Genomic DNA, 72,089 nt, shown 5'->3' on the forward strand with positions numbered 1-72,089 from the left:
CTTTTAAACAATAACAGCAATTTCATGAAAAGCCTTCATACCCAGATAATTATGCTCTGGCAATGGCCAAACTAACACCCAATACCTAACATGGAAGGCTTTGAGGATATCACTTATTTAAACCGAATTTTAACTCGCCAGCATGCAGTTTGCAGCATGCAGTATTCATCTCCATCGACAAGTACGGTAAAACAGTGATATAGTCATTGTTTCCTCATGGTAAAGTTGCATTTCAAGTCACAAGTCAATTAAAAAAAAAATTAAACCCCAAATCCGCCACCCATGTTTCTCTCTGGATGCTTGCGCAACACCTCTCCTCAAAGGGAGTTCAAGGGAGGGGGGTGGGATGACTCTGAGGTATATAAATTGGGATGCTGAAGCAAAGGATGTTGTATTTCTTTCTTCAGAGAGGCAACCATGCAACTGACTGGCTTCCTTTGCGTGGTACTCTGGTCTGTCAGTGCTGTTGTACTGGCTGATCATCACCAGCCATGCCGTAAGTACTTTTCATTCCTACAGGACACTAAGATCTGATTTATCCACATGGGATACTTAGATCTTATTTACCCATATGGGACACTAAGATCTGATTTATCCACATGGGATACTTAGATCTTATTTACCCACACGGGACACTAAGATCTGATTTATCCACATGGGATACTTAGATCTTATTTACCCATACGGGACATATGGGATACGATGGTCTTATTTATCCATATGGGACACTACGATCGTATTTATCCATATGGGATAAATATTCATATTTATTCATATGGGATACATTCATTCATATGGGATACAAAGATCTCATTTATCCATACGAGATACTTAGATCTTATTTATTCATACAGGACACTAAGATCACTTACATTTTGAGATGCTCAATATTTCAGTAGCAGGCCTTGTACTGATTGAGTAATGGCACTTATTCGCTATACCGTCTTCTCATTCTTTGGACCTACATTATGGTCTTACTTTCACACCCATATTCTTTTAATTTTACACATACATGTAAACCTAGGGTGACTATATTATTTAGTTGTAGATCTACAGAGGCTTGGGGATATGTGTTTTGAATTATTTCCTATCGCATATTAACCACCATCGGTGACTGTTATGCTTGATTTCTATTTCTTTATTGGCTTGTATCTGTTATGTAAACTGGTCTTATTGCTTCGATCAGGTCCTCCTCCACAAATGCACGGAACTCTGTGGGTGGTGAGTATTTATTTGCTCATTCTAAGTGTTATATATACAACTGCAGAGCAAAGTAGTCACATTTATTCAAGGGTCACAAAGCTCAGTTGCTGGTTCCAATTATAGTAAGTAAGCAAGCAAGAAAGTAATTTTGATTTGTATAGCACATTTCCTTCCAAAGTGCTTCACAGTGAAAATAAAGAGTTTAAAAGATGATTCCAACACCAACTACAACTGACACCTCCAGACAGAAGCCAAAACAAAAAGTACACAGACAGACATCATAGTCCTTTATAACTGCTGATGTCCTTTATAACTGCTTCTGAGGGAGTTGGAGCATAGAACAACACAAAAATAATAAAATGCATTTAGTTAATCATGTGCAATAAATTAGACGTATAATATCCCGTCTGTTCACTGATCTGTCTGTCTGTCTGCCTATCTGTCCCTCTGTCTGTTGGTTTATGGTATACGCAAACACAGACCGCGTCTAAAGGGGCCCCTTCTTCTGTTGGGGAATTCAACTACGACTCCCAAGCCAAAAAACTCCACTTCAAAGATGACGAGCTCCACGTCAACAAAACTGACCACCTGGAGATGCTGATTTTCTTTGAAGAGGCAATCCATCTCCTCCCCACATCAATGCCTGTTTTGTTTTTGGAAATCCATTTAATCAGTTAATTTCAATGATTGTTAATGAATTAATTATTTTCTGTTTATTTTTTGTACAGGGCTACTTCTTTGACATTGACAGTCACAACCAGACATGTCACAAAAAGCCCCTTCAGTCAACTTACCACTGTCTGGATATACCTGCCAATGCCACCCACGTGACGGAAGCCTACCTGGGCAGCGAGTTTGTTGGGGATCAGGGCGTTCGCATGAGGAAGTGGAGGAAGAGAGTCCCTGAGTTAGAAGGTGAGTGAATCACCTGTCAATGCCTCAGACAATCTATGACTATGTTTACTTGCACAGCAATAATCTGACTATTGACCTTATTCAGAACATGACATTATTGTGATTATGGGGTTTACATACGTTGTTCATAGAATATTCCATTCATATTTACATTTAGCACAGCATAGTCTGATTATTACTAGCAAAGACGGTTGATTCTGCGGAAGTTTCTGCAATGAAAATTCTAATAGGACATTATAATCTGATTTAGGTGCATATACATGCATACAACACACCTCAGTAATGTGTCTAAGATCAGAATACTCCACCTGTCTTAATTTGATTATTGCTTATTCCGACTATGACGTTATTCGGGTTTAGTTCTAAGGAGACTTTGTGCACATCCCAGGTGCTGAACAAAAAAAGGTCAAGTTTTTTAGGAAAAAAGTTCACACACTCCTTGGTATTCTTTTGTTGAGTTTATTTTCTCATTTGGCACATGACGTTTCGACCTTGGGGTCTTCCTCAGATTCACTTCAAGTTATTCGGGTTTAGGCAATGAGAAAATGCTGTTTACATGGCAGCATCTTGATCGGAATATTGTCTTAATCGGGTTAACATTGGAATATTAATGTCCATGTAAACATACTCAATGTTTAGACAACAATGTACTGATTTGTAATTTGCTATAATGTTTTGGATAAAAGTATCTGCTAAATGAATAAATGTATTTTTTAAATGTAAAAATACAGCCAAAATTATATGATGGTATCCCTCTGACTATGTGTCTGATGATTGTTCTGTCCATGTGTCCATGAACGCAGGGGTTGTGACGGTGGCCACCACGTCCTGTGGCTGTCTCACACTGTCTGCTACCCTGTTTACAGACTCCAACGATGTCCTGGTGTTCAAGTAGGTATCAGAGAATCAGGTGTCAAACAATGTATAAATAATTTTTACAAATTTATCCCAGACAGCAGTATTTGGGCATTTACCTCATTTAACAATTTAGCAGTTATATGTATCAGGGCTCCGAACCGGTTCAAGGAACGAAAACGAAAACCGAAAACGAACTGAATTTTACGGAATTTTACGAGGAGCGGAAACGGAAACGAAAACAAAATGGTCTTCAACTGTTCCGGAACAGAAACGTTATTCTGAAATCCACAAAACCGGTTAATAATGATTAAGAATGATTTCTGCAGTTTGAAAAAAAAAAAACCCAAATAAATGGACATTTGGTCCAAATGTGTATATTTTGTCTTGGTGTTGTAATGTAACCTATCCGTCTGCCACTTCGGATCTTAGGCCAGCTCGTGGCGTAGGCTACTGAAACTGATTTGGAAATTGCTTGTAGCCTATAAGTAATAGCCTATTTTGCCTGTCCACGCTTTGTCGTTTTAAAGTCGGGATTTGAAATGTTTATGCAATTATAGCCTATTCTATGCAAACGGGATTAACGGGAAATTTGAGATAGGCCTTGTCAGCAACAGACAGGTTCGTTTATAAACAGGGTTGGAATTATAGCGCAAGCCTTTGAAGATCTCCATATGGATAAAACTTAGGCTACAACCAGGTAAGGAGTTTAGCACGTATCCAGAAATATTTTATTTGATAAGAAATGATTTATAGGCATAGGTTAGGCCTACAGTAAGTCTGTAGGCTATGGGATGGATAGCCCATCTGAATGTTTTTGGATGCCGCCTGTGATTTATTATTTTTGGGCATAGCTAAGGTATAGGCTAAATCAAGGGGAAATAATGAGTACGTCTATTCTAAAGTCCACAAAAATAGACTTGATAGGCCCGCCAAACACTGCCGGAACTTTAACACCGAACGATATTTTGCGTTCCGAACCGGTTCAGGACCGATATGTTGGTGGCGGAACGCATGCAAGAACGAAAACGTTAAACATAGGCCTACCTGAACCGTTCGGAACGGAACGTTTGAAAAATTATTTTGTTTTCAAGCCCTGATATGTATACATATATCTACATGGAGTAAGACAGTAAATATATTTCCATTACAATTTAAATCTCTTAATGCTGCAAAGGAATTATAAAATATTTGAATACATCTAGGCCACAGAGACCTTGTGAGGTTCTTGTGTGTCCACATGTATATGCAAACCATGAAAAACACTTAGAAAATCTCTTAGTGATCATGCTGTTGTGTAAAATGACTCTCACCTCCTCACATCTCTACCAAAAGAACTTGCCGTGAATAAAGACCCAAACAAATCTATTCTCTCTATTGAATCTAACCAATATCTGGCAGGTCAAGAAATACATAAGTAGTTATATATGTAGTTCATACTGAGCTCTTGCACAGCAAGTCAGTGTTATAACCTTATTTCAACCTCAAGAGAGTCAGACAGCATGTCAGTAAAGCAGTGCCACCTGTCCTTTGATAACCTTTGCTGTGCTGTTTTCGTGCTAATGCTCAGGTCATTTGCATTACCATCTTCCGTGATTCTGCTGCTTCTTAGACAAGACAAATAAAAAACGTTTGCTGAATGTTTATTGGTGTATCTTCACTTGTGCAGTTTTCTTGATGTGGAGACAGAGGTGAAGAACCCAAAGGTCTTTGTGCCTCCCGCCTTCTGTGATGGGGTGGCCATGGAGGAAGAAGCTGACACCTTCTTTGGTCTGTTTCACTGAGATAGTGAAATGCCTGATTGACCGTCACCAGCAAAATCTCAATTGTCTCAACAAATGTTAGGGCCTTTACTTTGGATACACTCCTTGTGTAGATCTTAGTTGTTTTAATGTTCCTGGAAACAAAATAAAATTCTTTCTTGAAAAAAAAAAGTATTGATTATTTTTTTCATTGTTATGGAGTGTGCTCTTCTTTAGATGAATTAACCTGAATAGTACTGGTATTTATACATACACACACACATATATATTTAAAGAGAGAGAGAAGAGAGAAAGAGAGAGAGAAAGAGAGAGAGAACGAGAGAATGACGAAGAAGAGAGAGAGAAGAGAGAAAGAGAGAGAGAACGAGAGAATGACGAAGAAAAAGATTTGTGGTTATCCAAATCCAGATCCAAATCATCTGGAGAGACCTGTGAGCACCCAACTTCAACTGGACGACAGTGTGCTCTCCAGCCACTTCTGTGGCACACTGTGACCGGATATGTGTACCTGGATCTTGCATTTATAAGATCCAAGGTTCTCACTGGTTTCCCTGATACTGATGTTAACTCCATATCTGGATGGAACAGCAGGGTTGTAATGTTCCCCGGGAAGTTGAGCTGTTTTTGTTGCCGTTTTTGGAGCCTGGGCTGTCCACAGAGACCACATTTTTTACAGTGTATTCAGGGGACAGGCAGCTAGCGGATGGTGAGGAGATGTTTGCTGTATGTGACAAAAAATGCCTTTAAATAGATGTGGACATCTGAAAGAAATGCAGTATAAGTTTAAATATTTGCATACAGCATTTGTAGTGTTTATTACATAGATATTGCATACAATATTTGTAGTGTTTATTATTTTTCCTTTCGTTAACATAATTTAAGTAAGATACATCATAATGTACTTTTTATAGCATATGGAAAATGTCTAATTTTGTCAATGTATTTAAGTGTACTGGCCAAAACTAGATGTACCGCATAGCGGTACAAAATATGACCGCCGCTCAGTCCTGTACATCCTTTCCGCGAAAATAAATCACACTAATCAATTTGTCTCCATCTTTTACTCCATCCCCCATCCTTGAAACTTTTGTGTATGCTTGTTTGGCATGCCTGTGTGTGTGTGTGTGTGCGGCTGCACAGAAAGTAGCCTACTGGCGCTGAAAAGGTGAATAGATTGTAGAATAGCCAAAGAAGTTGTAGCATTGTTATAAAACCTTTAAAATCTCTAAACAATCACAAGTAGGGCAGTTCATCACAGTTCATCCATTGCAACTGGATTGATGAAAGGTCACTTACACCTGTAGGCTACATTGTATTTGGGAAAAGCAAAAGGTATCAGCATAATGTTATATTTTTATTTATTTATTTATTTATTTATTTATTTATTAATAAACAAAAACAGCTCTGTCAGTTCCATGCCGTTTTCAACAGCTATCAAAAACAAAGGTCATTTTTGGACAGATGGATTTTTTGTAAATGTTTCTTCTTGTGCATAAGATTTTAGTCATCTTTAGTTCATGTGATACTTTATTGTTAATGCACAAATTAAGTAACAGTAGTCTGAAACGAAATGCTGTTTTACATCTAACCAGTGGTGCAAATAGCTGACATGTCTAAATGGGCCTTTATGAAATGCGTCACTAGACTGTTCATACACATTATAACGGGCCAAAGTTGAAGAGCTGTTGTCCGTTGTTCGTGTTGTCCGTGGTTCGTGCAAATATAGGCTGATTCATGTTCCCTTGCATTGTGTAACTGAGGCTTTCACCAGACCAAGCTCAATCTTTTAAGAAATCAAAAAATACTACAACTACCAAGCTGGAATCAAAGCACATCGATTCCCCTCTCACACCCTGCACGCACTTCAAACAAATAAACAGGCGTCTCAGTCTCACGCATGTATAGGCAAAACTGTATCAGACCGGTGTAACGTTGGTAGCCTAAATCTCATTGCACAGAATGATTTTTGTAGCACGTGCAACAAATGACAGTCGAAAGATACAATTACAGTGCTGCTATCAATTTGCTTGGTATAATCGCATTTATAGTTTTCTACAAATGCAATCAAATTGGCCTCCATCACTCAACCAACGCTAACGGTAACATTATTGTACCCTTATTGATATTATAAGATTAACGTAGGCCTACCTGCAGTAAAAACCAAGCATGTCCGATAAACATTCTCAGATTTATTTTGGCTTCAAGAAGAAATGGGAATTACATTTCATGTGAACATCGTCCTATCCTTATTAGACGTTCTCTACGGTAAACTACAGTCCATGTAGGAAGCATCCATTGTTTTTCCAACCCACTTTTAACTTCCAACAAAATTACGTCTCACTGCAACGATGCGCCATCTAGTGGACAAACGACCACTTATCGCCAATACTGGAAATGCAGCCATGATGATGATGAATATTTGCCTTTCTTTTAATTCTACTGAATTTGTAATTATGTATCGGCCGTTCTAATACCGATAGTACCTGTGTGTGTGTGTGCATGTGTATATGTGTGCACCGCCATCTACAGGCCAATGAGTGTACAGTCACTAAATGTACACATAACCTAAATTATTTTAGACTCCCCCATGGATGAAATTCTACGAAACTTGGCATACCCCCAGAGAATGCCAGGTCAATCATACACATAAAATTTGGTGCAGATTTGAACATCTTAACTGAAGATAGGGGCGATTAAAGCAGAATGATATTGCATTTTCATTTTTTACCGGGGGGGTGCAAATCACAATTGAGTGATTATGGGCCAGATTGATGTGGGCCCTTGAGACCAACATACCATAAAAGATTCTTCATCCTCGGTGCCACGGTTCAGGTAGTTATTTAGGAAAAACTGCTTTTTTTCGGTTCGGGGGGCCCAGCACGGGGGGGCCCAGCACGGGGGGGGGGAGTGGCCCCCGGGGACGAAACAAATTTTTTCCGTAAAAGTCTAGCGGGGCTACATACCCACCAAATTTCATGTGGGTATGTATGTCCCGGGTATCGTTGACCAAAAATTCAGGAAGTAGATGACGGGAAAAAAAAAAAGAAAAAAAGACAATCATTATATGACCGCTTCGCTAGCGGCGGTCATAATTACTGGATAGTGATGATATGAAGACCCAATCAGACCAATGGTAGGAAAAATCAGAACAGAGTTTTATTTACAATGATGCGCATCAAGGGAGAGACAGCATGACTTCACCTAAAGATCCACCAGGTGCTCTAACCAAAGTCCTTTTAGCCAAGTCCCTCCACTCGGCGGCCACATTGCAATGCTTTTTGGGGACTTATCGAGCATCTATTTCGGCAGAAATGTGCGTGCGCAAGGCTTCACGACACCAGCTGTGAGATCACAACACATGATTGGCACAATGTCTTCACAACACACCACATTATCGGCACAATGTCTTCACAACACACCACATGATTGTCTCAATGTATTCACATGTCAACGTTTTCCCGCGGAAAGGGTAGGATATATGTAGACAACTACCATATTGGCGTTACAAATTAACGTATTTCTGTGGAGGATTTTTTGAGCGCTGTGTCTCCTCATTAGAAAGTCTCTGCTCTAGATGGTGATGGTGGTATAGCGTTGGTCATCCCATCTGACGTGGACCACACTGAATCAGATTAGTGCCAACCTGGCAATCTGGAGCAGATAGCTACTGACACAGCCATGCAGAACAGTGAAACACTGCAAAATCATAACATTACCTCTTAAAATATAGTATACCCTATTCTATCTGTTCACATAAATATGTAACTTAACTAAAATTTGGAAAAGTGAAAGATCACCGCACACTGGTGGACTTATTTTGCTGGTTTATTTTTCAGTGAACGACGCGTTTCGCCATTGCTTCATAAGGTTCACTCTTAAAGGAATTATCCGGAGTAAAATGCACTTTAGATAAATTTACGGATGATTAGGAGTACATACGTTGAGTTGACATCAAAATCATGTAATTCGGATGTGTTTTGAGAAAATTCGATTTTACCGTTTTTAGTCAAAACTCGTTAGCCTGGAAGTGACCAGGGCAAGTCATTTCGCCGCTACAAAAAATTCATCAAGCCAGTACCTTTCCGGAAATGTTGCTGCTGCGGCTGGCGTCTTTAGGGGAAAGTCCATAGGAGTCGATTGCCGAGTGTGGAGTAACACGCTCTGGAAATTCACAATTTCGTCGCCGTTTTTTAAAAAAAAAAAAAACCTAGTCCAGCAGTCCAAACAACTTAATTTCAATTTCGAAAGAAATACTTGAAGAATGAATTTCATCAAGCCAGTACCTTTCCGGAAATGTTGCTGCTGATGAAATTCATTCTGGACTCTCTATCCGACCACATAAAGACCTCAGAACTTAAAGGAACCGTATGTAAGAAATGTATTCGATTAATCATAAAATAGCCCTGATATGTCACTAGACATTAAGAAATCATGTTCATTTCAAATACTTATATCACTGACAACAATTGTCTGGCCAGGATATTGTCATTTAAAAAGTGAAGTTGCAGCCCTCAACTGATGTTGATGTTGTCATGTTGTGTTTTGGCCTGATGCGCCACCCTCCACCTACTAATCACAAAGTCAGTAGTGTTTCGGCATCCGGGTTGCCAGCTCTGCCAGTCAGGGGGGAAGGAGAGGGGATACACCGCTCCACAGTAATTTGAAATTGATTGCAGTACCAATTTTGACCACAATCTTACATACGGTTCCTTTAACTTTAAACAACAAAGTATAACAAGAGATTTGTCAAGAGTACACAGATGAGCAGCATACGTTATGTTAATGTAGGACTACTTTAACGGCTCACACGACAACCAAACCTGGCCACCTGAGTGCCCCAGCAGAGGTTACAGTGGAACTCAGTACCATTATTAGACTGCTGCTCACATCAAAACAAACACCAAACATGACTATGTTACAATGGTTGTACATCACAAACATCTTACAGCTCTCTGTTACAGTGGAGGGATGGTTGGCTGAAGTCAGCAATCAGACAGCCAAAGAATGCAGGAGTGATGTTGTGTAAAATACCTAAGCCATGAGGGGTTGCAATGAATGCTAACAGTTCAGGTTATCCCAGACAGGATACTGATGAGAATGCAGGGCACACTGAGGACGAAAGTCCAGTAACAGAACCTGAGGTGAGTGGCCAGCCATTCAGACTGACCAAGAACGAATCCCTTCCTAGAGAGAGGAAGAAACCAAGTTGAGTAAATATGTTACTGATGCTAAGAAAGATTAAGTTTTGATGAACATAGATTACTGTAATAGGTTGATATAATGTACCCCTAACATTCAGGGAAGCAGGAACCTCAACTGAATCAAAATAATGGGTTAGCGTGATGGATGAGGAGATGCAATCACTGAGAGTAAATTACACATTTATCCAATTAAGACTTATTTTGAAGGGTCAACCAGATCTAAATCTAAATCAGTTTTACTGGCATAGTATACTTACATGTACAAGGACTTTGTTCTCTGCATTTTACCCATCTGGGAGTAGTGTACAACACACCCACACACACACAGTGTACACCCATTCATACACACACACTCAGAGCAGTGAGCATTGGGCATTTTTTAAGGACTTTCTTTAAAAATCTCAAATTTCCCTCAGGATGAAGTATCTATCTTTCTATCTATCTATCTATCTATCTATCTATCTATCTATCTATATATCATAACAGTGTTAGTCTTCTGGGTATGCATGAGTCTCCATTCATATGAACTCTGACAACATAATGTCTCTGTTTTGCATCCAGGCAAATGAATTGTTTCAAGAGAGGGAAAGGGCAACATTGGATTGGTAATTTGGAAGCGTGCTTTATTTTCTTCAGATTTCTTCAGTTTGGATAATGTGGCCCCTTGTGTCAACAGTGTCAAAATAACTAGATGTACCGCATAGCGGTACAAAATATGACCGCCGCTCAGTCCTGTACATCCATTCCGCGAAAATAAATCATATTAATGAATTTGTCTCCATCTTCTACTCCATCCCCCACTCTTGAAACTTTTGTGTATGCTTGTTTGGAATGTGTGTTTATGGTCGCACACAAAGTAGCCTACTGGCTGCAAAGGTGAATAGATTTGTAGCACTTGCCAAACAATTTGTAGCATTGTTATAAAACCTTTAAAATATCTAAACAATCACAAGTAGGGCAGTTCATCACAGTCCATCCATTGCAACTGGACTGATGAAAGGTACACCTGTAGGCTACATTGTATTTGGGAAAAGGTATAATGTATTTATTTATTTATTATTAAACAAAACAATCCCTGTTTTGTTCCATGCAGTCAGTTCCATGCAGTTTTCAACAGCTATCAAGAAGAGAGGTCATGTCATGGATTTTTGTAAATGTTTCTTCTTCTACATATGCATAAGTTTAGTCATCTAGTTCATATGATATTCAGCTTTATTGCACAAATTAAATACCAGTAGTCTAAAACAAAATGCCGTTTTACCCAGTGGTGCAAATAACTGACATGGCCAATAGGGCCTTCATGAAATGCGTTGCTAGACTGTTCATACACATTTTAACGGGCCAAGTTGAAGAGCTACTGTCCATTATTGTTTGTGCAAATAATATGCTGATTCATGTTCCCTTGCATTTTGCAACTATGAGGTCCATGGTTAGTCTGGCTTTCGCCAGACCAAGCTCAATCTTTTAAGAAATCGAAAAGGAATCGCCGGCATATCAGGCTGAGTTCACCCAGCCTAGTCCATGGTAGGCGCCCGATAGAAATATTGTTTAATTTTGTATTGTTTAATTAAATGCAAAAATGCATAGAGGGAATTATGACAAAACCGTGACTGTTAACAAACTATAGGCTATATAAGGTAGGCCCTATGCTAGGCCTATTACACAACATAAATTGTCACTAGGCTATGCTGGCGACCCAAATAAAATCTTCTTTGGGAACCAATGGCTTACAGTATCAAGCGGACTTAAGCTGCCACCTCTTGGCGAAAAGTTAATAGTTTTGCATATCAGTAGTAATACATTTCACGCAGCTGTGTGAATCACGGAAAGCGACACTTCTAAATGGAACCCAACCCACTGTACAGTAGCTCAAGGTCTGTGGCTAAAGCAGCCATAATGAAAGCGTTATCATTGTTTGGATACTTCACACACACGTGTTTTTAATCGCATAGACTACTACTACCAAGCTGGAATCAAAGCACGTCGACTCCCCTCTCACACCCTAAACACAGGCACTTCGAACAAACAAAAAACGTCTCAGTCTCACTGCCATAGGCAAAACTGTATTGGACCGGTGTAACGTTGGTACTAAATCCAAAGATTGTTAAGGCGGAGCAAGATACTTCGTCGTAGTTCATGTCTATGGACGCGAAATGGGGATCGAATCCTGTCTGCAAAAGAGGCGGTCGATGACGATTGATTGGCGTAGGTTGCAACCGCCAACAGCAGCTGCATAAATAACCGGCACACCTGATATAAGGTTGATTTTCTCCAGACTGGAATGCTCAAAAATGCTAAAAATGTACCTGAAATGTTCAGAAGGGTTTGAGGATCATGAAAACGTGCCTGAAATTCACATTCCTAACTCTATAGAACCAAGACCTTAGCATATGTGGTGAAATTCTGAGCTATGCCCATAGACTTCAATGGAGCAGTCGCTGCCTCTGCTCTGCATAAAGGGGGATTTTGACCCCCCCCTCGTGCGATCCGGGTTCCCGGAAGTGGCTCCTGATGAAACATCTTGCTCCGCCTCAGAGAATGTCTAATAAGGGGAGAACTGCCACTCTCGGAAAACTTCCGGTTTCTGAACTGGTTGCAGTTCCTTCTGTGGTTCCACATGAGGGCGCTCGTCCACGAGTGCAGAATGCATGGAGGTCTATGGAGCTGTACCCCTCAAAATCCACTTGGGATATAATTTTTTTTCAAGTAATTTGAGTATTGCATTCGAAAGGAGAGGCAAAGAAAATACACTTGGTTGAGTATTATATTTTTTAAAGTCACTTAATTGCTCTAGAAAGCCTTTCAAATGTGTCAATGACGTCATTCATTAGCACAATGCTAGCGTGTTATGTGCAACAACGACCCAACCTGTAAGAAATCAAAAGGACATAAGTACTCGTTCATTCAACTTTTGACCTATAACCCATGTTGAAGTTATACAAACTACAATCAAATCTGAGATTTGTCAACGACAATCAGATGAAGGAGACCAATTTAGCTGTCTAGCTCCATTGACTCCCATTCATTCTGCACTCATGGCGATCGCCCCCAGTGGAACTCTGGTGGAACTGCATCCAAAATTCGGTACAATGGGACTTAATACGGAGTGGCAAGGCTCTCCGTAGACGGGCTCTGTCCGCCTTAACAATCTTTGCTAAATCATCCATCGCAAAGAATGATTTTTGTAGCACGCGCAACAAATATGTGTAGGTACAGCCCTGCCCTGGATACATCTCTCAACGTGCGCTCTAAAACATTTGGTTTAAATGTAGATCACGGGTGCGTTAATAAATCTAAATTGCGGCGAGTATACACAAATTTTTCACTTTGACGAATTTCTGTAGTTTCAGTCCTAGTTACTTTACTTTTAGCCATGCTCTTCCTTACTTGAATCACCTTTGAAAATAGAGGATTGAAGTAGCCTATATGGGTGTTTGGGAATGAACGTTGACTCAGATGCTTTTTGAGACTTTGAGCTAAATGTCCCAGCCAGGTGTTTAGGATGCATCATAGACAGGTTATCTTTCAGGTAGCCTATATATTTTCCATTAGAAAACCATCACGTAGCGAACGTGTTGTGGCTAACTCACTTAGCTCCTGTTAGTAGCCTAGGTTATGGTCATAAGCAAATGAGATGACAGTCAAAAGATGCAATTAGTGCTGTTATCAATTTTCTTGGTAGCCTATAACCGCATGGCATCAATAATCAAATTGGCCTCCATCACTCAACCAATGCTAACGGTAACATTATTGTATCTAGTACTACCTACTCTAGGCTATTGATATAACTTAAGATTAACGTAGCCTACCTGCAGTAAAAACCAACCAAGCATGTCCGATAAACATTCTCAGATTCATTTCGGCTTCAAGAAGAAATGGGAGTTACATGTCATGCAGAAATCATCCTACCCTTATTAGACGTTCTCTGCGGTAAACTACAGTCTTGTCCTTGTAGGAAGCATAGTGTCTTTCCAACCCACTTTAGATTAACTTCCAACAAAATTACGTCTCACTGCAACGATGCGCCATCTGGTGGACAAACGACTACGTGACACCAATACTGGAAATGCAGCCAAATTATCGTGATGAATATTTGGTTTTCCTTTAATCCTGCTGAATTTGTAATTATGTATCGCCCTTTGTAATTGCCGATACTGATGTGCATGCCTGTGTGCGTGTGTATATGTGTGCACCACCATCTACAGGCCAATGAGTGTACAGTCACTAAATGTACACATAACTTAATTTTTAGACCCCCATGGATGAAATTCTACGAAACTTTCACATCTTAACTGAAACATAACATCTTAACTGAAGAGAGGGGCGATTAAAGCAGAATGATATTGCATTTTCATTTTTTACCGGGGGGGTGCAAATCACAAATGAGTGATTATGGGCTAGGTTGATGTGGGCCCTTGAGACCAACATACCATAAACATTTCTTCATCCTCGGTGCCACGGTTCAGGTAGTTATTTAGGAAAAACTGCATTTTTTTGGGTTTCTGGGGCCCAGCCCAGGAGGCCTCCGGGGACCAAACAAAATTTTTCCGTAAAAGTCTAGTGGGGCTACATACCCACCACATTTCATGTGCCCTGGTGGTTCGGTGTCCCGGGTATAGTTGACCAAAAATTCAGGAAGTAGAAATAGAAAAAAAAAAAACAACTTTGACAATCCCTATAGCCCTAGCTTCGCTAGCGGCGGTCATAATTGGTAATAGGATAACCCAAAATGTTTTACTGTAAGTTGCAGGTAAAGGGCAGTACAGGTCAAGAGATGTGTATCAATGCAGATGTGGAGTTCATCATGCAGGACTGAGGACTGGAATCAGCAGGGTGTGTTTTTTTGTCTTTTTAGTTGATTGACAATATGCTGTCTGAAGGCTCCTTTGTTGAGCTTGCCATGGCACCAATCCTCTCCTCTCTCTGTAGGACTGTTATGCAACATCATCCCACTCTGGTTCACAAAGGAGGTGGTGGTGGTGGTGGTGCGGTTATGAGTATAAGAGGTGGAGAGTTTGGACCGCTCCCTTCTGAACTGCAGCTCAGTTAAGAGGGCAACAATGTCTAAGGTTGGATTTCTCTGTTTGGTATCTTGCTGCATCATTGTTGTAGTTTTTGCTGAAAGTAAACAGCCATGCCGTAAGTATATCTCTTGTCACCATATGTCGATTTTTAAAAAGTTAAATATGTACACTGCTAAAAGTTTGGAGGTAGATGCAAAATGCATATTTATATATTGTGGGCTTAGCAGATTAATGTAGGGGCAGATGTATATTGTAGATTTCTCTTATCTGTAGAATTCAGATGTATCTCTCTTGTAACAATGTGCAACCATATACAAGCGGGTTAGTCTCAATGATTCACATTTTCTGATGTCATCCCATGTTGCTGAGTGACATTTGAATGAGTTGACGGTCATATTCAAATTTGCAGTGGTCTCTTAAGAAGGACCCATGGAGTGATCAATTCCCCAACATTCCAACAAAAAAAATCGAATAACTCCCAACAATCTTACCAAATGTATGTTTAAAATTTAGCTTTTGTCTGTTATGTTAATGTTTTTTTCTCTGTTTAATGTTATGTACTTCTTTTGGTTGTTTTGTCAGAGCCACCACCACTAACAAGTGGGTATCTTTGGATGGTAAGTATTTATTTGTAGGGCAAATTATAAGGAGAACAAATGGAATGTTGTTCAGTTAGCTGGCACAAATATGGCTCTCTTGTTTATCAGTTCTCCTTTTCTGCCTCTGACCCCCCTCTCACACACACACACACACACACACACACACACACACACACACACACACACACACACACACAGACTGCTGCTAAAGGGTTGGAGGCAGGAGGAGGGCCATTCAGCTATGATTCTCCAGGGAAACGACTCCGATTCAGAGACAATGAGGCACTGCTCATGAAGAAGGCCAAATACCTAGATGTCCTGTTTTTATTTGAAGAGGTACAAATATGAATGATGAATATGAATAAGTCAATGAAAATGTCGCACAAAACAAAATCAAAACATTCAATTCTAAAATGTAGTCTTTGTTCCAAACCCAGGGGGGTATTCCAGGTATGTGGTTTAGTGACAAGCTTGGGTAGGTTAACCCAGAGTAAGTGGTAAACTTCCTAATAGAAGAGCTGTATGGCTTCATTCTCCAATAGGGCTCTTGTTGTAGGAGGTTTACCACTTACCCAGTTAACTTACCCAGGTTTGTCACTAAACCACATACTTGGAATGCCCTTCTGGCTTGATAAACTGCATGTCTCTCCACTCCTTCCCACCGTCTCATTCCTCTGTGTCTAGGGCATTTTCTATGAGATAGACAGCAAAACCAGCACTTGCAAGAAAAGGCCTTTGCAATCAACGCTTCATCCTATGGAGATCCAACCAAACATGACGATCGTGGGAGACATGTATATGGGCAGCAGAGTAGACAGTGGGCAAGGGCTCAGTATGAAGAACTGGCTGATGGTGGCACCGCAACTTAATGGTGAGTGAATCCATGACTATATGTATATATACTTAATATATACTGACTAAGCAAACCAATGACTTGGATAGAGATGGAATGAGTGAATCAGAGATGAGTTTGTGGTTGTTTCGGCAGTCTCCCTCATATTGATAGCAGCTCCAGGACTCCCACTTTTAGATTCAACATTGCGGATTCAGGAGTGAACGAGCAAAAGCTCATGAACAAGAGTGAGAATGTGTGACTAACCGCACGAGAGAGAGAGAGAGAGAGAGAGAGAGAGAGAGAGACAGAGAGAGAGATGGAGGTTGCAGAGACTGTGTGATGTATGTCAGGTTGGGGGGATGTGGGGTTGGGTGATGAGGTTATGGGCGATCTCCTGGAAATGGGAGGGCTTCTGTGGGGCAGCCGTGGCCTACTGGTTAGGGCTTAGGACTTGTAACCGGAGGGTTGCCGGTTCGAACTCCGACTAGTAGGAATGGCTGAAGTGCCCTTGAGCAAGGCACCTAACCCCTCACTGCGTCGGGATTAGTGTGTGCTTTACCCCACTGTGTGTTCACTGTGTGCTGAGTGTGTTTCACTAATTCACGGATTGGGATAAATGCAGAGACCAAACCACCAAGGATCAAAAGAGTATATATACTTATATATACTTGTGTTGGACATGAAGAGAGCTGCCTCCGTGAACTGCCTCCGAGAACTTCCTCCATGAAATGACTTTCTGCAGGTTGGGATGTCTGTTAGGATGCAGATTTGCCTTGCTACTGTTTGTATTGTTGGTGATGGTCTCTTTGTGTGCGATCCACAGGTGTGTTTGTAGTCAGCACCAGCACTGTTGGCTGCCTCACACTTAGTTCAGTGCTGTTCACTCAGTCAAAGGACCTGCTTATATTCAGGTGAGCAGTTCTACTTTTCAATTTGCATTTGTTATGGTCTTGTTGTGCAGCTCTGAGTATATGTTTTCCTCTCTTATTGTCTCTCTCCAGTTTTCTTGAGGTTGTTAAAGAAGTGAAGGACCCACAGGTGTTTGTGCCTCCAACATTCTGTGATGATGTGCCTTTGGAACCTGAAGGAAATACCTTTTTTGGGTTCTTCTTAAACCAAGCACACCTTTCATGAAGCCCGTACACGCTCTGTGAAGCATGCAGATAGAGTCCCTTTTTGGTTGATAGTATGTTTGCTGTCTGATATGACCATTTGCTAAACCTCACTTTTAAGTGAAAGGTTTCATATTCATTTTTAATGCTTATAAGAATTGCATTGATGTGCAGATTAATGAATATACCTAGATGTCCTGTATATTCAATGAATTAATATACAACTGCTTTCTGTAAGTTTGAAAATCTACACACTACTTTCTTCATTCCAATGAAAACTGTGAAACTGACAATAAAAAAGTTTTTTTATTCTGTCAGAGTGGACATGTGTGAGGGAATTTGTGTTGATGTGTTTATGGTGATTAATGTAAAATGAAATAAGACCAGGTTCCAGTCCAGAAGCCTACAAAAATCCAAAAGGAGCCCTTTAGCTCTGCAAGCTCAATGCTCCGGAGGCTGAATGAAATTCAACATTCAATATATTTTACCGTCATTTGCGCAGGTAAAGGACAGTACAGGTACATTAGTATTCTAAATGGATTTCCTCCAACAGTCTTGTACATCTCTCACAGTGTCAGATTTTGTAAATGCGGGAAAGAGAGGTAATTAAAAGTAACAAGTAGAAACTACACAGTATATAAAAATACACAGTATAACGATTTATACATGATACACTGAATGATGAACTATTGCAATGTACAATAGACTGGGGAGCGTGAGAGGGAGTAATTTAGTGGAATAGAAAAAGCCCAGTAAGCAAAGTGTGGGTGTAGTGAGGAGTTAAGATGCAGTCAGCGATTGCACAGGAAGTCACGTTTGTTTATGCTTATGTTTATATTTAAAATGATTAGCAGATACTTTTGTCCAAAATAACGTACATTATATTTTAACTAAGGACCGAACGAAACACATCAGAGAGGTAGCTCACTTCTCCTTTCAGTATTCCCAGAGAAACTCCACACAGGATTTTGTTTTTGTTTAGGGGACAGGCTGCCCCCACTTTGTTTGTTTGCTGTTTTCTGAGCCTGAGCTGTACAGAGACTGTTTATTTTTTTTACAGTGTACTCACGGAATGGGCAGCAGGCTGACCATGAGGGGATGATTTCTGAATGTGACAAAAAATTTTAGTGGCTTGAAATTGTATATGATCGCTGATTGCACCTTTAAGTCTGTTTATGAACAGCATAGGGGTTGTGATATTCTTCCTGCCTTAACTTTTTAAGCAACGTTTCAGCCTGACAGTGTTCCCTAATAGCTGTTATGGAAACGTGCCTTGTGAGGATACTGAGAGAGTGAATTGGGCGGTGACAATTACTGAGGATGCTGAAATTGTGTATGATCGCTGATTGCACCTTGTTTATGGACAACATAGGGGTTGTGATATCCTTCCTGCCTTAACGTTTTAAGCGTATTAGCCAGTGTTCCATAAAAGCTGTTGTGGAAACGTGCCTTGTGACTCCGATGCTCTCAGGTCTGTGGGATCTCAGGTTGAAGTCTGAGTGAGTTGGGTGGTGGCAATCACTGCTCAGAGTGAGTTGGGTTGTGGCAATCACTGAGGATGCTCTGTGCTTTTATCCTGTGGTGCAGTGTGTGTGTGTGTGTGTGTGTGTGGGTGTGGGTGGGGGGGAGCACCTTGAAAGAGATTTCCTCTCAGCGTGTGTGATTTTTCTAAACCACACAGTGATGCCGGTGGCGAGAATGCTCTCAATAAATCCTCTGTAGGCCTGGCTGGTAGGGGACTGACCTTAGAGTCCAGCCTGTGCTTTTTTCCCTTTTGCCAGTGCAATAGAGATATTGAACCTCTTCAGTGTCACAAAAAGCAGTCTACTTTGACGTTAGATGTGGTAAATGTAACAATAGGTATAGTAGAACAAAGCAGTTCCACGAACTGTCCACTGCGAAATTAGCTCTACTAACTACCCCACCTCCACGAGCACCCCTGTGGCACCAATCCTCTTTAACACGGTTCTGCAACATCGTCCCATACTGGCTGATAAAGTGGGTGGGTGTTTTGAGAGGTATAAGTGGGGAAAGTTTGGACCGCTCCCTTCTAAACTGCAGCTCAGTTAAGAGGGAAACAATGTCTAAGTTTGGACTCCTTTGTTTGGCAGCTTGGTGCATCATTGTTGTGGGGTTTGCTGAAAGTAAAAATCCATGTCGTAAGTATATTGTTTCACCATTTTGTCTGATTTTGTTGATTTTTAGGGTTAAATATATACTCTAGTTATGCTTAGCTTAAATACATACTCTAGTTAAGCTTAGTGTATTATACTCACCAACATAGTTAAGCTGTGGTAACCATGTACTGTATAATTAAAATAAGATGCTCTTTGGCTGAGCAGATGAGTATAGGTTTACTGTCTATTATGGATGCCACTCATATTCCAAATCATCTTACTAAACTGAATGGATGTTCAAGTGTAGTCTTTAGCCTTTGCTTGTTATGCATGCAGATTTACTCTTGTCAACATGCTTTTTTGCCAGAGCCACCACCATTAACTAGTGGAATTCTTTTTGTGGTGAGTATTTATTTATTTGTAGGGCACATTCTTTGGAGACACACAAAGCAATAATAATACGAAACTGGTGCTCAGGAAGCTGCCGCAATTGCTCTCTTGCCCTCCCACCCTTTTCCCCCTGTGACCTCTCCCCCACTTACACACACACACACACACACACACTCACACCCACATACACACAGACTGCTGCTAAAGGATTGCAGGCAGGAGGAGGCCAATTCAACTATGATTCTCCAGGGAAACGAGTTCGATTCACAGACAGCGAGAAAATTGTGAAGAAGGCAAAATACCTAGATGTCCTGTTTCTATTTGAAGAGGTAAAATATACTACAGGTACATTGTATGACTGTCACACATACATATTAATGTATGGACCAACTGGTCTATATATCTTGCTTTTTGTTCTCCTGCAAATAGTGGAAACTACTTAGTAGGAGCTGTCAACACGTTGTTTGTACAGTATGCCGTCATGATACAACAACTGAATATTTGTTTTGCCGTCCATATTTTTTCCATATTCTGATCTCAAAGCACACAAACACACAATAACACCATTGAAAAACAATATTTATGCTGCAAAACTTTTGAGAGGCAGTGTGATTGGCCAAAGAAGTCATACATCTCACAAACTGGCCATTTAGACATGCTATTATGTAGAACGTTGACATTATATCTGTGGCATTTAACTGTCTAAAATGACAATGGTATCGTTTAACATTATATTGTCCAAAAAATAATTGTGACAGGTTTTGTTCTCCTGGTGAACTGCACGTCTCTCCTCAACCTTTCCTCATCGATCCTCATATGTCACACCATTCTCTTTGTCTATCTCTCTCTGGGTTTGTTTGTCTGTCTCTCTCTATCTCTCTCTGTCTCTCTCTCTCTGTGTTTAGGGCATTTTCTATGAGATCGACAACAAAACCAGCACTTGCAAGAAAAGGCCTTTACTATCAACGCTTCATCCTATGGAGATCCAACCAAACATGACAGACCTCGGAGACATGTATATGGGCAGCAGAATAGACAGTGGCCAAGGGCTCAGTATGAAAAACTGGGTGGAGATGGTACCGCAACTTAATGGTGAGTGAATCCATAACTAATGACTGGGATAGAGAAGGAATAAGAGACTCTGTGAGAAATGATGAGTGTGTGTACTGTACTCATATTCCACAAAGTGTATGATTTCACACACATTAGTAATCCTTTTATTTATGATATGTTATACAGGCATGTATGCATGTTAGCAGAATGGGTGGGTGGGGGGTTATGGATACCTACTGGAAATGGGAGGGCTTCCTCCTTGAAATGACTTTCTGCAGGTTGGGGTGTCTGTTAGCATGCAGATTTGTCTTGATACTGTGTGCCCGAGTGTTAGTGTTGGTGATGTTCATGTCTCTTTGTATGCAATCCACAGGTGCCTTTTCAGTCGCCGTTAGCAAAGTTGGCTGCCTCACTCTTAGCTCAGTGCTGTTCACTCAATCAAAGGACCTGCTGATATTCAGGTGAGCAGATCTACCTTTCAATTTGTATTTATTTGAGATCACATTTTACATATATGGTACAAAACATACTATTTAGCAGTGTTTTTGTCACTACATGTATTTGTTATGGTCTTGTTGTGCAGCTCTGAGTATATGTACATCTCTTATTGTCTCTCTCCAGTTTTCTTGAGGTTGTTAAAGAAGTGAAGGACCCACAGGCGTTTGTGCCTCCAACATTCTGTGATGATGTGCCTTTGGAACCTAAAGGAAATACCTTTTTCGGGTTCTTCTTAAACCAAGCATAAAGACATAATTCCTGTTTGGTTCACAGTATGTTTGCAGTCAGCTCAAACAATCTAACCCATAGCTTTAAGGGAAATGTTTCATATTAGTTCTTCATGCAAATAAATAAATTATGCATTTTACAACACATTGTTCATATACATACATACACAGATATATATACATATATCTTGCATTACAATCTAGTAGAGTTAAGTTTTAATGTACCACATTGTTCATAGAATAATCAATGATCCTTCTCACCCAAGCCACCACTTTTTCCAGCTTCCAGCCTTTTAGCCTACTTTATTTCTGAGAATAAAATTCTACAACAGAAGCCTAATAAAGGCCTGCCTCGAATATGACCCGGCCCCAAATAAAGACCTATGGGCCTAAGTAAATAAAAGACCCCGGTCACAATTTCAGGATTTACGGTAGGCCTATCTATCTATCTATCTATCTATCTATCTATCTATCTATCTATATCACCACGTTCACCTGACTCAAGAGCGAACATAATATGTAAAGTCTTGTAGTCGACTAATAGACTCCTGCAACAAAACTATCCGGGAAAGAGTTGACTTCTTTGTTCTATGTAGGCTAGGTCAGTGTTTTTCAACCACTGTGCCGGGTTACACTAGTGTGCTGTGAGAGATCATCAGGTGTGCCGCAGAAAATTACCCAAATGTCACTCACTGGTCCAGAAAAGCAACTGTTGCATCAAAGAATTTATAACCACATGCTCTCATTGATTGTATGATTGCACTATTTATGGTATGGTATGGTATTTTATGGTATGCAGGCATTGTACATCGGGGGCCCCATCACAAAATCATCACATATCCAGTTCATAACAACAATTAAATTAGATATAGTCACCTACAACAACTTTATTGAGCAGGTCTTGCATAGAAGCCATAATAAGGCTATATCTGTGTATTATTTGAAATTTTAGGCTATGGTATGTTTATTTTTTCTTCACACAGGATGTTAGTGTGCCGCGGGACATTTTTTAGTGTCAAAAGTGTGCCGTGGCACAAAAAAGGTTGAAAAACATTGGGCTAGGGCAGTGGTTTTCAAAGTGGGGGCCGCGAGGGGGTGCCAGCGGGGCCTCAGAAAGTTGGAAGGAAAAATAAAAGCAACAAATAAATACATTTGAAAATTTTAAAATATATCTATTACTATGAGGGTTGTTATACAATGCCATTGTAATAATTTGTTGCATATCTGAACATTAATTTTCCATGATAATGACTGGGAATAAGTAGAGTGATAGCTCTCATATAGCAGAAAGCCCCAAATGCAATTTTTACACAATGTATGCTGCATCGCAACGTGCTTGTGGCTTAAATAATTATTAGGATTAGCTTAATGTATTTTTACATTTTCCGTAGTATTGTCGATGGGTTTAATAACAGATCAAGGGGATTCTTGGCCAGAACCTTGTGGTATTTGGGGGGCCTTGTCGTGGAAAAGTTTGGGAACCCCTGGGCTAGGGGATTGGGGTGTGCTCCATAGCCCACTATGCAAGTCACTTATCTGAGCAGCTTAGGCAACGCTAGACCCAGCCTTACCGGAACTGACCTATAAGGACTCCCACACACCGGTTGCTGTTTTCTGGAATCATGGCAATAGCTCACGTCGCAACGGAATATGTATTTTCTGACTTTTTATTAAAGGAACCCAATGAATCGAAGTACAAAGGGGTGCGGCTCGAACTGGCGGTGGATAAACTTGTCACGTTCATTGCGGTCGGCCTCCCTTTACTGCTCATATCTCTCGCTTTTGCTCAAGAGGTGTCAGTCGGTAAGTATGACATACCAATGAATGCCTGTGTGACTTTTGGAATCAGGCTGTAGCCTACCACAAAAATAGTGAATGAGAAAATTATAGCCTAGCCTACTGGAGGGAAAGCCTGAACGAAGCCTAGCCTATGCATGATATGCAAATAACTGTCCAAAGTGGACTAAAACTGGCACCACCATACTGTCTTTGCTTATTTTTAAATAAAAGGCAGAACATAGTCTAACATGCAATAAACGCGCAACCGTTCGTTGAGAATTGGCTACCTATAATTGTCTCGTTTCCCAATGCGTTGTCTGTGGTCCTTTGTTATCCAAAAGACAAAAGATTATGTTTCAAAACAGTATGTCTGTCTGAGGAATACGCAGACAATGGGCAGATAGCCTATGTGTCTGTCTGATAGCGGGTTATAGGCTACCTACGCTCTGTGTCGCTCTGTTAGGGAGCGCATCTGTTTCTATTCATTGTTTTACATGGGAGGGTTTAAGTAGGTGAGCTGTTGAGACAAATAGCCTAGGATGATGGTGTAACAGTCCTGAAATAATGAAGCCGGAGGATGAATCAGCGTGGCTTTGTTTGTCGCCGGTTTAAGAGCGTAATTCAGTTTATGTCCCCAGTGACAGAATAGCCTAGGTTAAGTTACACATTTTACGTCGCATTTCTTTGAGTTGAGAAAATTAAATGTAGACACCGTGCCACTATTTTTGTTACACAATAATTCTTATCGCTTCTCCATACGTTACTTGATCCTTGTGTTTATCTGTACAAGTGCAAGTGCACGACTTGGTACCCATAATGCATTACGGCAACATTGTGGAGACCTGGCATTTATCCTTTTCCTAATAGGTTAGGCCACTCGATATTTGTTATTAGGCTATTGGGTTATTTTTTCCGGATGTAATACGAGGTTAACAACTATGTCAACAACATTCTACCTTAATTACACTCACAGGCTTGCACATAACGCTCACTTGTCTCTCAATTAACGCATTGTATTCACTACTCACACAGACAGCAGCCTATTGCCTTGATAATACAATGTAAAAAAATAAGAGAAACAGTAAGTAAACTATGTTGATCACTTTTTCTTTATCGCTCTTCTACAGGGACGCAGATAAGCTGTTTTGCACCAACCAACTTTTCATGGCGCCAGGCATATTATGTAGACTCCTACTGCTGGGCGGCTGTGCAGGATCAGCAACCAGAAAATGGGCCCAACAGCTCACCCCTGTGGTTGCATAAGGTATTATATGGCCAGTCAATACATCTATCACATGTCCAACTTAAGTATAGTATAAGTATTTATACTGGTTTTGATCCCGTAAGGGAAATTTGGTCTCTGCATTTATCCCAATCCGTGAATTAGTGAAACACACTCAGCACACAGTGAACACAGTGAGGTGAAGCACACACTAATCCCAGTGCAGTGAGCTGCCTGCATCAACAGCGGTGCTCGGGGAGCAGTGAGGGGTTAGGTGCCTTGCTCAAGGGCACTTCAGCTGTGCCTACTGGTCGGGGTTCAAACCGGCAACCCTCCGGTTACAAGTCCGAAGCGCTAACCAGTAGGCCACGGCTGCCCCCGTAAGACCTGTCACATATAATTATGTTTATATAATTATGTCACATATAATTAAGCTTACATAGATAACATCATACAGTCATGACCATTATCAGTTGCATCACTGAATCCAGATTGTTATTACGTATTATTATTCATAGATTATAACATCAATTATAACATAAAATGTTACATAGCCTTATGAGGAATGGCTCAACTCATTTTCCTTTGTGCTGCTGTTCCCTCCAGTTCTTCCCGTACATTTTGTTGTTGGTGGCGATCCTCATGTACGTTCCTGCCGTGTTCTGGCGCTTCACGGCAGCGCCACACCTCTCCTCAGACCTCAGCTTCATCATGGAGGAGCTGGATCGCACCTACAACCGAGCCATCCGATTGGCCAAGAACTTGGCCTCCAGCCTAGAAGTACAGGAGTCTTCAGAGGATGCTTACGGGTAAGAACTTTCGGAAGAATATTGCAATGCACTTTTTACTGGTTTCCCCAAAAAGTGTATAAAGAAATTGGAACTCATACAAAACTCTGCTGCTAGACTTTTAACTAAGACTAAGAAAAGAGAACACATCACCCCTGTGTTAGCTGAACTGCACTGGCTCCCTGTTTCCTATAGAATTTTAAGGTTATGTTAATTACTTACAAAGCTCTGAATGGCATAGCACATTCATATATCTCAGAGCTTTTAATATCTTATCAACCACAAAGAAAACTTAGATTTTCTAATGCTAATCTTTTAATTGTACCCAAAGTGCTCCACAAGCAAAGTGGAGAAGCTGCTTTTATCCATTATGCCCCAAAGCTATGGAACACCCTGCCTCTGTACATCAAACAGGCAAGTTCAGTGAATATATAAAAAAAAAGACCTGAAAACATACCTGTATAAGATAGCCTTTAGTTAACTCATCTTATCTTGTAGACTACTGGATTATTCTACATTTGACTGCTGCCATTAGAGCTGCAGCCAGCCAGATGCAGATGGGCTCCCCCTATTAAGTCCGGTTCTGCTCAAGGTTTCTTCCTGGAATATGGGAGTTTTACCTTGCCACAGTTGCGTGCTTGTAGGGTGTTAAGAGTTAAGGCTGTCAGTCTTCCGGTCGTTGTGTTGCTTAAACGTCTGTATATAAAGTCATATCACAACACATACTAAGAACATACTAAGGCAAAGCGCTTAGAGTCCACATCAAAGGGGCCTAAGCATTTGTTAGCAAAGCTTATATATACAGTATATATACTGCTAAGTATTTTTGACATGTTGGTGATTGGATCATAAACGGCCACAGCAACGAAGAGGGATGACTGATAATGACTGATAATTTTACAAATTATTATTATGTTACATGCTCCAAATGTAAAGCACTTTGAGTTGCATTCTGTGTATGAAAGGTGCTATACAAATAAAGCTTATTATTATTATTATTATTATTATTATTATTATTATATTATTACTGACTAGGGCAATGGAGCAGCTCTGATTGGCTAATGATTTAGTCAGGATTCTGCAAACTAAGGAGACCGGAATAATAGAGACAATCCTTTTTTTATACCTTTACTTTACTCTTCACTTTCTTTACTCAGTCATTAATGGTATGGCCACCACGGCAGACAGATGTTGTACTTATTGTTCGTTTTGAAAATTACATGTGACTAGAAAGTGACTAGAGATTGGACAAAAGGATGTTAGTTATACAGTAAACAAATGTATGAACTGTTTTTTATGTTCAATCTTACTTCTCCTCCTCACCATTTTCACCATCGTCATCATCGTCAATGTCATCATCAGGGCTCTGGACCTGACGGAGGGCTGCTTTAAGTACCCTCTGGTAGAGCAGTACCTCAAGACCAAGCGCTTCTGCCGGGCCCTGGTGGTGAAGTACGTGCTGTGCCGGGCACTGACCCTGGCCACGCTGCTGCTGGCCTGCCTCTATCTGGGCTACTACATCCGCCTGGCGTCGTCCGCCCGCAGCGACGAGTTCTCCTGCGACATCCGCTCGGGCGTGCTGCGCCAGCGGGATGCCAACGACACACCGCTGCCTGCTGCCGTGCAGTGCAAGCTGGTGGCCGTGGGCGTGTTCCGCCTCCTCAGCTACATCAACCTGGTGGTCTACGTGCTGCTGGTGCCCGTGGTGGTGTACGCCGCCGTGGCGCCCGTGCGACAGGGGGCGCGCTTCCTGCGGCCCTACGAGATGCTGCCCGCGTTCGGGTCACTGGATCTTGCCACGTCTTTCTACGATGACCTCAGCCTCTACCTGCTCTTCCTGGAGGAGAACCTAAGCGAGCTCAAGTCATACAAGTGTTTGCAGGTAAGATATGAGTGAATGAGACCATACTCTAGAAGGCAAACACCATGCTTTCTGCTGCTCTTACATAACTTGCACCACTATGCCACTTTCTTTATTACTTAGGTCAAACAGAACTACCCAAGCCTTTTATTGGCCTGACTTTGCACTAGTATTTTATTGACTGTCTATGCACAATTTCAACCAAATTTTGCTGCTCTTATTTTTTCATTATTATATGTGCCCTCTTATTTACTTATTTACTTACTTTTTTGTTTACTTGAATGTTATGTTTGTCTGTGGACTTAAATTGGTAAAATATGTCTTGTCTTCACCGTGGGATAGTGAGAAACGTAATTTCGATCTCTTTGTATGTCTGGAACATGTGAAGAAATTGACAATAAAGCTGACTTTGACTTTGACTTTGACCATTGTGTAATGCTGGAGAGCTGTGCTTGTGTAATTTCCATTTCTGAGATCAGGGGGTCCTTGGGACTTCCCATAGCATTGTGCAGATACATCATTATGATTTGTGTGTGGGGGTTTATTGGGTTAGGGTATATGTGAGTGTTTTAACGTGTATGTATGTGTGTGCGTGTGTGAATATGTATGTGTGTGTGTATATGTGTGTTTGTTTGTTTGTGTATGTGTGTGGCTGCGTGTGTGTGCGTGTGTGAATATGTATGTGTGTATGTGTGTTTGTTTGTTTGTGTATGTGTGTGGCTGGGTGTGTGTGCGTGTATATGTATGTGTGTGTGTGTGTGTTTGTTTGTTTGTGTATGTGTGTGGCTGCGTGTGTGTGCGTGTGTGGATATGTATGTGTGTGTGTGTGTGTGTTTGTTTGTTTGTGTATGTGTGTGGCTGCGTGTGTGTGTGCGTGTGTGAATATGTATGTGTGTGTGTGTGTTTGTTTGTGTGTGTGTGCGTGTGTGTGCATTGCACTTGCTCTCAGGTGTTGGAGCTGCTTCGGGACGGAGGTGGGGAGGCGTTTGACACCATGTGTCTCCTGCGGACGCTCGGACAGGTGAAGACGGATGTGGTGGACGTGGTGGATGGCAAGAAGCCCTCCGCCAGCAAGTCTCAGTCAGAGGCAGGAAATAACACACAAGAAGGCAAGGGTGAACAGAGATTACACTATTCATACAAAAAAAAATTAGATTTTTTTTTACTGTGGATTGTTAGCATTTTTTGTAGTGCATATGAAATGTGGGTCAATAGATCAAATATCATGTTCACATAAACATGAATAGAACACTATTCCTCACTATAACAAATACATTATCATGTTCACATAAGTCTAAATAGAATGCTATTCCTCACTATAACAAATACATTGTCATGTTCACATAAGCATGAATGGAATTCCATTCCTCACTTTTGCTATGGATATTTAGCTCTTTTCTATTATGCAGTTACCAACATATTGCATGTATTAGTAATCAGATTGATTTATCTTGTCTTAAAAATGCCATTTTGCATGCATATACATAAATACAAATACATAAATACAAATGCCTAGACACATATTAAACCAAAAGGGAAAAGAATAATTTGTATGATGCATCATCCAGTGACTAAGTCAGCTACTCTTTATCCATAGTTAATCTACAATGGCTTTTTTAGGAATACCTTGTCAAATTGAAAGAAAATTATCGGTTGTTGGATCTCCAAACTTAGAGGTCCTCTCTTGACTCTCTTGAAAGATATCATTGTGCCTTTGTATTACTGCAAAAATAGAAACCAAAGATAAATATCTTTCCTTCATCTAGACGCCGCGCCTCGACTGAAGGAGGACACAGAGACAAAAGGCACACCGTGTGACTGCAGCAGGGATGTACGTCAGAGGCTAGTCTGAGTAGAAGAGTCTGAATACATGTCTGTCTGAATGCATGGACCCGTCTGAATTTAGGTGACTCTGTGTGTATGGTGTATGTGAGGGACAGAGTTGAAGAGAAGGCTATATGTGCTGGGTCTTTTGTTACTCTTTACAGTTTGCTGACACTAATGATGCTGCAGTCAGTGTTTGGATTGAAGGAAAGGAACAGGAACAGAGAGAGCATGTGTGCCAATGTTTACAATGAATTACAATGAATTCTGATTCTGATTCTGGAATTAGTCAATGTGCACTGTTTAGGTTTACTGTAAGAGTTCCCTGCTACACTTGACGACAACAATGATAATGATAAGGAGGAGAGAGAGAGAGAGAGAGAGAGAGTGTGTGTGTGTGTGTGTGTGTGTGTGTGTGAAGGAGAGAGACAGGAAGATAGGGTGAGAGAGAGGAGGAGAGATTGTCTGTTTGTTCAGAGGCATCGTTTAATAATGTCAAATGAAAAACAAAATGTGAGCACTAGTGAAGGCTGTTTTAGGATGTGTGATGCCTGTATTTATATTTTACGATTGGCTGTAAGAATTACCTCAGGTACAAGATAGTGTACCCGCTGCAATATATTGTATTTTTAGGATGTTTTTATTTCTGGTGTGTAAGTATTTCCATGTTAGTGTTTTAAAGTATCTTTTTTACTTGAATTTCTATTTAAATTACCGGTGATTGTTTATTTAGTATAAGGGTATCAGGTGGATTGTTCATGAATATGAAGACATCCCTTTCTATCATCACTCAAATATTCTTTTTCAAACATTTTTGCATATTATTTTAATCTTGAAAGTAGCATCACAAAGACGCAAAGACATTAGATGAATATGGAAAAAATGTCATTACAATGTAGCAGTTCAAAGAAAGTGATAGTCCAGCAATTTAAAGGGTTTGGAATGCTTTGAATATGTATTAAGAATCTTTTTTGCATGGGGCGGTGGTAGTGTAGTGGTTAAGGAGCTGGGCTAGCATGCAGTAGCCTGAAAGATTTGGGTTTCATTCCTGGCATCCACCGCTGTGCCCTTGAGCAAGGCACTTAACCCCAAGTTGCTCTGGGGACAGTGTAATCCCTGGTAATATAGTTGACATATGTAAGTCACTTTGGACAACAATGTCTGCCAAATGAACAAATGTAAATGTACTGGCGCCAGAGAGGGTTGAAGTGGAGCAGTAATCAAGGTTCTTTGCTTGCATTCTGTTTGCCCAACATTCTGTCCAGTGCTTAAACTATATGGTATGCATGCTGGAAACTAACAATTGATGTAATTGATCTATTTCCTGGGAAATATAGCTACTTATCTGAAGGCAAATGTTGTAAAGACATACAGTATCTGATTATTATGCGTCATGAATAACTAAGTGAGACACATGAAGTCATTGATTTGATGCTCTCATGTTTGGCAAATATATGCACTTGTCCCTTACACTAACATTATAATCACTAACAATGAAATAAACTTTTTAAAAGCAAGGCATTTTGCTGTATTGCCTGTGTCTGACTCCTTTGAAATATGTTTGATGGATGAGTGAAATGGCTTGGTGTTCAAGTACAAGTACAACTGCTGTAAAAAAAGTAGTGCATTCATTTAGTATAATTGAATGTAACTGTAAACTGCAAACAATGACAGTTTGGGGATTATGTCTGTAGTTTGTCCATAGTCCATTATGTCCATGTTTGTATTGCAAAGGGATGAGCATTTGAGAGGCGCTAGGTATAGAAAGTTACATATAAAAAAAACAGACAAATAATCTAATTCCTAGACCTAGGCTGATATATCTTTTTTTGTAATTTCGGCAAACATCATAGACAGACATTTTTCAACAGTTTTGTGTCTGCAGCAATTAAATGAAAAAGCAATTAAGCCTACTTGTTTTTCCATATGAACGTAAGATGCCCGAGTGTGCACTCTGGTATGGGAAACCTGAAGATAATTATGACATAATTATGACAAATTAAACCTGCATCAATAATTAAACTGGTGATAAAAATATGCTGTGCTGTGTAATTTGAAAAAAAGACGATGAAGAACCTGCCCTCCAGGTCTTGCTGTGAAGCGCTTTCCACAACGATGTGGCTCTGCTTGGCTTAGTGATGAGGGTGGATTCTTTTGGGTCTGATGGTGAGTGGGGACATCAGAGACAGAGAGGTACAGGACAGACACGTGGTCTGCCTTGCAATCACTAAACCCAAGCCTTTGATAAGGCCGTCTGACCTTAGGGCATTTGTCTGATTTTCTTTTTATCTGTCTGTTTAAAGCCTTTAACATGTTCTCTCTCTCTCTCTATCAGTCTCTTTCTCTCCCTCGCTCCCTTTTGTGACTCCCTTTATTCTCTACTATCTTTAATTTGTTGTTTGCTTGCCTTGTCTGTTTCAAATGAACAAAAACTTCTGAGAGTTTCTCGCTCTCTACAGAAATCCATGCGGACCCATATTCACTGCACTTTGTCACGCTGTGAAAACAATGAAACAAACAAAGAAATGAAATTGTGCTGTTCTCTGTATGGCTGCCATCTCTCTCTCTCTCTCTCTGTCCCCTTTTCTCTCTTTGTATCTCCTTGTCTATGGTACTTCTTCTCTTTCTAGAAAATGTATATTTGGTTTATGAGCTACACATGTTTATTTACTCTATAGACATTATTCTATTCATAATCTCATTTCATCCAAGCATTTGGTCCTTTGTTGATTTGTTATGCTGTAGGCTTCTTATGTTCAGTTCACTAGTCTATTTGGGTACGTCACATTACACTATAAGGAACAGCGTTGATAGACAAGATATTGATTTTGTCTGTCTTCAATTCTCTTGTTCAGTCTTGCTTTATGGTGAAACAACAAGAAGAAAATGTTTGAAAGGGATTTAGAGGGGGTTTACACTTGCTTGTAAAATCCTGTAGGATCTGTGGATTCAGATGGTGTGACCTGGACCTGGATATGCATACCGATAGCAGTGCTGTTCTGATCAATTTCCCTCTATTCCTTTACTATTCTTAACGATTTACACAATCCGTGTAACTTTTTGCTTTCAAAATTAAGGTAGTCTCTTTATTATTCTGTTTGCACTATCGTGCTGTGAGGAATGCTTTGTGTCTTTTAACAAACTTTAGTTGAACGACTCCACTTTGCTTCATTATGTAATGATAGTCCTAGAAATATTGTCTGAACACAGTGTGTGAGGCCAGATGATTGCTTCTATTCCCAAAGATGTCTGTCAGCACACAAGTGAACCCTCTTTAGCTCCATTTTACCAAATTATGCTCAGTCCAGTTGGCACAAATGCAATCACCCCCTCTTGTTTTGATGGCCAAGCACATTTCCCAACATGCTCTCTTTATCTCGCTGAAATTGGTCCATGTCGCTCCACCTCCGGATCTCCTGGGTATATCCCAGTTTCACCCCATATCAAAATGGCCAATTAGGCTAGTCCATGTTGTGTGATTGATGCGAGATAATACATATTTGTTTCATAGTTTATCATTACGTTCCAGTAAGGTATTGCATAGCAATTGACAAAATCATTCATACAAATAGCAACACACAATGTATTACCAGCTAAAGTCTGTGTTTAGCTCAGAATACTTAATTTATGACTCAAAAGTAGATATTCATGTGGTGCGTTCATGTTGTATTTACAACAAGATTATACTTGATGTTCTGATCTGAAGCAGCAGGCCTGACATAAATGTTGATAAACCTTTTTGTACATATTACATATTGATCTATTTGGATTTGAGCCTTTCTAAGGATGGATGTAAGTTCAACAGTGATCATGCTATCAGTTTTATGTTTTTTAAGCTAAGCTCACCACTATGAAATATGCAGATGTGCAGGTGGAAAAAAATCACTGAAACTGAAATATATAGATGTTTTGAGGGATATGATCATTCAACAAAAGAAGTTGCATGACATATTGTGATCCACACACCATATGCAATTGATAATGTACATCCAAAAATAACTCTCAATAAAACTCATCTTCATGAATGTACAAAGGACTTTGCAATCTTTTCTAAAACGCCTGAGAATGACAGTGAGGCTCCAAAAAAGACCTGCTTCAGCCATTATCCTCAGCAAATGCAGAGCATGCCTGGTGGAATTGAGGGTTCAGAGAGGCAATCGTCAGTACATTGGGAGCTACTGCATCTTGCCTTGGGACACATGACATGAAGCAGCGAGGGGGTTATTGTCAAGCAGGTACCCATTGGTCATGAGAAGAGTTGTCTGCCACCTGAGCCATGGCCCTCGGTGGTTGGCACATCATTTTATACTGTCATGTGAGATAGCAATCCCTGTTTGCCCCAGGTGTGTGTGTGTGTGTGTGTGTGTGTGTGTGTGTGGTCTCTGTCCATACACGTTTGAGATGTAAGAGCTGGGCTCCTCTTATGTTCCCAGGCATGCAGTGAGCCCACACGAGTTCTCCAGACAAGATGGACATTGCAGCAGAAATCGGTTCCTAGAGTAATTAGAGTGCCAGCTGTGGTGCGGGCCGCAGAGGTCCATCTGTACTGGAGCGTTGGTCTGGCCGATCCATCAGCCCAGCACTGCATGATACCGCAACAGCACTGCTGAAGCATCTGGCAAATTAAAGCACATTTCAGATGAAAAAGTGTGTGTGTGTGTGTGTGTGTGTGTGTGTGTGTTCAGGTGGTTGTGTGTATGTGTGTGTGAAAGTGACAAGACAAGACATCACTTTCGTGAAGGAGGAGAAGGAGATCACTTTATCCATAGAGGGAGGCTACTGGATCCATTGTTTGGATCCAGTGTCTAATATTTGGAGAAAATCTGTAGGCTGGATTGATTTCTGTATGGGGATTAAGAAAACTCACTGTAACTGCTATGTTCTTTTCATGTCTTATCATAAAAGGTAATAAGTGCCATGTTGTCACCCTGTATGATATGAATGTAAACGCACCTCTTTGTTGATGATTGCAAGCTCTTTCAGAGTTCCCATCGAATTATAGGAAATTACTCAATCATTACAGCTTCCTGTCTCTGACTAGCAATGTTTCTTCAGAGACCCTTTGGTTGCACTCTTTGACAATCTTTCAATGGGATTTCCTGTAGTCAATCGGTGAGAACATACAATACAGTAGCTACTTAAAGTAAATTTAGCATTGGATTCAATGGTGCAGGCGTTAGAAAAATATCAGTTTAATCAGTTTATTTGTTATTTTGCATTCACCTTTGAGATTCTGTGTAGGTTTATTAAATAGCATCTAGAATCTAGAAACACTCTCTAGTCCTTTAACTTATGGACACCCATATCTGTCACAATGTTTCCTGCACCCAGAGCACCCATTTAAAGCAAATCAAACGTGTAATGTCTAACCAATCATATCTGTGATTTACTGTGTGGCACTTGGTGAATTACACACTAAACAAATAGGCTACTAACACACATTGTGAAAATGTGTTATTTGAGGTTCTGTCATATCAGTCATATAAGTGGAATTAAAGGTTGTGTTGGTGAACTGTCATGTTAGGTTCATATTTGCATGAATGACATATTATGACATATGAGCCAGAGATCTGTGTGAGAATATAGTGAGTGGTGAAAGTTATCCACTGTAAATGAGTTAACGTAAAATGTCCTGAGATTTCATGTAGTTACAGTAACAAGATATTCCAGATGGCCCTGGTGGATGGAACCATGCCTACCCATGGATGGAAGCCAAGATTAGCTGACCAGAAAGAGACAGACATCCAAAAACAAGCTGCTATGCCGTGAAGCTATGCTTCAACAGAGAGGGGCCCCAGAAGACTTATCTTCTTCAGTTGCAGCTGGCTGCCAAGGTTGCTAAGGTCTCTGGTTGACAGAAGAGATTGGCTTTCAAGTGCTGTTGGCACTACATAGGATGACACTTCAGGTAATGTTTGTATGTTTTATAATATAGTAGTTTATGTCAGTGACATCACAATGCCACTTAAAGTTATGGGGGTGGGGTGGGAGCATTGTCTGTTTGTTTTAATGAATTGTTTTGTTTAGGAAGACCTCCACATGGTTCAAAGTTCTCAGTCAAAGTTAAATTTGACAAATTAGCAGAGCTCATCAGTCAATCAAACAACAAGTTATTTATTTCATCATCCCAATCAACCAGCCAACCAACCTAAGCATCAATCACAATCGGTCCATACTTCCTCCATCATGTCTATGCTCAGTCTCTCTTTCTTACAATCTCTCTTTTCTTACTTTCTTAGGAAGTCATCATTTATCCATAGAAATCCTCTCCATATCAGCGAGAATTCTCATTATACATTCAAATACATTAGTGCTTTGTGAACGTTCCTTAGCAACAGCTCAACAGTGACTGACTCTTCCATCCATTTGTTAGTGCTTTCTGTCTGTTTGCTATTCCACCACATGCAGCTGCTATTGATTATACTTTTCTTTTCAGATCCATACTGTGTTTTTTATTCTGCTGTGGAGAGTGTGACAAAACACTCTCCACAAGACACACAACAAAAGGTATCATAATAAAATGCAATTGTATCCTTGCTGACGTACTGGTTTTCGTTCTGGCTTGTCTCTGTGTGAGTGTTGAGTATTGTATCTTTCATTTAATACAAAATTGTATGTTTAGTTGAATACTGAGTGGAATTTTTTTAAAATTAAAAACATATTCCTCTGGGGCGCTGTGGCGCAACAGGCTATAGCGCCCATACCATGTATAGGTTCGAGTCCGGCCTGCGGTCATGTCCCGATCCCACTCCTTCCTATCTTCACTGTCCTATGCGAATAAAGGCAAAAAGCCCAAAAAATATACAACCCCCCCCCCCCCCCAAAAAAAAACAAATTCCTCCAAGTTACACCAGATCAATCCCATGCCCTTCATCCATGTTTTGATCACATAAATGTATAAAAAGTATATGTAGATGTTTTTGATGCTGACACTTGGTGGTCGTCTGTTATATTGCATTTTCAGACATTTCTTATGCATCTAGGCCACAGCAGGCCTTTAATTAGACACTCCTCAGCTAATCTGTGTTTTGTATTCTCACACGGGCATGCAACTTTATCGGAGGTGGTCCAGAGGACGAAATGTTAACCAACAAGCACTGAGGGATTAGTCTGCTCTTTAAAATATTCATCTGTCATTTGTTTATGTAACTGAGCATGGGCACCAGACAAACAGAGTTTAGCGCCAATAAAGAGAGTGCATGGATGAGTGACTAGACCTAATTAATGTTGTTTTGTGCTGGTGCTCACATATTTGTCTACAATCACTGAAGTGTAAGTTAAATTGCCATTGGAATAGTTATTGTGTTAGTGTGTCCCATGGCTTCATTAAGCTATGCTAATCGGAGCTTGATCAATCATGTCTTCAATGTTGGCTGCTTTTGGACTTATACATGCATCTCACATTTACATCATTAGTGGTTTCATGAAGTTGTACATCAAACTTAAGCAATGCAACTATCAAAGGCTTATTCTGACAAATAGCTGTCGGGTGAAACGGAAACTTAAAGATTTGAGTTAGGCTCCACCATCAGGAAACATAATATGATCCCTTGCATTTTACATTTCAGTGTCCATGTTTAAAGAAAATGTTGTGAAAGTGTTTGTGAGGTTACAGCACATTTTCCAACTGAAGGTTTAAGCACTTAAAAACTATGCTAATTAGTTTGGAAACCATAAGGGTAATACCCATTATCATATTAATTTAATTTAATCATATTAAAGTCAAAGTTATTAATTTCTTCACATGCCATACAAAGAGATAAATTACTTCATCCCACGGTGTGTTTGACCAATTTTAAGTCCACAGACAAACATAACATTCAAGTAAACAAAAAGTAAGGGAGGGCACATATAGTAATAATGAAAAAATAAGAGCAGCAAAATTTTGTTGAAATTGTGCATAGACAGTCAATAAAATTAGTGCAAATACTGTAAAATACTATTTGTTTGACCTAAGTAATAAAGAAAGATCATATTAAGCTATTATTATTAAGCCATTAACTTCAGTGTGTCATAGTTAGTTCTCCTAACACTAAGGGCCAGGTATGTACAAACAGGCCTCAATGATGTAAAAGCAAACTGCCTGTCGCGGGAGCTGAAAGTGGTAGATTGCGTTTGTCATGTCATGCATATGCATTCATGGGAGGATCCAGGGGACAGTGTAGCGTAAAAGATGGGAGGGGAAGAGTAAAGAGCGCCTAGTTATGTATTCAGCGGTATGTACAAAGACTGCTCCTGAAAGCGCCGCCTATTCTGCGCCCTAAATACTTTCGCCTTGTAAAAGCAGGTGTTAATCCACATTGCAGTTCAATGCGTCAATAAGAGAACCTTTCAAAGACAACAGAATCGCTATTTAGAACACCAGTTTTTGTGGTGAAAGTATTTGTACTACCAAAAGCAACCTTAACTTTAGTTGGCCTTTTTCGCGATGTCTTACTTTCACTTTCACGTCATTCACTTAAACTTTCCTACTTGCTAGATTTGACCAATCTTCCATAGCCTACGTGCACAAGTAGCTTGTAGGCGCTGCCATTCAGTTGTGGACGTTCGTAAATTGCGTTTATGGGCGGAGAAGGGCAGAGAAAGGCGCAGTTTACACTAAGGATTGAAAGATTGATAAATACGACGGAAACTTGGGTCTGACAGCGCTCGCAATCTGCGGTGTGTCCATGGCGCTGATAACGCTACGTTTGCAAATGTACGTACATCTGGCCCTAAGTGTGCAATTATTTCCACTTTAGACTTTAGGACCTATTAGAAAGATAGATAGGTAGGTAGGTACAGTAGGTAGGTAGATACAATAGATAGATAGATAGATAGATACTTTATTAATCCCAAGGGAAATTTTAGGGAAGATAAATAATATAAATGACTGACAGCAATTTTACTGGAAGTGGTTTTAAAAGCAGCAGTCATACAACTTGACCTAAAGGGTTCTGGGGTGAGCTGGGAACAGGCTAACCAGGACATCAGTAATCAGGACAGAGAAGAGAGCTCGTCTGGAAGAGCTGGGAAGCCAGGAGAGGGCAACTGTGTCCACACACACACACACACACAAACACACACATACACGCACACACACAAACACAAACACACACACACACCAGGAGAGGGTAACTGTGTCCTCCTTGACCACGTGCTGCATGGTATTCTGTGTCATTCTGTCTTCACACAGACGCACCTGAAACACACAGACATGCACACACACACACACCACCACACACAAACATGCACACACACACCCACAAGCATGCACACGCACGCGCGCGCACACACACACACAAATAAAAACACTGTCCTCCTGTGGCTTATTTCTGTATTAGATGTGAAAGTGGAGAAAAGCAGATGGGAGCACTGCCGTGTGTGTGTGTGAGAGTGTGTGTGTGACTGTGTGTGTGTCTGTAAGTGTGATTTGTGTTATCTTACAGCCGGGATTGAGGGTCCATGATTACAGTTTGGCAAGTTCATTTAATTTTGCCAAATGGGAATTTACTATAAAGTGATTGCTTTCCACTGGTTGATTAGGCACAAATGCCTGCATCCTGCCTCACTAGTAACGATGGGATGTTTTTTAGCCCTTGGTTTCAGGAGAAATTCAGAGAATTTCTCTCCTATATTTGAAAGTTACTGTTTCATTGAAACTTCTCCATAGATGAGTTTCCACTGCCTCAGGCTTACCAGGCATGTATTACATGTGACAAATATGATTTCTACACGTGTACAGATCTATTTCATGGTCATATAAGACCCCTTTTCGCTGTGGTCATTCATCATCACATTAATAATTTTCCTTCCCATCACAAGTCCATCATGTACCAGCATGCCTGTGGGCACAAAATCACTCTCGTTCTCTTTCCCTTAAGTGCAGATGAAGGATGTCATGGTTTTAACAAACAGCTCCTGGGAATGTTCAATAGTGATAGTATATTTTTTACTACCATATTTCTCTTAAGACTCAGTCAAGACAATGGAAAATCAGGATCCAGGCTTTTAAACTCTGGCAACCTTGACAGGGACTTCAAGGAGGTGGTCATCCCCCAGCCCCCACCCCACCTCATTACCAGTGCAACACTCACCCCCACCATCACTGGATATTGCACCCCTCCCCCACATGGCGACCACGAACAACGAGGTGACAACGACTTCAGTCAACAGCCATCAGACACACAGACCCCAGATGCTGCCCCCCTCCATCATCACTGCTGATCAGGCTATCACACCTCTCCCCCACATGGTGACCACGAGTAGTGCGGCAACAATGGCTTCAGCCAACGGCCATCAGTCTCTAGCCACACGACAACCCTCTCAGAAGCACCCCTCCTCCTCCTCCCCCTCCACTCCCCTCATCCCCCCCATCATTACTGCTGATCAAGTAAGTTATCTTTTTAAAAAACTTCATCCTCGTAAGGCAGCCAGGCCTGACAGACTGTGTCCAAGGCTGCTCAAGGCCTGTGCTGCTGAACTGGGGGAGCCACTGAAGCACATCTTCAACTGGAGTCTACGTTTCGGACAAGTTCCAACACTGTGGAAGACATCATGTCTCACCCCCGTCCCCAAGAAACCACACCCAGTGAGCTTAATGACTTCAGGCCTGTCGCTCTAACATCACATGTGATGAAAACAATGGAGCGACTGGTCTTAGGTATGCTCAGACCCCAGGTACGCCATGCACTGGACCCGTTACAGTTTGCATACCAGGAGAAAGTGGGCAAGGACGATGCCATCACTTATCTTTAACACAGGACACATTCTCACCTAGACAAGGGAAAAGTGCTGTGAGAATCATGTTCTTTGATTTCTCAAGTGCTTTTAACACCATCCAGCCCCTCAGATTGGGAGACAAGCTCTTGCAGATGGGTGTGGACGCTCACCTGGTAACCTGGATTACAGATTACCTGACCGAGCGACCACAGTTCGTCAGACTGAAGAACTGTCTCTCTGACACTGTGATCAGCAGCACCGGAGCGCCACAGGGAACTGTGCTCTCTCCAGTCCTGTTCACCCTGTACACATCTGACTTGTGGTACAACACTGAGTCATGCCACATGCAGAAGTTTTCTGACGATACTGCAATTGTGGGGTGTATCAGGGACAAGCAAAAGGAGGAGAACAGGAGCCTGGTGGAGGACTTTGTCCATTGGTGCAAACTCAATCACCTTCAACTCAACACTTCCAAGACCAAGGAGATGGTGGTGGATTTCCGCCCGCTCTGCTACCAGTCTCCATTGATGGGGTCAATGTGGAGGTGGTAAGCACCTACAAGTATCTGGGTCTCCACCTGGACAATAAACTGGACTGGTCAGCCAACACTGATGCACTCTACAAGAAAGGACAGAGCAGGCTGTACTTCCTGAGGAGGCTGCGGTCCTTCGATGTGTGCAGCAAGCTCCTCAGGATGTTCTACCAGTCTGTTGTGGCCAGCGTCCTCTTCTATGCAGTGGTATGCTGGGGAGGAAGCACAAAGAAGAAGGATGCTGGGCGACTCGACAGGCTGGTAAGGAAGGCTGGCTCTGTAGTGGGAGCTGAACTGGAGTGCATCACTTCAATATCTGACAAAAGGACCCTGAACAAACCGATCAACATCTTGGACAATGAATGTCAACCACTCTACAGCACTATTAAAAAGCAAAAGAGCTTGATCAGCTGGAGACTTCGCTCACTGCCATGCACAACTGAAAGGCTGAGGAAGTCATTTGTCCCCAGGGCCGTTGAACTGTTCAATGCCTCACTAAAGGGAAGAGGAGAGATAGACTTCTCTGCTTAGTCTGTCTGCCTCTCCACCCTCTCCATGTTTGAGTACTGACTGCCCACTACTGCTTTACTACTGTTTTACTACTGTTTTACTAATGTACACAGCCTGATGTTTTCACTACTGTTTTACTGCTACACTGTTTTTCATGCTATATTAGCACATATGATCAATGGCTGCGGTCAGGCTTCTGCTACAATACTGAATGAATGAATGGCTATAACCCTATTACCTCAACCTGTTCTTGCACTGACATAGTTTTTTTATATTACCTTACATTATACTTTACTCTCCTATTTGTCCATATTATTTATGCTGGTCTCTAGACCTTATTCTTGCACTGTTGGACTAATGTTGGACTACTTTTTTCACCTTCACCATGACACTCTCTCTCTTGAGCACCTTGCCATGCACACATAACTAAAGGACTATGGTTGGACTACTTTTTGCACCTTCACCATGACACTCACTCCCTTGAGCACCTTACCAGTCCCGGCCCTGTCACTACAAGCGTCTTATGCTTGATCACCCTCAAGCACATTGGACTTTTTAAATTTAATTTATATAGTGTATTTAGTATTTAGTTTTGTTAGTTTTCTTATCTTCTACTGTCTTTATTGTACAGTGGAGTTTCGTTATATGTTTATCCTTATACTTATGTTTTCCATTTCTGCTGTAAGTGCATGTTGTGTGTGATGTCTGTATGCTACTGAGACCCTTGAATTTCCCCTTGGGGATCAATAAAGTATCTATCTATCTCTCTCTCTATCTTTTATTCTTTTCAATGAGGGGCCAGTGCCCCTCAAGGGAGAGATGCATGTTTTGTGTCACCCCATCATGGGTTTCACCAGTATTCTCTAACTACACAGAGGTGTATACTAACTTTATGTTACAAACAAAAGAAGGAGTGAACTCTAGGTCCAACCCAGTTTGAATATGCAATAGAAAGGGAGGATGAGGATTAGGCCTTCATCAGGTCAGATTACTCTTTGTTCTGGGATGTCTCTTAGAGGCCTATGTTTTCACACCTGGAGATAGAATTCAAGGATACACAGGCTACCGACACAAGGGATACACAATAAAATCACAAATGACCATAAGAAGTACACAGTATGTACATTTACAGAAATGATTCTGATTCACAACACTTTCAAATCAAGTCTAAATCTTATGCAAGTTATAGCATTAAATGGAAGGCATGATTACTTCTAACTCAGAGTTCTAATCTCAGAGAGTCCTTCCTCCAAAGACGGTAGTTAATTAGGAGCACCCCAATCTACACTTGGCCAAATGTTGATGGCCATGGGGGGTGTGCTCCCACAGAGTATACAATAGAAAGTCACACCTGAGGATAACCCAAAAGGTCCCTAGACAGACCCTATTGAATTATAATCATTCAAGAATAAACAAGGGATGCTTGCATAGGACAAGGACAGGAGAAATACAGTAGACTATAAAGCTTATTCACAATTCTTTCAATAGGGACCATTTTCTGTCTTTGTCCCATTATCTTGAGTTGCGTGCTGAGAGATATGTGATGCACCTGCAATTATAAGTATGGTATATATAAGTATATATACTTCAAATTTGGGCTCTGCATTTAACCCAATCGGTGAATTAGTGAAACACAAACAGCACACAGTGAACACACAGTGAGGTGAAGCACACACTAATCCCGGCGCAGTGCCTGCTTCAACAGCGGCGCTCGGGGAGCAGTGAGGGGTTAGGTGCCTTGCTCAAGGGCACTTCAGCCGCGGCCCACTGGTCGGGGGTTTGAACCGGCAACCCTCCAGTTACAAGTCCAGAGTGCTAACCAGTGGGCCACGGCTGCCCCCGTGCTAGCTGGAAGCTTTGTTATGACACACATCTGTGACAACAACAAGACACAAGACTAGATCGGTTGGTTGTCTTTATTATCTGACTGCTACTTTAGTTATTATCTGACTGCCTCCTCACTGATTTATACTGTGTGCTTTATGAATTCACTGAGGCTGATTGACAATAGACAAAAAGAATTGTACAGTAATTTTCATAGGACTGAAAATGTATTTACTATGTTCTATCAGAAAGACTTAGGGAGGTATAATGAAAGTTAATGCATGTCTTAATCCATCAAAGGATACACAAAATACATAAGCAACAATAAGATAGTCTTTGGCATAGGCCTCGTCCTCGGTCCAGGTCACTGAATGTGCAGACCCTTGCAGATCCTGCCGGAAAAGCGACGGCAGGTGGCGGAGCCTACCCCCTGGAAGTCTGGACAAGGCCAAACTGGTGGTGGTTAGGGAGGGAGGGTGGGAGGGAACATCGAAAATCGGCACCTGAAAGCAACAGGCAGCTGCAAAGTCATGTCATTATAAAGACTGATGCAGACAGTTGATTGGTCGGAAGTAATGAATGAATGAGTGACCAATTAAGTGTTCCTGACAGAACTTAAAGCTGACACTTCCATTTCTATCAGAAAGACTCAGGGAGGTATAACGAAAGTTAACACATCAAATCCATCAAAGGATACACAAAATACATAGGCAACAATAAGATAGTCTTTGGCATAGGCCTCGTCCTCGGTCCAGGTCACTGAATGTGCAGACCCTTGCAGATCCTCGCGACGGCAGATGGCAGAGCCTACCCCCAAAGAATAAGAAATAAAGATACCCATCAGAAATGTTTAGATGGTCATCATGGAAACAGACAAAGCGAAGAGGAGATGAATAAAGTAAGATTCAATTTAGATAATAGCCACCACCAGACATTTGCAAGAGAAAGTACATGATTACAAGACAGAATATATCCGATTTAAGGACGACCCCTAATAAAATGTGATGAAGCCGCATCCTGCAACAGAATGAAGCTAAAGCAGACCCAAGGGCAAGGTGAAATGAGTGAGGCCATGCTTTCTTGGAAAGCCCCCAAAAATAAGATGAGCAGCATAGGTAACGTTAGCTAAACAAGACAAAAAAAAAACACAAGACAAAGACAAGAAAACATGAATATTAGACATTGTCCATGGGTAATAAGTTCAGAAGCGATTTAGAAAAGGTATTGAGAATAAGACCAGATGATAGAAAGTTTGAGCTCTCGAGTGAAAACATGACCAGCATTAGTTTATGCAGCGGATGAAGCGCAGCGGATCTTGCGATGCAAGAATGTGGTGCAAATGTGGTGTAAGCACCCGTGGTTTTGTGCTGATTTGAAGAACGATGCGATTCGAGACGACTGCCGAGTCATCCATGATGAGGCCTATATGTCGATGTCAATTGAGAAGTGTTGTGCTTACTAAGTGATATTGAAAAGGCATTAATTGTTGTGACTAGCTGTGCCGTGGTTTGAATTGCAGAAGCTGACCAGGGCAGCGGTGCGAATGTGACTATTATGTACGAATACTTAAACTCTGTGCCTAAGTGCCGGCTGTGCGAAGTGACTGAAATAAGAATGGCTTGGGTGGATCAAGATTAAATATGCTTTAGCTGAGCTGAAGAACCACCACCAGACCTTTGCAATGTAGCTTACCTTAGATTTTTGAGAGTTCTACTTGAGCATCCAGAATGGCTCGATCCTGAGGCCTTATATATAATTCATAACACGAGGACCATCTCCCGAGCGACTTGATTGAGGAAGCAGGTAATCCGAGTGCAGCTGCTGTTGTGGCAGCACCAATACGAAACGAACGACCAGTATAGGCCTATTGTAAGGCTGAGAGGCCACATCTCCCAACCATGGCAGTTAATTGAATTGTGAACCATTGTTTAGGCGTAGGCATAGACAACCAGCAGGTAGAAGAAGGGGTGCATTAGTAGCATCAGGTTAGTAAACGAGACCAGAACCTCGTGAATGTAAATAAGGGAAGACCCCCTGTAAATCCCATATGCAGAATGAATACCATTGAGGCAAAGCACCTAGTTGAACCCATTGAACACACAGCTGCTGAAAGAATGCTTGCAGAGCTCAGAACCAGGGTTAACTAACCAGCAGCAGACCTAAGGGCACAACATAACTTAAAACAAGACAAAATATAATCAACAGATACATAGCTGGAGTACACTGACACTTATGGATGGTCGCTGAGGATGATTTAACATATAACTTAAATAAAGAGAAGAGATATAAGAGTAATCCTAATCATGCTGACTGAGTGAAATAAGATTAACGTGAAACAAGCACTGCTCCAGAGCAAAGAGTAAATCGGTGTTTAGTATATGTGAACCAGCACCACAGTCCCTGTAAAGAAGTAGATAGTTACGAGTGAATTGGTGATGTAGCCTAATAATTGCCAATTGAGAATTAATAATCAAATGATTTGATTGTATAACATATGGATATTCAAAAGTGAATTGCAAGATCTAATGATTTAACAATGCAAGTTCACTATGCTGCTGCTCCTACTGTGGTGGGATAAAGACATGAAGAGTACAGGGTTAGCGTATAGCTTAGATAAGGAGGTAAGTAAGTTGACACCACATGACCCGGATGAAGTATTGAGATTAAATATGAACCAAAGCATTGTCCCTCAATGAACGTTTTGGCTATAGCCTACGTGAACCAGCCCCACATCCCTGCATGAAGGAGATAGTTAGTGAGTTAGGGGACTAGTACTCCACTGCCGACAGATGCATACCCTTAAATTAAAGAGAGTGAGGTATTTACATTAAACGAAGAGGAGCTGCTCCTGAAATTGAAAGATTAAGATGTTAATGTAATGAAGAACCGGGAAGGAATGTCATCCCTGTGCTTGCGGCTGCCGTGACGTGATGGGAGATTACGAATGACAACAAGCAGAGTGCATTGTGCTTGGAAAAAAGTGTATGAGTGTGTGCAGTATTGGCCTGAAGGAGACTTTGTGCCTGCTAGAGGTGTTGCTCTTTCTCGACCTTTCTGACTCGTTTTGAATCGCCTTTGACTACTCAGAGTGGCTGCCAACAGGCATACTGTAGGCTACTCAAACATGTCCTAAAACAACCCATAAACAACCCACTGAGGCATTGACATTCTGTAGAAAATATTACAGATTCACGCCCCCCAGGTATTGATTCGAATGGCATTATACATGTGGATGGGTCTGAGAATGTTTTCTGCAGGGTAACATACAATACTACTACCATAGATCAAGCTGCTTTATGCAATAGCATGACTTATGCTTATAGTTCTATTCCAACGTTGATTTCTACCCAGTAAAAAGAAAAGACAAATTTAAAACTAGAAACCTAACAAATATTCTTTCCATACCTCAGCATATTCCTCAAAAGCCAGAGGTATTTTCAGCTAACATGGGTTTACTAAATATAGGTGCACTTACTACCAAAACCTTTGCAATCAATGATTTTATTAGTGAAAAAAAAAATGGATTTTCTGTTTCTTGTTGAAACCTGGCTGACTTCAGACAGCGAAGCTGTTCTTGTTGAAACTTGTCCCCCAAATTATAATTTCTTCCACTCAATTAGACAAGGCAAACGAGGTGGTGGAATTGCCTCCATTCTCTCAAACAAATATAGTTGCACTAGAGCAGGGGTCTCAAACTCAAATGAGCTGGGGGCCCAATTCTGCCAACGTCATCTGATTGGAGGGCCGGCTATTTCTGAAAATGCAATGTTCTTTTTTTCAAATACCACACAAAACTGCAAACAGATAGTGTTTTTATCTAGTTTTAGACACCTGTGCTAGCAACCTTAGCTTATAAATAAAATAATGATAAAATAAATATTAATACAAATTATAAAATAAATGAAAAACATAAAAAACAGGTATGTGTGTGTGTTTCACACCAAATAAAAATATTTCCTCTCATAACTTTTTTAAACCTGGCAAACTAGGCATCAGGGTTAAGAAAGCAACACCATTGGATTTTTATATCAACATTTAAAAGGCCATGGCTTGAAAGTGGTCAGAGATAAAGTTATACTGTAAATGTAAAAATCTTTGAGTAAAACAAAAGTTTATGAAGGGGGTACATGTACCCATCTAATTTGTCACTGGATGCCAAGCACCTCAAATTACTGTATGTACCTTTCAGTAAATACTGGATGAACATATTTAAGCAGGTTTACTTTCCTTTTTTCATACTACCCACATAACAAATTAACAGAAAAACACCTAAGATGTATACCAACACCTAAGATGTTGTGGTTTAGTAATAGATTACTACAATATAGGCCTACAATAAAGTTTTCTGGTCAAACAGTTCCTATCGCGGGTAATCTGCAGTAGCCTACCCAGAAGCTCGCATCATATTGCGGGTGACTTTGTAGTTCTTTAGAGCCCTATTTCTACTAGCCCTGCTGTCTGTACCACATCCATTACGGACACTATCCTCACGATTACCACTGCAACCTCCAAGCTGTTGGGCAGAGGGTCGAAACAAGCATGGTATGCTTAGTTGACACCGTTGTATACACGCACCTCCATTCACAGACGCACCGTGACTATCACTGTCATAGACGATCGATCATAATCTCCAAAAGGATATTCTCCTTCAGAATTAGAATTAGAATAGGTGAATAACATATAGCTTACCTAAGACTTCAACACACGTGAACGTTTTTCAGCATTTGGTGTAGGCCTGGCTATTTCTGCTTAATTTCTGCAACACTATGGCCTGCATCGCTTCCGCGTCATTACAAATGCACGTCTTTGTGTTTCTCGCGTGTAATACAAGTATTTCCTGAAACCTTTGCGCAGCGATTTTGGGTTTGAATCAAGCTCTGGATGTCTTGCACATAGTGGCGCAGAGTAGGCCTACCAATGAGATTTGTCACCGTACCTGGATCTATCGTCTATTTTAATCAGTATCGTTGTTTGTCGCAATTAATAGCCTCAAGGGCCGGATTACATTATTATTTTGTCATACGTCGCGGGCCGGAATTGGGCAGGACGCGGGCCGGATTTGGCCCGCGGGCCGGGTGTTTGAGACCTCTGCACTAGAGTCAACTTTGGCGAATTCGCTTCCTTTTGACTATATTACCCTCACTCTGAAGGCTGACCCAGCTGTACTTCTATTAACCTTATACCGCCCTCCTAAACTATGGACTGGCTTTCTCGACCAGTTTTCTGAACTTATGTCGCTCATCATCACTAGCTATGATCGGATAATTGTAAATGGCGACTTCATGTCAATAAGACAACTAATGCTAAAACCAGTAAGTTCCTTAATGTGTTGGACAGTTTAGAGCTAAAGCAGCATGTTACAGGACCCACCCACAACCTTGGCAACACCCTTGATCTAGTCATTTCTAGAGGGATAGAAGTCACAGACTTATCAGTAAATGATATAAATATATCTGATCATTATTGTGTATCTTTTAATGTAGTACTACATACTCCAAAAATTCATCCCGAAATTGCAATCAAATCGCGACTCTTGGACATTAGAGCAGAACAGCAGTTCATAGCTCTTATAGACTCCATAAATTTAGATATTTTACATAATCCCATTGATCAAATGGTAGAGGCTCTAAATCGTGAATTAGGCGCTCTGCTTGACAGAGTGGCACCCTTAAAGACTTAAAAAAGGCCCTGTAGCAAACTGACACCTTGGATGAACGAAAATATCCATGATCTAAAAAGATCATGTAGAAAAGCTGAGAGAACATGGAGAAAAACTAAGTTACAGGTTCACCGTGCCATTCTAAAAGAAAAAATAGCAAATTATAATAGAGCTATTCAGAATGAGAGAAGGAACCACTTCTCTAAGGTAATTGCTGAAAACAGTGGAAACTCTAGGGTGTTGTTCTCTACCATTGATAGGCTATTGCATCAAACACCTTTTGATACACTCAGTCAGGCATCCTCTCTAATATGCGAAGAATTTGCAGACTTCTTCAAAAACAAAGTCATTTCTATAAGGGAGGCTATTGGTAACACAAGTAATATGTTTGATAGTACACCCAAAAACAGCCCCCCAAAATTAAGGTCCTTTAGCAATGTTACTCAATCTGAGCTTGGTAAAATTATAACTCAAACCGGCTCCTCAACATGTGTGTTAGATCCAATCCCTACTAGATTCCTCAAAAAAGTATATGATAGCTTAGCTCCCTTTATTCTCAAGGTAATAAATACCTCATTAGAAACAGGTATATTTGCTTTTAAAACCGCTGTTGTGAAACCTTTACTTAAAAACTCAAATCTTGACCATACCAATCTGAGCAACTACAGGCCTATATCAAATCTACCATTCCTAAGCAAAGTACTTGAAAAAGTTGCTTGAAAACAGTATCCTTGAAAAATTCCAATCAGGTTTTAGATCAAATCACAGCACAGAAACGGCTCTAGTAAAAATAGTCAATGATCTCAGACTTGCTACTGACTCAAACAAAGTCTCAATCCTTATTCTTCTGGATTTGAGTGCGGCATTTGACACCATTGATCATAGCATCCTAATTCACCGCCTTGCGTGGCTGCAAGCTGCAGCCAAGCTCTGGCTGCAGTTGCCTTTCAGTGACCGGGAGGATTGAGCGCAGGCGCCTGCTCATCAGCAGCTGCGCTGGTGACTTCAGTCCATCAACCGGGGTGTTTCTGTATTCCAATAAGCTGCGGTAAGGATCCGTCCCCTGTGCACGCGCTTTGTCCATGAGGGCTTTGGCAGTCTGGACAGTCTTTTCAGCCAACCCATTGCTCTGTGGGTACAGTGGGCTGCTTGTAATGTGCTCAAAGTCCCATGCATGAGCGAATGCACGGAACTCCTGTGAACTGTAGCAAGGTCCATTATCACTGATTATGGTCTGAGGTATTCCAAACCTAGCAAACATGGCTTTCAGCTTTTGGATGATGGTTGTGGAGGTGAGGCTGGTGATCTTCTCTATCTTAAAATATCTGCTGTAATAGTCAGCTGCCACTATGTAGTCAGTGTTGTTCCATGTGAATAAGTCTGTGGCTATTACCTGCCAAGGCCTTTCAGGGATGGAATGTGGAATCATTGGCTCCTTTGGGGCGGAGTTACTTCGCTCGAGGCAGATGTTGCAGGATAGCGCCTCTATTTGTCTCCCCATGCCGGGCCAGAACACCACATCTCTTGCCCGTTGTTACACTTTTCCATTCCTAAATGTCCTGAGTGTATGCGTGCAGCCCTGAGTGAGTGTGGTATAATGATTTTTTCTATTTTTAGCAGGATGCCGTTTGACTTAGAGATCTCATCACGATGATTCCAGTATTCTGTGACAGCAGATGGGCATTTTGTCTTTGACTCAGGCCACCCTGCCAAGGTAACCTGTGTCAGTACTGAGAGCTGTTTGTCTTGGGTAACCTGTGTCAGTACTGAGAGCTGTTTGTCTTGGGTAACCTGTGTCAGTACTGAGAGCTGTTCGTCTTGGGTAACCTGTGTCAGTACTGAGAGCTGTTCGTCTTGGGTAACCTGTGTCAGTACTGAGAGCTGGTTGTCTTGGGCTGTTGCAGCTTTGATCTCTGCCATTTTCCTGTCGCTCACCGGAGCGCTGCTGATCACTGTGTGTATTTGTGAGTCCATACCTTCACTCAGTGACTGGACATTGTATTCAATTGGCTTTCTGGACAAAGTGTTCGCAACTGGGATTTGCTTTCCGGGCTGGTGTGTAATGGTGATATCGTACTTTTGCAGCTGTAGTATCATGCGTTGTAACCTGGGCGGTGCAGCTGCCAGTGGCTTTCGCATGATTGCCTCTAGCGGCTTTTGATCTGATTCAACGATTACCTGTCGTCGATATAGGTCCTGGTGGAACCTCTTACATCCAAAGAGCACTGCGTAGAGTTCCTTTTCAATTTGTGCATAGTTCTGTTCAGTGTCATTTAGTGCCTTGGATGCGTATGCAACTGGTTTCTCTCCCTGGAGCAGAACTGCTCCTAAGCCGCATTTGGATGCATCAACTTGTAGTTTCACATCTTTGGTATGATCAAAGTATGTAAGAACAGGGCCAGGCTCCCGTGTTATGAGGTCTTTTACCAGTGTGAATGCGCTGTTAAGGTTTGAGTCCCTTACAAATTCATTGTCCTCCTTTAGCAACTTTCGGAGTTGATCTGTGGCCTCTGAGAGTTTGGGGGCAAACCTTGAGAGGTAAGTGATCATGCCCAATATGGTCTCCAACTCTGCTCTGTTGCGTGGGGGGGCGTGTCTTTTATGGCTTTGATCTTGTTGGGGTCGGGTCGGATGCCTTCTCGTGTCAGCCTGTGCCCAAAGTAACTCACCTCTGGCACACAGATGACACTTTTATCCTTGTTCAGCTTTATGCCCTTCTCTCTCGTTCTCTCCAGCATGCCACGCAGGTTGGCGTTGTGCTCGTCGTCTTTGGTGCGGCCATACACCAAGATGTCATCCATAATGGCGGTGATGCCTGGAAGTCCCTTGTAAGCCTCGTCGACTCTCCTCTGAAACTCATCCTGTGCCGAGATGATCCCGAAAGGGAGCCTCTTGAACCGATATCTGCCATACATGTAGATGGTGTTGAATGTAGTGAGGATGTACCCAGACCTAGCGTCTAGTACGCTGAAGTATTGTGCACCAGCTAGTCTTGGTGTGACATCATCTAGGGTGGGGAGCAGATAGTGGGGTCTTTGAATAGCTTTATTCAGGGAACGGGGGTCTAAACATATTCTAAGCCTCCCAGTTTTTCGTTTTTGTACCACCACCAAGGCATTTACCCACTCAGTTGGCTCTGTGACTTTCTGTATAATGTCCATTTCTTCTATTTCTTTTAGTTCGTCTTTGAGTCGGCTTCGCAGGGCATACGGGATACAGCGAGGCAGACACACCACTGGTGTTGCAGCTGGTTGGAGGCGAAGGGTGCACTCCCCAGGAAACAGTCCAATGCCTTCAAATACGTCGGCAAACTCATCTGTGATGCTAGTGTGTGGCGGTGCGTTGACCATATGTACTAGCTTTACCATGTTCAGATCTAGGCATGCTCACATTCCCAAAACAGGAGGTGCATTTCTTGCACGGACTATGTCAAAGTCTAGCATGACTATTTGTTCTTCATATCTGCATGCGAGTTTGCATGACGAGCCACTACGAGCCTCTGTCCACCATATCCTGAGATATTACTGTCTGGTGGGCTTAACACTTTATTGCCAAACACTTTGTGGAATGTGTCTGCTGGTAAAATGTTGGCTTGGGCACCCGTGTCTATTTTGAATTTCAATTTGTGCCTCTTTTCCCCTAATTCCACCTTTGCATATGCCTGTTCTTTGGCGGTTCATCTGGTGGCTGCTCCTCTGTCTGAGATAACATGCACTCTCTTGGGCTTGTATTTGGTCTTTGGTTGCTGTGTGTGTGTCCTGCATACTTTAGCAAAATGGTTGAGCTTCTTACATTTGTTGCATTGGCGTCCTTTGGCTGGGCATTCCTCTGTGCTTCCGTGTTCTCCATGCTTCACATTCCTTGTTCCATACTGTATTTTTAGGGTCAGTCCAGTTTGTTGTGCGTCCATAACATGTATGCTCGGATTTGAACGGCTTTCTGCTAACTGCATGAGCTGACTGGTTAGCTGTGCCAAAGATAATGAATGCGTAGCAAGATCGTCCTAGTTCATGTCTATGAGGGCAAAGTGGAGTTCAGTCAGAGACGGGCTCTGGTTCAGTTCCCGCCTGCACAGGGGCGTGTCACTGACGTATGACTTACGTTTGAACGCCTCGGTTCCACGCCAGACAAGCCGGAGTACAAAATAAACTTGGTGTACACCTTCATTAATGTTGATTTTCTCTCGACTGGAGGGTCATACTATCACGACATTCTACTGAAATAGGGAGGAGGGTTTGGAGATCATGATACCGTGTCCGAAATGTGCATCCATTGCTCAGAAAAATAAGGCTATGACAAATTCTGGGAAATTCTTGGATTCTGCCATAGACCTCAATGTTAAAAAGAGAGCCCGATCACTGCATAAATGTGCGGGGGCGTGTACTGCTACCCTATTTGCATACATTTCCAGGGACAGGAAATGGCCTCTCATGAAGTATCTTCGTAATCAACCATCTTTGGTGGGACTACGCATGGTCTTTAGCTGCTGCTGCTACAGCTCATATGTCCGTGCAATATCAATAGCATTCTCTAACGTTAAGTCTGTGTGGCTTCAGTTTCTCACGCACTTTAGGAGAATTTGTGCCAAAGACGATTCTGTCTCTAATCATTTCGTCACTGTTAGGAAAATTGCAGTCCTTCACAAGCAATCTTAGCTCGGTTACAAACAGGTCGAAATTTTCACCCTCCCACTGTACTTTCTGGTGGAATTTATACCGCGTGAAAATGGGGTTTGCTCTGGGTTTAACATACGCTTCAAACCTGTAGTAGTACGTATTGAGTGCTTTCCTTTCATCTGCTGTAAGTGTCCATGTGCTAAATATATCCATTCCCTTCCTTTTTCGCCAATCCATAGAAGTAGATAACTGCACTTTTCTTCCTGTCGTTTGCTGTGTAGCGGTCCGGAGCAGGGGCGCCTGCAGGAATTAATGCTATGGTACGCACACCCATCACCCCCAGCCACGCGCAAAAAAAATAAAAATAATAATCACGTGGATAATATTTGCCCTGTGCATCCACATGCAATAATACAACAACAACGTCTACAATTACCTATTCATTTGGACAACTTGATACAGCCCTATACAGGCTAAAGTTACCTTGTTTTGTTCTAGCATACCGTGATTTCTGGCTTTAAACAGCTGTAATGCAGTCTAACGTTCTGACAAGCACACCAATTGCCTACCTTGTTCTTGCCCATCTGGAATAACTCCTTTAGCTTTGCTGACTCCATACTTTCTGTTTTCGTTGTTTAAACTTGTGATATGCATGATGAGTATTGAGTGAATTAGCTAGATTAGATTAGAATTAGTTAATTATTATCAACATTGTGTGCTGATAACCATATATAGATAGCCGAGTAAAAGAAAATAACTAGTAGCTAGTTGCATGCCTGCGTGCGTATTCTGTCTCCTGCTCAAACAAAATGTGCGTGCGTTAATTTTGATAACGTGTTCACTAAGTTATGTAATAGAAAATTGTAAATAGCCTGATGATGGCATGCAGCTAATGGGATACTGTGCATAGTTGGCAAGGTATGGTGGGCCAATTTGGTGTGAATACACATTACACACACATGTGGAAATTGCAGTAAATCGCAAGAGACAATTTCTCACGTTGAGCACACAAATGTGTGTGTCGTTTATTTTCATAGGAAAAACACTGAAAACTAAAATGGTGCTGTCCAGCAACAAAACAGGCATGGGGCTACACGTCATCACACATTCATAACATTTAAAGGGACCACGATCCCTGAACAGTTATACTTACATGAAGTGACTACAGACAGAACAAAGTGCTGTGTTTAATATAAACGGTGTGTAGAACCACACTTAATAACAAAGGTGAATTATGCGGTCACATTCACTACACCGTCCCCAGAATTCACCATATCAAAGTACAATCAACAGTCAACGGGGAGGTGGGCGTATCAACCGTCCACAACGGCTGTGCTGTACCGGAGGTCGATGAGACCCAACTGCGGCAGGTGTCCCGTCATGACACGGGTGTGGGGCATGGCGTGTGGGAGGCTTGGGAGAGAGGGGAGTAGGGGGTGGGGGCAGAGCTGGAGGCCGTCTGCGTCGTGGGGGCTGGGCCAGGTCAACGGGCCCGGCCACATCCAAGTGAGCCGGTTTGAGGCGGTCAATGGAGAGTCGCTCCGGTTTGCCGCCCATGTCCACCACAAAATGTTTGTCTCCTGCCTCCAAAACACGGAATGGGCCCTCGTAGGGCGGGCGTAGCGGTCCTCTGTGGGCATCGTGGCGAATGAAAACATAATCAGCCGTCTGAAGCCCAGTGGGAATGTGCGACTCAGGGAGGCCGTGACGGGAAGTAGGGAGAGGTGCGAAAAGCCTCGCATTGTCCAATAGAGTTGACCGCTGGAGAGTAGCAGACCAAGGGACCGTGGTGCTAGGGACAAAATCCCCTGGGACCCGCAGCGGCTGTCCATAAACAAGTTCGGCAGATGAGGACTGTAAGTCCTCCTTTGGCGCGGTCCTGATGCCCAGCATCACCCACGGGAGTTTGTCGACCCAGTTGCTGTCTTTGAGGCTGGCACGCAGGGCAGCCTTCATTGACCTATGAAAACGTTCACAGAGTCCGTTAGCCTGCGGGTGATATGCAGTCGTGCGGTGGAGTTTCACCCCGAGGCTCTGTGCGACAGCATTCCACAGCTCAGATGTGAACTGCGCGCCTCGGTCAGAGGATATATCCGAAGGGTGCGAAACGAGCAACAGGTTCGATAAATGCCCGTGTCATCTCAACAGACGCCACAGACGTCAGTGGCACAGCCTCAGGCCAGCGGGTGGTCCTGTCAACCATGGTTAACAGATATGTGAAACCGTGAGAAGATGGCAGAGGGCCAACCAGATCTACATTCACATGGTCAAAGCGTCTCTCTGGAACCGGGAACAACTCTAGCGGTGCTTTAGTGTGACGGTGTACTTTGGCCCGTTGGCACTCAACACAGGTGTTAGTCCAGTCCCTAACGTCCTTCTTGAGGCCGTGCCAGACAAACTTTGCTGCAACCAGTCTCTGTGACGCTTTCAAACCTGGGTGGGAGAGACTATGGATGGCATCAAAAACTTGTCGTCTCCATCCTGTGGGAACGATTGGCCGAGGACTGCCTGTGGAGACGTCACACAGGAGCGTGGTGCCAGCATCTCCAAAAACCACGTCCTCGATCTGCAGCCCTGCAGTTGAGGTCCTCAGGATGTTGCACGTCCGGGTCTGTGGTCTGATCTGCTGACATGCGGTGGTAATCAAAGCAAAGATGGACTGCCCCCACCACAGCCCGTGACAGGCAGTCCGCCACGTAGTTGTTCTTACCAGCAACATGTTGCAAGTCTGTAGTGAACTCTGAAATGTAGGACAGATGGCGTTGCTGGCGGGCGGACCACGGCTCAGCCACCTTGGCCATGGCAAAAGTCAGTGGCTTGTGGTCCACAAAAGCAGTGAAGTGTCGACCTTCCAGCAGGGAACGAAAATGTCTGATGGCGAGGTAGAGACCAAGCAGCTCCCGGTCGAAAGTGCTGTACTTACGCTCGCTGGGACGCAGCTGATGGCTAAAGAAAGCCAGCGGCTGCCAGGCCCCGCCCACCCACTGCTCGTAGACAGCACCGACAGCGTAGTCCGAGGCGTCCGAGGTGAAGGCGATGGAGGCTGTTGAAGAAGGATGCGCCAGCATGGTGGCATTCGCCAGGGCTGCCTTAGTGGCAGCAAAAGCCTTGTCCCTGCTCTCTGACCAGTCCACAAGGTGCTTGGGCTTACCTTTCAAGGCCTCGTGCAAGGGCCGCATAAGCTGAGCAGCTCGAGGGATGAAGCGGTGGTAAAAATTCACCATGCCGAGGAACTCCTGCAGGGATTTGACAGTGAGCGGGCGTGGGAACTTTGTTACTGCCTCCACCTTTGATGGGAGAGGGACTGCACTGTCCTTAGTGACTCTGTGTCCCAGGAAGTCAACGGTGGAGAGACCAAACTGGCACTTGGCGGGGTTGACAATTAGCCCGTGTTGGCTAAGTCGCTCAAAAAGTGTTGAGGTGCGCCAGGTGTTGAGACTTGGGCGTGCTCGCTTCACGAGGATGTCATCCAGGTACACAAAAAAAGAAAAGGTAGGTCCCATAAAACAGAGTCCATGAGGCGTTGAAAAGATTGGGCGGCGTTTTTAAGGCCGAATGGCATGTGCAGGAACTCAAAAGACCAAGCGGCGTGATCCGCGGCTATTTTGGGAATGTCCAGTGGGTGCACCGCACCTGATGATATCCCCGGACGAGGTCCACCTTGGAAAAAAATCACCTTACCTGCCAGGTGAGCTGAAAAATCCTGTATGTTCGGGACTGGGTATCGGTCAGGTGTTGTTGCCTCATTAAGCCGCCGGTAGTAAGCCACCGCAGTTTTCCAGCCGCCGCCGGTTTGGGGACGATGTGGAGGGGTGATGCCCACGGGCTGTCGGATCGACGGACTATACCCAGGCGTTCCATGTTTGCAAATTCAGCCTTTACAACGGCAAGCTTGGTCGGGTCGAGGCGCCGAGCGCGAGCATAGACGGGTGGACCAGTAGTGGCGAGATGGTGCTCCACACCATGCTTCACAGTGGATGCAGAGAAAGTGGGCTGAGTGAGCGCTGGGAACTCGGCAAGTAGACGGTGGAAGTCATCTGAGGCTGATAGCATGCTAGACAGTCGTATGGAGTCAGTCCCGCTGGCGTGCACGATATAAGAACAAAATGTGGCGGGCGTCAATCAAACGGCGGTTCTTAACATCTACCAACAGTCCATGTGCACACAGAAAATCGGCTCCGAGTAGGGGAACGGCAACCTTTGCTGTAACAAAGTCCCAGCCAAACCGCTGTCCTCCGAAACACAATTCAACGTACCTCGTTCCATATGTGCGGATGGGGCTACCATTGGCAGCTTCCATAGGGGGGCCGTGGCTGTCAGTCACCATGTCCAAACGGGATGCAGGCAGGACGCTCCTCTGTGCTCCCGTGTTGCACAGGAAACGTCGTCCGGAGATGCTGTCACGGATTAAAAGCAGCCTGCCTACGCGGCCGACACTCATGGCCACTACTGAGCGCCCGGCCCTGGCATTTCCGACCGCGCCAAACTGCACGGCGAACGACATTTGTTAGCCTTGGGTCCAAACTTGGCATGATAAAAACACAAGCCTGAAGACTGTTGGGGGCCAGAAGACTGCTGCCGACGAGAAGTGGTTGCAGCGATGAGTGTGGAGTCGTCCAGCGTCACAGGAGCGATGTGTGCGGGAAAAAGCGCAGCCACACAATGTCCCTGACTTGCCAGGAAGAATTTGTCAGCCTCTTCAGCCATCCTCCGACTGTCAGTGATTGTGGTGTTGGCTAGTGCAGCCCTGACTTGGGAAGGCAGCTGGCGAGAAAAAGTTGGATAAAAAAGAAAATCGGGTCTGTGCTCACCCAAGAGATCCAGCATACGGTCCATGAGCTCAGATGGTTTGCTGTCACCCAGTCCTTGAAGGGAGAAAAGCCTGCTGGCTCTCTCAGCGTCTGACAGTTCAAAAGTTTTCAACAGGTGGGCTTTGAGTGCTATATACTTCTCAGTTGCCGGAGGGTTTTTAAGAAGACTCACTACTCTGGATGCTGTTGAATTTCCGAGAGGCAACACAACGTAGTAGTACTTTGTTGTATCCGCGGTGATCTGGGACGATTCCCAGAATTCGGGGAGTTTGAGGGTAACAGCGTTCGCGGTCATGGTCGTGTCGTGTCTCTGGATACGTCCAGCAGACTAACATCGGGGTCACCAGTGTGGAAATTGCAGTAAATCGCAAGAGACAATTTCTCACGTTGAGCACACAAATGCGTGTGTCGTTTATTTTCATAGGAAAAACACTGAAAACTAAAATGGCGCTGTCCAGCAACAAAACAGGCATGGGGCTACACGTCATCACACATTCATAACATTTAAAGGGACCACGATCCCTGAACAGTTATACTTACATGAAGTGACTACAGACAGAACAAAGTGCTGTGTTTAATATAAACGGTGTGTAGAACCACACTTAATAACAAAGGTGAATTATGCCGGTCACATTCACTACACACACACAATTTTCTCTCGTTTTTGAGTAGCCTGATGGTACGCACAGTGCGTACGGACGTACACCTGCAGGCGCGCCTGGTCCGGAGAACATCCGCTCTACAGGCGAAACTTTTTCCATGCATCGGGCAGATTGCCAGGCGCGTAGCAAGCGTGGGGGATGTGGGTGTTATAACGTACACACTTTTGCTGGAACACGATTCTATCCCCCACACTTTTTGTCAGATTAAAATGAAAGTAAAATATGGAAATAAACGCTCCCGTAAAGAGTTGGAACCGTATCTACCATAACGCATACAAAGAGAGACACAAATAGGTCTGTTGAACGGTCATCCAGCCAATCACATCAAGTTAGCCAAGAACCAGAGCCGCTCTGATCAAATTCAAAGTGTGCGTCTTTCAAGGCTGTGCGGCTGCTTGGGTCTGCATTACAACGTCTGCAGTGAGCAGATTTCAGGTAGAATTGAAATGATAATTGTTACCGCATTATGCTAATTTAGTAAACCAAAATTCACTGTCTGACTGACAGTTTTTGTCACAATGCAGAAATGCAGGGAGTCAATAAGTGAAAGCAGGGATGCGCGCACCAAGGCACTGTTTTTTCTGCAGAAAGGCCCTTGGCTACTGTTCTCAGAGCATTATGCTTTCTCTGTCTATTATCTGCAGCTTTTCTCAAACTATGGGCCTCCTCAACAATTAACCTACTGGTCCACGTAGCCGCGAAATTAAATTATGCCCGGTGTCACACGTCTGATCATTTGCAGCAAGATTGAATTGTATGGGACCACGGACTGAGAAAAAAATGAACTAGGCTAAAAGTTTCCCCAATCAGAAATACTCATTTGGTGTGATCAACTATATAGACATAGCCCAGTCAGCACACATACGTCTCCAAGACGCTTGGAAAAGATCTGAACAGCTTAATTACATCGCGTTCCATTTAGAACGTCTTATTTGACCTGATCTTACAAACGTCGGCGGCATTTCACTGTCAATGTTTGTCGTAGTGCTACATCTACTGGAGATCTTAATGTCTAAAATACGATCGCGTTCCATTTAGAACATCTTATTTTGATCTTACAAACGGCGGCGTCAAGACACATTTGAGTTATACATCTGAGACCTAAGATTTCCAGCATAGAACTCATGGCGCTCATGCAATGTGTACGTCCCTGCAGCAAGTGAAACTGGAGGTAACGTGGGCTAGAAGCAACAATAGTTTAAACAACAACGTGACTTCCTCTAACTATCAATGGAAAAACCATAGAAACTGCTAATCATAATCTTTAAATTGACATTAATTAAGCTGGCTACAGTATATGTAACACAATTTATTTATATTCCCTTTGCATATGTTTGGGTAGTCTTCAAACGTTTTTGAATTTGAGCTTACAGTTCTGCACTATTCTGTGTCCTTCACATTTATTTAATTTATTTATTAAATAAATAAGGTATTAGTGATACCTCGAAATTAGGCTGCTGTCGGTTAGGCAATTTATTGTAGCCTGCTAACCCATATGCACAAAACATAATTTCTGAAATGATTTCTTGATTTATAACATGAGATATGTCTCCATGTAGGGTAGTGTCAAATAGTGAAGTGATAGCAGGTAGATCATGTAGGCCTACATGTCACATGAGCCACACATAGGGGCGCTGCTTCTTCTGTCCCTCCCAAACTGCATTAAAATGGTGTGTTTAGCAATCAGAATCTCAATTTTTTTTCGGGAGAAACTCCCGGACACCAATATAGTCCGCACCCCTCTCAGAAAATACTTACAACATCCCTGTAGGGAGTTATTTATCATTTGGCCAGATTGTTTTATTTTCCTATTCCACAACCCCCACACTTTTAAAAAGCTTGATACGCCTCTGTGAATCCCAATCCATCCGTGGCGTGGGGACACCTGTGTGCTCCATCTTCCGTCGTCAGGTTGATGTGAGAGACACTGGTCTATAATTCTGACACCATGTAGGCTAATATTCACTGTTGTCTATGTGAATTAAACAGACAATACTGTTCTGCTCATACTGGCGCTGCCATTCTTTATTCACTTCCGATTGCTACTGATGCACACTTAATTGACGTCATTAACAGAACATCCTAACAGAAGATTCTAAGGATATTACACGGTCAATCCATCGAAAACCTCTGAAATGATTATCTTAGTGCCGTTTTTCATTAGGTTTACTTGCCTCTATGCAATGCTTTACCTTAACATAACAATGGTATTGTAGGCTACAAAGTTTTGTTCATGAGTTTCATGAGTATGTGTGTGTGCTCATGAGTATGTGTGTGTGTGTGTGTGTGTGTGAGTATGGCTTCAGAGACAGGAAGATGTCAACAAAAGAAGAGCTGAATCACAATGGATGATTGTATGCCAGTGAGGTTTTTGTTCTTTCTGAAGCCACATTGCACATAGAATATCTCATGCTGCTCTGTAACTTAAAAAATTAAGAGCAAGTTTTGAGAGCGCCTTAAAAAGACTGTTTGTGGTGGCTTTTGAAGGACATTTTAGGACAAGTTTTCAGTGAGAAATACACTTGCTTTACTGAAGGATTTAAAGTAAGTAAGTCTTTTGATTATATATAGACATGGGATATAGTAGTCTAGTATTTATAATTAATAGGATGTTTGAAATACAGTATTTGAAGAGTTTTGTTCCAAAACGCTATATCCTCCATTTTAATGAATTGTCATGAATAATGTTTTTAAAAGTTGTTTTCCAGGTAATTGCAGCGGAACTGTAATTGTGTTATTGTGCTATTTGATTTCTCTTTACTCAATCAAAACAACACAAATGTATTGATATTACCTGAGATACACAATTAAATAACATGGCTATAAAATGGATATATAGCGTTTTGGAACAAAAGTCTTCATTTATACATTAAGAAATGTATTCATTAAGAAATGATATAGTATTCAGAAACTACTGTAACTATGAACCCTTACAGCCACTCAAATGTAATCACTTGTTAACAGATGTCAGTTAAGTCATGGAGGGTCCAGGACTTAGACCCATATGGGCATGGCTAGGCGCTACGTCATCATATCCAAAAAGCCACTTCCGTGTCCAACGCTAATATTCTAACGGTTATGGTGTTCTGTCAACCTGAACGGCAGTAAAATGGTGCAGTGCTGTGTCCCGTGTTGTAACAACAGAATCGATGTCAACAAAACTATATCGTATTACTGATTTCCCCTCGACGAAGAAGAGAGGAAGAGATGGCTGAAGTTGATACGGTAAGTTGGATCTCAAATGATGAACAATAATAACAATAATACAGGCTAACGGTTACTAGCTAGCCTAACGTTACTAGCTAACGTTAGGTACAAGGATACAAGGAAGTTTATTGTCACATGCATATAGTTACTGGAAGTAAGAAATGCAGTGAAATTATGTCTGGTGTCAGCCTATTTGTGCAAGGGGGGCACCAACAAAGGAGCACCCAAGAGCAACAGGGGCAAGGAAAAACTCCCTTACCAAGGAAGAAACCTTGGGCAGATCCACAGCTCAAGGGGCTAACCCAACTGCCAGGGGTCTTGGTGTGTGTGTTGGGGGGATGACAGGGGAGATGGGATAGTGTGCTGTGTATGTGGGGAGAGGGCAGTGTGCAATATGTGTGTTGGAGAAGCTTCCTCATGAGACAATGTGCTGTGTATGGGGGGGGGGGGGGACAGTGTGCTGTAAGTATGTTGGGGATGTGTGTTGGAGAAGCTTCCTGATGAAATAATGTGCTGTGTATGTAGGGGAGAGGGGGGGGGGCAGTGTACTGCAAGTATGGTGAAGGGACTTACTATTGCAAGCAGAGTACTGTATGTATGATTTATGTGAGTGATGAAGATGTGTGTGTGGGCGGGAGGGGAGTGTAGCAGTGACTGTGTGTGTGTGTGTGTGTGGTGTGCGTGTGGGTAGGTGGGGGCAGTGTGCTGTAAGTATGTAGAGGATGTGTGTTGGAGAAGATCCTGAAGACAATGTGCTGTGTATGTAGGGGGGCAGTGTGCAGCAAGTAGAGGAGGCTTACTGTAGCAAGCAGTGTGCTGTATGTATGTGAGGTGATGACAGTGATGATGTAAGTGTGTGTGTGTTTTTGTGTGTACAAAAATTATCAAAATTATCAAAAAATTATCAAAAATAATAAATAAAAAGTTCTATGGAGATGTGCAAAAGTTGGAGAAAGTCAGATATGTGTGTGTGTGTGTGTGTGTGTGTTTTGATGTGTGATGAAATAAGAAAATAATAAAAGGTCTATAGCATAGGGTGAGGGATGTAAAAGTGCTAAAAGTCTTGTAGGTGTGTGTGTGTGTGTGTGTGTAGGGGGTCATGAGTGCAAAGTCAGTATAGTGTGAGTTCAGAGTTGGGAAATGTTTGAGAGTGCTGAAGAGTGAATGTGTGCAAAGTCAGTATAGTGTGAGTTCAGAGTTCGGATGGCCTGGGGATAAAAACTTCTCCTGAGTCTCTCAGTTCTGGCTTTGTGACTACATAGGCGTCTTCTTGATTTCAGCGGTAGGAATAATCCATTGTTAGGATGAGAAGAGTCCTTCAGAATCTTTTGGGCTCTTAGGAGTACTCTTCTGGAATAGATATCTTGTAGAGCAGGGAGTTGAGTTCTTATAGTACGTTCAGCTGAGCGCACTACTCTCTGCAGAGTACTACAATCTCTAACTGTGGAGTTCCCATACCAGGTGATGATGCTACCAGTTAGAACACTCTCAACCGCTGAAGTGTAGAAGGCCTTCATGATGGATGTAGAAACTTTGAATTTCCTTAGTTGACGAAGGAAGTAGAGTCGTTGTCTGGACTTCTTCAGAACATATTGAGTGTTAACACTCCATGTTAGGTAGTGCTACTACTAGCTATTGCAAGCTTTGTTTGGTCAGCACTTCGAAGTGCTTTCAATGTTATTGTTATCGTTCTTGAACTATAATAATAATAATAATAATAATAATAATAATAACAACAACAATAACAGGCGAGAGGTTACTAGCTCGCCTAACGTTACTGCGTTACTGTACCAGTTAGGTAGCAGCAACTACTAGCTAGCTATTGCAAGTTGTTTTGTCAGCACTTCGAAGTGCTTTTAAGGTTAATGTTATCGTTCTTGAACTGCTACCAGTAATGTTGCGTACTGTATGCTAAGAAAGACAGCCAGTGTCTGTGCTGCATAGAAAATCATTAGACTTTGAAGTGAGACTGACTTTGACTCTAGTAGACCTAGCTAAACAACACATCTGATAATATAAGTTGGTTCTGCAAGTTGGAGGGAGCCTGAGATATAAGATGTTAATTGCCGTTTTTTTATTATTATTATTTTTGTAGGCGTGACAAGTTCAACAACTACAACTCCAGGGTTTGTGGGTGGCATTTTCCTGATGGAAAAGCAGCTGGGCCAACGCGGTTTGCATGGAACGATGGAAAGGCTTTCCCCGATCATATCCCCACCAAACGAAAAAAAGGAATGGTCCCTGCGAGCGTGGAGGAAGAAGGAACAGCTGGACCAGCCCTAAACCACCTTGACGTTGCTACACAGACCCCCGGTACTTCAAGTGTTGTGGTGCTTGAAATTGAAAATGATATGCTGAGAAAAGAAAATGACCAACTGAAACAAGAATTGGAGAAACAAAAACAAACATTTTCATTCAGTCAAATCTCCTCCCACCCTGACAAAGTCAGTTACTACACTGGCTTGCCAGATGTTGCCACTGTCCTCTTTTTGGAAGCCCTTCTCTCCAAATTTGATCTCCAGTATCATTTTGATTGGAATGTACAAATTATGCCCCTTATCGATCAGCTACTCCTGACTTTGATGAAGCTCCGACTGAATTGTGGCATCCTAGACCTTGCAACAAGGTTCAATTGCTGCCGTGCCACAGTCACAAACATCTTCACCACCACCACATTTTGTATGTCGGCATGATGGAAAACAACATCCCCTCCAGAGTCAAGAACCAAACCTCCCTGCCAGATTGCTTCCAGCCATTTCCTGACTGTCGGATTGTGCTTGACTGCACTGAAGTGGCTGTCTCCAACACAGAAAGACTGGACACCCAGAGTCATCTGTACAGTCATTACAAAGGACGCACCACACTTAAATCTCTGATTAGCGTGGCTCCTCAGACAAGGTGATGACAGCTGACTGCGGAGTGCTCCAACAGCTAGAACCAGATGATACGGTGATGGCAGATAAGGGATTCACTATTCGTGACATTTTGCCTGAGGGAGTGTCACTGAACATCCCAACGTTTCTGGTCAATGGACAGTTCACAGTGCAGGAAGTTAACCACAACAGACTCGTTGCCAGTGCAAGGATTCATGTGGAGCGTTCTATACAACGTCTGAAAGCGTTTGATATTTTGACCTACATCCCATATCAGTATAAGAAGCATGCCAACAAGATCCTTAAAGTATGTGTTTGTCTTACGAATTTACAGACGCCCATTCTCTGTGAAATAGCATGAATTGTCTGTCACAACATTTTCAAGTGTCCTTGCTTAAATCATTAGAACAATGGTTGTGATTTGAAAGACACCACAGCAATTCATGCTTGAAACTGAAATCCTTAAAAATAAATGTCATTGTTTTTCTTATGTCTTACTCGTGTCTATATTTTTGTCTGTCACATCAAAAGCATTCAGTTTAAGCCACCATCAGCTGGATGAATAATTGAGGGAACTACTTGGACATACACTTCGATAGGCTAGGTGCAAAACAAGCTGAACTAGAAGACAAAAATGAGTCGTCACACAGTTGCTCCCACTCCCAGTCAGTTTATTGTTAACTTTGAATACAAACATTTCCATTTGATTCCTCTTGATACCACAATCGCCTGGCTCAAAGCAAGCACAACAAAATATGGAAGACCACGCAGTAGAAAAAATATAAATGGTCATTTGATAACATTATATCATGAATGATAAAATGAGGCCTTTCCCCTTAAAGAGACTAGGAGTATCAGTGTAAATGGTATCTGACTATGTGTAGTGTGTTATGTACTGTGTGATGAGAATGTGCAACAAAACAAAGAAGAAATACTTTGGTGGCCCAGCAAGCTGCAGCAGAATGAAACCCTGCACTAGAACAGGTCAAGAATGCAGGGTCAATACACCAACCATTTTACAGTTCTGATATTTCTGACAGAATGCGAGGTAGGAAATAATCCTTATAAAAATGTTCTAGAATGTTAATATTGTTAGCCCATGCTGGGTCTTTATGGATGAGCAGGATTACAAGGTCAAGAGGAGTCCATACCACAAGATGACAACTGCTGGCTCCTGTCATGTGCAGATTGCCCTGAATCTGATGCCAGTGGTTGTGGGTTTTCTTGAGCTTCAGTAAGCCAGTGATTTCATCCAATTGTAGAAAAAAGTCCTTTCCCTCCGCTGCCTGCAGGTTGGTCTTGGTTCTTGCTGAATAGGGACATTTCACCTCAATGATGAGGTCATCGGTCACCATCCCATCTGGAGAGCCACCGAGCAGGCCGCTGTCAGAAAGGAAAACTCCCCTCTCCTGGATAATCATACCAGTCTGTTCCATGTATTCCTGCTTTGCCTTTGGCTCATGGAGGATTCCCCAATCACAAGCCTGGGGGCATAGAAGGAAAAAGGTGTAATTCCGTATACGTCCATACTAAACAACACAAAAGTGGTGGCTTTGCATACTACAAAATTTGACAGGATGTAGTATGCATTCCTATCCTGGTAAATCATAGGTGGTATTCCACACATTACCTTGGTGTTAGGGTAGCCTACTCTGCACATGTCATTGACAGTGAGTGGTAACTTCAGTCATTTGCATTTATCGTGCTTAAATTCTGACACCAGGCACTATGCTGATGCCTGACCCGATGGGGAAAATTATAATAAAAGAGAGACACGTTGATCTTTAAAGTCTATAATATTGGTTTGACTGTTCATTAATTCACTCATCTGCCAAACTTGTGTTTAAGACTTGTTTATAGGAAAAAAATGGATGCATGCGATTAATTTAGATGAATTTAATCACAGAGTATGTAATTAATTAGATGTTTTTTTTTAAATGATTGACAGCCCTAATATATGTTTTTATTCAGTCTTTTCAAACACACACACACACACACACACACACACATATATATATATATATATATAGTATGGAAGTATGCTTCAATTAAAATCACGTACTGCCCAACTTAGTGCCCATCACTTACATGAGATCCTTGTTTAAGGTTGTATTGGCCAAGCAGGGTTTTGAATAAGGAAGGAGGGTAAGAGTTCCGCTTCACTGCTGCTAACACCAAACCGAAGTTGCTGGCTGTGATTCTTTTCTGCCGATATGCCATCCTGTTAAAAGAAAACCATAACAGTTAAAGGAGAATTCCGGTGTGATATTGACCTAAAGTGTATTGAAACATGATACCGAGTGTGAACGTTTGTCTCATAGCCCATCTCGGCTTGTCCCCTGCACTCCAAAATCTGGCGCTAGTTAGCCGATGCTACCAACAGCTTTTTCAATAGTGGTGCTTCGGCATCGAGCTAGCCATGCAAATAAATCACTGTTTTACACCCATTTACGAGGCTCAATGTATCTCCACACTTCATTGGTAGACTTCGAGGGCCCTGACATTTAAAAAAAACGCAGACATTGAGAACTTTGAAAAAAGCACTGGTAGTTTACTTACAAGACGATTTTATACAGACAGTATCTTCCACGAAGTTTAGCGTTTGCAGCCATCTTGAATTTAGTCATGATAAGTCGAACAAACGAAAGTAAGAATGAACAGGTATGATAAGGGATCAGATTCCAAAAATAATTCAGTGGAAATGCATGGATTCCAGTTTCTTCCAGTAGCAGCAACTGGAATCCATGCATTTCCACTGAATTATTTTTGGAATCTGAAGCACCACTACTGAAAAAGCTGTTGGTAGCATCGGCTAACTAGCGCCAGATTTTGGAGTGCAGGGGACAAGTCGAGATGGGCTATGAGACATACGTTCACACTCGGTATCATGTTTCAATACACTTTAGGTCAATATCACACCGGAATTCTCCTTTAACCTCATGCCACTTGCAACACAGGTGCATTTTGTCCATGTAGCACACAGGTATGTTTCCAGCACTAATGGAGAGAAAGCTAGTCAATGCTGTACACCTGAAATCAATAGAGACTATTTTTGTATACATCATTACCATAAGGCATTCTTAGTTTGCCCAACTATGGCTCTCTCAATGGCTTCTTTCTCTTGAGGGCTGACAGCAAGCGATGAAAGTACATACAGAGCTTTGTCCTCTGCATGGGCATAACCTGGGCTGGTCACTACCCCATCAAAGGTCTTAATAGGAACGGTCTAAATTTGAAGTAAAACAGACAAATATCATGAAATTAGACAGAAAATGTTGTCCAATGATGTTCAGTAAGACATGGATACCTGAGGTATTTCTGGTGCCAAAATCCAACCCCAGACCTGTAAAACGGCCCAGCTGTGCCAAGGACATTAGAGTCCATTCTCTGTCCTCCTGGGTGACAGGTCGTTTAATTCCAGCTGAAATATTGGCATAAAAGGGTTAATAAAATATATTATAGCGTTCTCACTTGAAATCATCTCCTACCTCACATAACTGCTGTCAGTAGCATCACCATTAATTTATTACACTAAAGCCAGACAGGGCTTAGCTTTTAGTATTCAAAGGAAATTTAGGTTAGGATAATAGTTGTTCTGTACTAATAAACTTGCAATCATGATTGATAACTCTGAATTAATGTATGTACTGACCTTGAGATGTGGAAGGTGCAATCACAGACACTCTCTTCGCTGTGATCTCATCTGTTTTGGGTGCCGGGGGCCTCTTCCACACACACTCGACATCCGTGCGGGTTAGGTTCTTTTCAGCCCAAATCAGCAGGACTGCTACATGGTGACACTTAGCCTTCCCGATTGCACAAGAGCAGGTGCTTGCCTTCACCTCCTGTCCCTCAACGTGTACCTGAGTGAAAACAACTTAGCTAGCTAACCCTCATCAAACCCTAAGACAGCGACAATCAGCAACGCAGCCTGTGTTTACATTAGTTAGCCAGCGCTAGCTTCCAATTACTGGACCTTTCGTTCGACAACGATGTTTTTAATACTTCAAAATAACATTTAATAAATTAACCTTACATTTTTCAGTAGCCATAGGTGTGTCGATTTGAACAAAATCTGGTTTGGTAATATGTGGCGTTCCGATAGCTAATGCCATCACCCTCACTTTCTCACCTCAACATCGTAGCTTTTTTTTTTTCATTGAGGCCTGGACTTTCCCTGTAAGACTTCCACCTGACATTGAACTAACCGATATTACCCTATTTGAATTGTAGGAGTTAAGACCCTTTTGAACAGACTTTGGGAAGTCAGCAAAGTAGGCTGTCACTGTATAAAAGGTGACCGGTTCCTGTGCTGTAGCCATTGTTGTTTACGTGACCCTGGCGTGACCTAAAAATACTAGTGGACACGGAAGTGACTTCGAATGCTTCCTGACGTCACACTGGCCATGCCCTGGGGGGACATTGAGATTCAGCCATTGTGTCTTCATAGGCCCATGTTGCTATGTTGCTACAGTAGCCTAGAATGGACAAACAACACAGGGTTTCACATTTTTATGCCACCTGGCAGCTTCAGTACGGTTTCCAACATTCCTGGAAAGGGAGTTGGTTGCAATCTTTAGTCTTACCACTAGATACTACTAAACCCTACATACTGTACCTTTTAACAAATCAACCTTTTGCTGAAGTTTTATTCTTTTTTAATTAAAATCACTTGGAACTGGTTGTCTTGCCTTGGGATTCTGCTGTTCCAGGAGGAAACTGAAATGACTGAGCCATGAATCATCACCAGTGGCATTATTCTCAACATGACGTATGACTGTTTACTCTTCACTTAATTTATCACAATTCAGTGCCTTTAAACCTGCCAGGATCTCCAAGTCAATTTTGTGTGGAGGCATTTTAATCAATAAGTTAAGTATCTCTCATAAAATCTAGCTTGCCTTAATGAGCCATCTAAAATACTGTACAGACATCATTGTACCTGAGGTCAAAATTTCAGCACTCAATAAGACAAAAAACCTCCACTGTTGAGAAATGTAATGTGATGTTCTTAAGGAGAAGTCAGGCTCTGATCTCTCATCTCATCGTTTTTTCATTAATTTTGCAGTGGTCTGTAGTATTGATGAATGCCCTGTGAGCCGGTTTTGGTGAAAAAAAATGCTGTCCTGCGTCTGTTTCATGCTGTTCTAGTTTGGTGGGGAAGGTGGGCGGGGAGGAACGACTGGATTTCGCCTCTAGTCATGAAGATTAATGACATGCTAATGAATTCACCTTTGATTGGCTAACAGTACTGTGACGCTTCCTCCAGTGCGTCCCTCATCCCATTCTGCCTGTGCTATGCTCCATATTCAACTTTACAGTGCTAAAACCTGGCTAAAACTCGAGTCAAAACTGTTGCACAAAATGTCTTTGGAGATACAACTTCATGTGTTTGATCCTAGTATTCGAGTAGGAAGAAGAACCGCTTCCTGATCGTTTGTCGGTGAACGTTGGTTTAATAGAATGGTAACAATTGCCTGTCAGCTTAAAATTTCTCCTAAAAAGAGGTAAACGCTTTGTGACAATCGTCATCTTGCTTTCAAGTAATAAACAGTTGGAAACGTTTTAAAATAAAGACCTATTTCTTTACACAGTCAAAAGTCTTTGCAATCTTCCTAGTAGATATTTTACTTCACAACACAGGTAAGCACCCTAAATGCAGTTCAGCCACTGACCTAGCCTGCTAATGCTATCGGAATAGCTAGATAGTTATGGTTTGAATTCCATGATACTATCATTGAAAGACCACTTGGTCATAGCCCAATATATATATACTGTAGATCTAAATGCAAACACGCCTACCTAGCTATATTTTGCTGGAATTGTACCAGAATGCCTACAGAAGCAGAGAATGTGTGCTGCAAGACTTCTCCGGTAATGAGAACTATGATAGCCTGACATTGGCAGAGGTTAGCCTACTCAAGTTGTTTTCTGTCACGTATGACAGAAAAAGTAGCCTACTATAGGAATCTTATAGTATATAGTATAATATATATAGTGGGACTAAATATTACAATAATCTTATAGGAATACTATAGTATTTGGACATACTATAGGTACTATAAGACTACTATAGAAAAACTATAGCGGTTACAGGATATTATAGAGCTATTAGTAGTACTTCTACAGTATGTCCCAATTATTCCTATAAGATTACTATAATATTTTGTCCCAAATACTATAAGATTCCTATACTACTTTTTCGTAAGGGGATTGCTCATGTGGTTAAAAAAATGGGCAACACCAGTACCCCTGTTGTCTGTATGACCCTGTCCCCAGGATTAGAACCAGTCTGCCTTAGCATAATGTACTCCCTTCAAAATGCACTAAACATTCGACTATGGCCCTCTGTGAGACAGAAGATATGAAAGGTAAGATAAACCTTTAGCTTAAAAGGGACAAACACTGATAAAACTCCTAAAACAAATATACAAAACAGGTCAATTTTCTATAAACAACTTTATTATGTTTACATACAGCAGTGGTACTCAAAGTGTGGTCCACAACCTATCTCAAGTGTTCCACAAGTAGATGTGGTAAAATATAATAGATGAGTTGTTTGCAATATTGAACCAACTTGTATGTAAATCCAAACAGTTCTGCAACACTGATGTAACCTATGCCAGTTTAAATCATATGAATCCTCTGACACCATAAGCAAGGTGCAAAGACAATAAGCAAGGTGGTTCAGTAAGGCCTATTGTGTAATATACTGTACTGTTGAAGTAGGTCTACCGTTTTTTTTTTTTTTGCTAGGTGGTCTGTGAAACACTGACAAATAGTAATATTGCAGTCTCTTAAAATAATGCAAACACAAAACAAGAACATCCAAACTATGCACAGAATTAACAATGTCCTCTTTTTGCCAGACGATGCAGACATCTGGCCTACAGATCCTTTGTAAGATGGTGCTGGGATTATTTAGGGAAAAAGGTCTGAGTTGTTGTTTCGGCTTGTATCGTCCTGGGGATCCGAAGGGACAACACACAAAACACATTCGTTGGCTGTGATGATTTTATTACATTGCTCTTTGATTGCGCTGGGCCATAGGTGGAGCCATCAGGTGTTATTGTGGAGATGTCGCTTTCATCCTCCTCCTCCTCTTGATCAACCCGAGGTCTTCTAGCTGGCCTTGGATGAACAGGCTTGATGGCAGTAGAGGTAGCAGGCCCCCATGCCCATGGTGTATCCGAAGTGCTTGTATCAATACTCATACTTTTCATGAAGTATTCTGTTTGGATACCTAAAGTAAATAAATGTGTATTACTGTCAAGTTACAAGATAATAATAGTACACAGGACATTCACTATCTCACAAAACTGTACTGGCACAATGGAAACAAAAATATTTTAGTGACTGTGGTAAGGTGTATGATGTACTAAGTAGCACACCCACAAGAAGACATTCGTAATATCAATTTATCTGTTA

At 42.0% G+C, this 72,089-nt stretch overlaps 4 protein-coding genes across 5 annotated transcripts; all 4 read left to right on the plus strand.

The window, feature by feature from the left end:
* The first annotated feature begins 386 nt into the window (after positions 1 to 386).
* Positions 387 to 4,907, plus strand: LOC125310397 (ependymin). The gene is made up of 6 exons (XM_048267769.1): positions 387 to 496; positions 1,187 to 1,221; positions 1,684 to 1,818; positions 1,932 to 2,118; positions 2,922 to 3,009; positions 4,643 to 4,907. The coding sequence occupies exons 1-6, from the start codon at positions 418 to 420 to the stop codon at positions 4,755 to 4,757; spliced, it is 639 nt and encodes a 212-aa protein (XP_048123726.1). The 5' UTR covers positions 387 to 417; the 3' UTR covers positions 4,758 to 4,907.
* Positions 4,908 to 14,922: 10,015 nt separating this feature from the next.
* Positions 14,923 to 17,824, plus strand: LOC125291024 (ependymin-like). The gene is made up of 6 exons (XM_048237539.1): positions 14,923 to 15,076; positions 15,544 to 15,578; positions 15,759 to 15,896; positions 16,245 to 16,431; positions 17,219 to 17,306; positions 17,397 to 17,824. Exons 1-6 carry the CDS (start codon positions 14,998 to 15,000, stop codon positions 17,527 to 17,529), a joined length of 660 nt encoding a protein of 219 aa, XP_048093496.1. The 5' UTR covers positions 14,923 to 14,997; the 3' UTR covers positions 17,530 to 17,824.
* A 1,707-nt stretch (positions 17,825 to 19,531) lies between these two features.
* Positions 19,532 to 22,354, plus strand: LOC125291025 (ependymin-like). The gene is made up of 6 exons (XM_048237540.1): positions 19,532 to 19,666; positions 19,992 to 20,026; positions 20,209 to 20,343; positions 20,920 to 21,106; positions 21,441 to 21,528; positions 21,689 to 22,354. Exons 1-6 carry the CDS (start codon positions 19,588 to 19,590, stop codon positions 21,810 to 21,812), a joined length of 648 nt encoding a protein of 215 aa, XP_048093497.1. The 5' UTR covers positions 19,532 to 19,587; the 3' UTR covers positions 21,813 to 22,354.
* Positions 22,355 to 23,037: 683 nt separating this feature from the next.
* On the plus strand, positions 23,038 to 30,783 carry LOC125291026 (pannexin-1-like). Of its 2 annotated transcripts, none has more exons than XM_048237541.1 (6): positions 23,038 to 23,595; positions 24,699 to 24,835; positions 25,400 to 25,602; positions 26,944 to 27,463; positions 28,392 to 28,557; positions 29,209 to 30,783. In XM_048237541.1, exons 1-6 carry the CDS (start codon positions 23,415 to 23,417, stop codon positions 29,292 to 29,294), a joined length of 1,293 nt encoding a protein of 430 aa, XP_048093498.1. In that variant the 5' UTR covers positions 23,038 to 23,414; the 3' UTR covers positions 29,295 to 30,783. The 2 variants fall into 2 exon arrangements, with proteins under 2 accessions (XP_048093498.1, XP_048093499.1); XM_048237542.1 differs by having other exon boundaries at positions 28,392 to 28,551.
* Positions 30,784 to 72,089: the final 41,306 nt, after the last annotated feature.

Source organism: Alosa alosa, chromosome 2 (genome assembly GCF_017589495.1).
Source record: "Alosa alosa isolate M-15738 ecotype Scorff River chromosome 2, AALO_Geno_1.1, whole genome shotgun sequence".
NCBI classification, from domain to species: domain Eukaryota; kingdom Metazoa; phylum Chordata; class Actinopteri; order Clupeiformes; family Clupeidae; genus Alosa; species Alosa alosa.

Coding starts and splice junctions, on each gene's coding strand:
- LOC125310397 (XM_048267769.1), top strand. CDS start 418: ATGCAACTGACTGGCTTCCTTTGCGTGGTACTCTGGTCTGTCAGTGCT. Junction 1,819..1,931: donor TGCTGATTTTCTTTGAAGAG/GCAATCCATCTC, acceptor TTTTTTGTACAG/GGCTACTTCTTTGACATTGA. Junction 2,119..2,921: donor GAGAGTCCCTGAGTTAGAAG/GTGAGTGAATCA, acceptor CCATGAACGCAG/GGGTTGTGACGGTGGCCACC.
- LOC125291024 (XM_048237539.1), top strand. CDS start 14,998: ATGTCTAAGGTTGGATTTCTCTGTTTGGTATCTTGCTGCATCATTGTT. Junction 15,077..15,543: donor TGAAAGTAAACAGCCATGCC/GTAAGTATATCT, acceptor TTGTTTTGTCAG/AGCCACCACCACTAACAAGT. Junction 16,432..17,218: donor GGTGGCACCGCAACTTAATG/GTGAGTGAATCC, acceptor TGCGATCCACAG/GTGTGTTTGTAGTCAGCACC.
- LOC125291025 (XM_048237540.1), top strand. CDS start 19,588: ATGTCTAAGTTTGGACTCCTTTGTTTGGCAGCTTGGTGCATCATTGTT. Junction 19,667..19,991: donor TGAAAGTAAAAATCCATGTC/GTAAGTATATTG, acceptor CTTTTTTGCCAG/AGCCACCACCATTAACTAGT. Junction 21,529..21,688: donor AAGGACCTGCTGATATTCAG/GTGAGCAGATCT, acceptor GTCTCTCTCCAG/TTTTCTTGAGGTTGTTAAAG.
- LOC125291026 (XM_048237541.1), top strand. CDS start 23,415: ATGGCAATAGCTCACGTCGCAACGGAATATGTATTTTCTGACTTTTTA. Junction 27,464..28,391: donor AGTCATACAAGTGTTTGCAG/GTAAGATATGAG, acceptor ACTTGCTCTCAG/GTGTTGGAGCTGCTTCGGGA. Junction 28,558..29,208: donor TAACACACAAGAAGGCAAGG/GTGAACAGAGAT, acceptor TCCTTCATCTAG/ACGCCGCGCCTCGACTGAAG.